Below are 69,739 nucleotides of genomic sequence, written 5' to 3'. Positions count from 1 at the left end.
ATCGCCCTCCAGAGGCACCAGGTACAGACTATGCCAACGTTTTATTTTCAATCTCCCAGGGCTGCTAAAAGCAGTACCTCAACCAGACCAGGCTGCTAGCTGTCCTGTGTGTAAACACAGTGAGAGCTTAGGCAGAAGGGAAATTGTGTGCAAACACAGGAGCTGGGTATTTGATTGCTGGGGCTCTTTAAAAACAAGTCTTAAGAGCGGTCATCCAAAATACAAATATGGTGACTACTATATATTAAAACCATTATTCCCCCTAGGAGCAGAAAAAGTCACATCAGTGCTCCATATATAGGAGAAATAAGGGAAGAAGGAAATGAGGCAGCCAGGAAAAAAAGAAAGCTGTTTCTTCCTGCTTCCTGGATCTCTCAAATCCCTTGATTCAGTTACTCAGAAAGTCAATGTTCGTTTTAGCTGAAGATGGTTTATGAGGCATGAGTAGAAAACAGGAGAGAGTAATGCAATCATGTTAACCAGGAGAAAGCTGTTCCCATCCTGGTGAGATTCTAAACCCAAGGAGATGCACTCTTGGAGCACAACCCTCCATCTTGGGTGCTTTTTCACACAGGTGTCTGAGGCTGGAACCCAGGCTTCTCACCCACAGCAGCAGCCCGCCTCCTCCTCTTTCCCTAAGCACTGTCAGTCTAGTCTGTGCCGGACACATAAGTGTGTGTGTGTGCCAAATTGCTTTAGTTGTGTCTGACTGTTTGCGATGCTATGGACTGTAGCCCACCAGGCTCTTCTGTCAAGGAATGCTCCAGGCAAGAATATTGGAATGGATTGCCATGTCCTTCTCCAGGGGATCTTCCCGGCCTAGGAATCAAACTCACGTCTCTTATGTCTCCTGCATTGGAGGCAGATTCTTTACCACTAGCAACACATAAGCAGGCTTCCCCATCCCCTTGTTAATAGTAATGCTGCCTTCATGTTAGAGTTTTTCCAAGGTTTTTCTGTATTCATCTCATTGGATACTCACACTGTTTGGCAGCCCTCTTGTTTTCCTTCCCTTTTATGGATAAGCAGGGTAGATTTGCCCAAGGTCACTCAGCTAGTTAGTGGATGATGCAACAACCTTTCACGCCTCCTTGACGTGGACCATGCTGTTGCTTACAATGTCCTCTTCCTCAATTGGCCAGACTCCTTCTGGACCTTCTCTGAAACCAGCTCAGAAATCACCTTCTCTTTGAAGTCACCCCATGGAGTGCTTATTTCTCCTGGTCTTCACTGCTCAGCTTAGACAGCATATTAAAAAGCAGAGACCTCACTTTGCTGACAAAGTTACCTATGGTCAAAGCTATGGTTTTTCCAGTAGTCATGTATAGATGTGAGAGTTGGGTCAAAGAGAAGGGTAAGTGCCAAAGAGTTGATTCTTTCCAATTGTGGTACTGGAAAAGACTCTTAAGAGTCCCGTGGACTGCAAGAAGATCAAACCAGTCAATCCTAAAGGAAATCAACCCTGAATATTCATCAGAAGGACTGATGCTGAAGTTGAAGCTCCAATACTTCGGCCTGATGCAAAGAGCTGATTCATTGGAAAAGACCTTGATGCTGGGAAAGATGATGGCAAAAGGAGAAGAGAGCAGCAGAGGATGAGATGGTTGGACAGCATCCCTGACTCAGTGGACATGAATTTGAGCAAACTCTGGGAAATTGTGAAGGACAGGGGAGCCTGGGGTGTGACAGTCCATGGGGTGGCAAAGAGTAGGACACGACTGAACAACAACAACACACCAGCATTCATTCCCTGGTGTATGTGTTGGTGGGAGTGAAGACTGGGACATTTTCAGAGAGAAATGAATTTCTGACAATATGTTGAAATGCATGTATGCGTACATCGTTTGATCCCCATGTCAAGGAAAGGACGCTATCTGGTTCATTTTTTCAATACATTTTTATTGAGCATTGACTCTGTTTAGAAAAAGCACTTGAGGGACTTTCTTGGCAGCCCAGTGATTAAGACCCCGCTTTCCAATGCAGAGGGTATGGGTTCAATCCCTGGTTGGAGAAGTAAGGCCCCACATGCCTCTGGGTGTGGCCAAAAATTTAGAAAAAAGAAAAGACATTTGATAACACAGAATACCCATTCCTGAAAAAAGTTCTTAGCAAACTGGAGCAAGGAATGAAAGGTGTAACAATAAACCTACAGCTGACATCATAATTTTTGGCATAAATCTGCATGTCTGTCCCCCTAAGATGGGCAACAAGGAAAGATATTTACTCTTACCATTTATTCAAAGTGGTACCTGAGGTCACAGTGCAGTAAGACAAGAAAAAGAAAGAAAAGGCTTAAAGATTGAAAAGGAAGATGAATAACTGTCTTTAGTCTAGATGATGTAATAGTTTACTAGGAAATCCTAAGTAATCTATATAACAACTGCTAGAACTAACCAGTAAATTTAGCAAGATCAAAGGAGACAAGGTCAATATACAGAAAAAGAAATACTTCTTTTGCTAGCTACAAACAATATGAATATGAAATAAAAAAAATTATTTACAATAGTATCAGAAAACCCCAACAACAATAAAGGAGCCAGACATAAAGGAGTACATGATTCCATGAAAAGTGTGAAAGTGTTAGTCTCAGTCATATCCAACTCTGCAACCCCATGGACTGTAGCCCGCCAGGCTCCTCTGTCCATGGAGTTTTCCAGGCAAGAATAGCAGAGTGGGTAGCCATTCCCTTCTCCAGGGGATCTTCCCAACCCAGGGATCGAACCCGAGTCTCCTGCAATGCACGCAGATTCTTTACCATCTGAGCTGCCAGGGAAGGCCACAGGATTCTATATTTATGAGAAATTCTAGAAAAAAGCAAAACTAACATTTAGTGACAGAGAACAGATCAGTAGATGCCTGGGGCTAGGGCTGAACTGGGGGCTGGGAAGGGGATTAATGACAAAGGGGCCAGAGGAACTTCTTGGGGCGATGAAAATGTTCCATATTCTGGTCAGGGTATATACACTTGTCAAAACTCAATAAAACTTATACTTAAAATGGGTGCATTTTATTGTATGTAAATTATATCTGAATAATATTAATCAAAAAGAAAAACAAAGTAAGGCAGGCCACATATATGCATATGTGAACATCATATCAAGTTTAGACATGAGAAAGGGCAGACGGATGGTTACACTGAGAGATCCACTTAGACGTTGCTGAATTTCAGAAGACGTGAACTACTCCCAGACTTGGCTGGGTCTAGAGGAGAGGCTTGTTTGGGTTTTTGGTAACCAAACCTGAGGTTTTGGCTTTAAAGGGCCTGAACCTTCCTGCTGACTTATGAACCTGTTTCTTTTTGCTTTCTTCCTCTGACTGTCAAACCTCTAATTGCTTCTTTAATCCTTGTTTTTCTGCAAAAGGGATAGCATTCGAAAAACATTCCACCATTCACCCTACCGTCCAGGGGCTGGGATTTCATTTTTATTTATTTACTTATTTATGGCTGTGCTGAGTCTTTGTTGTCGCGCAGGCTTTTCTCTAGTTGCGGTGGGAGAGCTTCTCATTGCCATGGCTTCTCTTATTGCAGAGCGCAGGCTCTAGGCGTAGTTGCAGCACATGGACCCAGTCGCTGTGGCTGGGATTTCTTTGCAGGAAATTGTAAGGAGCATTTCCGTTTTGCAGAGCCTAAGGCTGGGATAGGCCCCATGCGTGCATGCTAAGTCGCTTCAGTCGTATCTGACTCTGTGCAACCCCATGGAATATGGCCCGCCAGACTCTTCTCTCCATGGGATTCTCCAGGCAAGAATACTGGGGGCCCCAAATCCCCACAAATGCTGAAAGGCCTGTGCCTGCCTGGTGGCTGGAGGGAAACAGGGGCAGGTGATGAGATTGAGGGCAAAGGACACATGCTCAGCAGGCCTCTCTCCCTCCTTTCCTTTCTCTTTACTAGACCCAGCCTGAGCCGGGTTTCCGGTTACAGTCCTAATGAGGCTCTGCAAAGCCAAGCCTTCTTGCTGATGAAAGGCTCTGTTGTTCTGGCTCTGGCAAGAATAAACCACTGCCAGTGGGTCTCTCTCTCCTTGTACACCAGGCTGGAACCTGTTTTTTCAAACGTTTTGTAAGCTTGTCCCTACCCCCACATTTTCTTGACGGTTCCTTAGAAGGATAGCAGCTTAGGTAAAAGGTCAGTTCTGGGAGGCCCAGACTCGTGTTCCTGATATGTTTGGAATAAAACTTGGAAATTGACTGGACGGTCTGTCCGGCTGGGCAGGCACTGCCAGGGTGGATAATGCCCATTTTCTTCACTCCTCCCCCTCTCCCATTCTTCCCTTTGTCCCAGATTCTGAGAGGCAGTAGAGCATAGTGCTGTGTTGCCCAACTGCCAAGTTACTTAATCTCCCCATGTCACCCCACCTATTCAACAAGGCTAGTTAAGGGACATACTTCAGAGTGAGGGTTCACAATAATTCTGGGGGTTTCCCTGGTGGTCCAGTGGTTGCAAATCTGCCTTCCAATGCAGGAGACTCAGGTTCAAACTCTGGTCTGGAAACTAAGATCCCACATATTGTAACTACTGAGCCTGTGCCACAGCTAGAGAAGCCCACGTGCTGCAACAAAGATGTCGAGTGCAGAAACTGAGACACGACATGGTCGGATAAATAAATATTAAAATAATAATGATAATAATAATAATTCTGCTAACACTTATTATGTGCCAGACATCGTTCTGAGTCTTTCTGGGACCCTTTCAGTTGGAGCTATGATTTGTATCCCCATTCACTGTGTCATGGGGTAGAGCGGTCACACAGCATGCCTTGCTAGTAACTGACCAAGCTGGAATTTGAACAAAGAGAATGCGCTTAATCACCCAGTTGCATGGTCAGAGGTAGGACACATGATCGGCTTAGAGCCCTACCCATGATCAGCACTGATAACACGGTAGTTTTTACCAGAGTTTGTACCACTATCTATTTGCATCCATTGATATGCACAAGAACTCTTGTTTCTGATTTAGAAGAGCAGAGTGGGCTGGAAAGAGGAGTTAAGGACATGAAGAAGAGAGGAGGGTTATTTGCTGATCACCTGCTGTATGCCAGCCATGTGCAGAGAATGCTATAAACACAACTCCTTATCTAAAACCTCGGGTGTGTTTCACAAGTCTGAGTTATTCTGAAGATTTTAGAGACATCGGACAGTCCATAAACTGCATGCTAGATGACACTCCAGGCCCAGGCCAGCAGTCCATCAGCAGGAACATAACAGTTCTGAATAACCACACTGTGTGGGATTAAAAAACACTGTGTAAATGGAACTTTTTAAGAGGGCAGAGGGACTTCCCCGGAGGTCCAGTGGGTAAAACTCCATGCTCCCAATACAGGGGTCCCAGGTTCCATTCCCGGTCAGGGAACTAGATCTCACATCCCCAACTAAAGATCCCACATGCCACAACTAAGATCTGGCACAGTCAAATAAATAAATATTAAAACAAATAAGATGACTGAAATGCTCTCTATTGTGAATGTATGGTGATTATATTGGTATATGCTTTGATTAACTCTTATCAAAGTATACACTTCAGATATATACATTTTATTTTAAATTATATTTTAATAAAGTTTACTAAAAAAAAAAAAAAAAAAACACTGTGTAAATAGCCTCGTGATCCAGCAAGGTCAGACTCTACTACCAAATGAGGCAGATCCAGATCCAGGTCAGGTTCTGCTGCCAAGGGAGTTCGCCTCCGATTTTCAGGGCATTTTGGAATTAAGAACGGTGGTTGAGGGATAGTGGAGTAGTGTTTCACTTCATCCTCCCATCAAGGTTGGGAGGTGGGTATTCTTCCACCCGAGTGGCCAGGCTGAGGACTTTGCCTGAAGTTACAGAGTCTTGAGTGCAAAATGGCAAGATCATTTACACCAGCCAGCTTATAGTTCAGCTTTCTTTATGGTCCAACTCTCACATCCATACATGACTACTGGAAAAACCATAGCTTTGATTAGACGGACCTTTGTCAGCAAATGTCTCTGCTTTTTAATATGCTGTCTAGGTTGGTCATAGCTTTTCTTCCAAGGAGCAAGCATCTTAATTTCATGGCTGCAGTCACCATCTGCAGTGATTTTGGAGCCCAAGAAATTCCATTGTTTTCCCATCTATTTGCCATGAAGTGATGGGACTGGATGCCATAATCTTAGTTTTTTGAATGTTGAGTTTTAAGCCAGCTTTTTCACTCCCTTCTTTCACTTTCGTGAAGAGGCTCTTTAGTTCCTCTTCGCTTTCTGCCATAAGTGTGGTGTCATCTGCATATCTGAGGTTGTTGATATTTCTCCTGGCAATCTTGATTCCAGCTTATGCTTCCTCCAGCCCAGAGTTTCTCATGATGTACTCTGCATATAAGTTATATAAGCATGGTGACGATATACTTGACATACTCCTTTCCAATTTGGAACCAATCTGTTGTTCCATATCCAGTTCTAACTGTTGCTTCCTGACCTGCATACAGATTTCCCAGGAGGCAGATAAGGTGGTCTGGTATTCCCATCTTGTTAATAATTTTCCAGCTGGTTGTGATCCACACAGTCAAAGGCTTTGACATAGTCAATAAAGCAGAAGTAGATGTTTTTCTGGAATTCTCTTCCTTTTTCTATAATCCAAAAGATGTTGGCAATTTGATCTCTAGTTTCTCTGTCTTTTCTAAATCCAGCTTGAACATCTGGAAGTTCTCGGTTCATGTACTGTTGAAGTCTGACCTGGAGAATTTTGAGCGTTACTTTGCTAGAATGTGAGATGAGTGCAATTGTGTGGTAGTTTGAACATTGTTTGGCATTGCCTTTCTTTGGGATTGGAATGAAAACTGACTTTTGCTGTCCTGTGGCCACTGCTGAGTTTTCCAAATTTGCTGGCATATTGAGTGCAGCACTTTTAACAGCATCATCTTTTAGGATTTGAAATAGCTCAACTGGAATTCAGTCACTTCCACTAGCTTTGTTAATAGTGGTGCTTCCTAAGGCCCACTTGACTTCGCATTCCAGGATGTCTGGCTCTAGGTGAGTGATCACACCATCATGGTTATCTGGGTCTTGAAGATCTTTTTTGTATAGTTCTTCTGTATATTCTTGCCACCTCTTCTTAATATCTTCTGCTTCTGTTAGGTCCATACCATTTCTGTCCTTATTGAGCCCATCTTTGCATGAAATGTTCCCTTGGTATCTCTAATTTTCTTGGGCTTCCCTGGTAGCTCAGAGGTTAAAGCATCTGCCTGCAATGCGGGAGACCTGGGTTCGATCCCTGGGTCGGGAAGATTCCCCTGGAGAAGGAAATGGCAACCCCTCCAGTATTCTTGCCTGGAGAATCCCATGGATGGAGGAGCCTGGTGGGCTACAGTCCATGGGGTCACAAACAGTCGGACATGACTGAGCGAATTCACTTTCACTTTCTTTTGCATGAAATGTTCCCTTGGTATTTCTAATTTTCTTGAGATCTCTAGTCTTTCCCATTCTATTGTTTTCCTTTATTTCTTTGCATTGATCACTGAGAAAGGCTTTCTTATCTCTCCTTGCTATTCTTTGGAATGCCAGTCAGGTCCAGTGCTACCTCATTCAATCCTCCCGTCAAGCCATGTCTTCTTACTATACCCATTTAACAGCTGAGCAAACTGAGCTTAGGAGAGGTTAAGTAAGCTGCCCTGCCTGTGGAACAGGAATGTTTTATCACCAAGAGGGGGCAGAAGATAACTGGAGTCAGGCCATGTGGGTTCAAAGGCCAGAACCTTGGGCAAGTCACTTAACTTCTCTGAGCATCTGTTTCCCAACTATAAAGAGGAGATGGACAATAATAGTGCCTGCTGGGAATTCCCTGGTAGTCCAGTGGTTAAGACTCCATGCTTCCACTTCAGAGGACACAGGTTCAATTCCTGGTAAGGAAACTAAGATTCCACATGGCAAGTGGTGCAGCCAAAAAGAAAAGAAAAAATAATGATAGTGCTTGCCTTTCAGGGTTGTGGTGAGGATTACATAAGCTAATTGTCCCTTGGTCATAGAAGCTGCCAGTAAACATGCATGCATGCATGCCAAGTCGCTTCAGTCATGTCTGACTCTGCAAACTCCTACCAGGCTCCTCTGTCCATGCGATTTTCCAGGCAGGAATACTGGAGTGGGTTGCCATTTTCTTCTCCAGGGGATCTTCCCGACCCAGGGATCGAACCTGGGCCTCCTGCATTGCAGGCAGACTCTTCACCATCTGAGCCACCAGGGAAACCCCTGAAAGTGAAGTGGCTCAGTTGTGTTCAACTCTGCAAACTCCTGGACTGTAGCCCACCAGTCTCCTCTGTCCATGGGACTTTCCAGGCGAATACTGGAGTGGGTTACCGTTTCCTTCTCCAGGGAATCTTCCCAACCCAGGGATCAAACTTGTGTTTCCCACATTGCAGGTAGACTTTTTACCTACCAGTAAGACTATAAACCCATAAGGATTTAAGCTACACTGATTGGTGGGGGCGGCTGGCAGTTGCCAAGGCTGTTAGGCAAGAGACTTTGAGAAGTGGGGTCTGGATCCTTCTCCACAGGTTGGGGCTCTGAACTGGGGAGAGACCCTTGTTCTCCTCAACCTGGTACCTGAGGCTGGCTGTGCTGACCTCTGAGGGATGCTGGGCCAGGAGTATCAACATGGATGCAGCCATCCCAGGGAGAGGCAACGGTGTCTAGACACAAAGCAACCTCCAACCACCGAAGAGTTGGGCTGAACAGGAAGGAGAGACAAGGCAGACACTACTTATTCATTCATTCATGCAACTAATACTGATTTGCCCCCTACTCTGTTGCAGAGCTGAGCATAGCAGAGGGCATCTTTAGGGGCTAAACTTTAGAGGATCCTGCATGCCTGAGGCTTCATTCTCTTGGAGACCTGATGATTAATGGGTAATGAACTAAGTCGGGGGACTAAAATCCCACAAACTGTGTGACATGGCCAAAAAAAAGTGTGGACCCAATGTAGATGACCTAGAGCCTGGGTGCACATCTCAACATCAACACTGATGACCACAAATGTCAGAGCCCAGTGGTGACTCCCATTACCCTTTTGTGAAATCCTTCACCCGTGTAAGTAAACCGGGAGAAATGCGCTGAGAACTCCCCTTGGGGAAGCTGAGAGAAGAGCTGTTTATCTCGGGGCAGTTTCAGCTCAGTTGTAATTGACAAAATCGAGGGGAAAACTGCTCTCTCTGGCCTCCTGTGGGACCTCAGGGAGTTGGTAGATGGCGGATATGGACGCAGGCCTGGGAGTCTCAGCAGGTCCCTGCAGACGTGCAGGGGGGCACAGGTGCCTGTGTATCCTTGGATTATCCTTCAGGCTCTGATGGTCACTTCTCAATGGGCTTTTGTCCTGGGCCTACTCACCCAGGGAGGTGGAACCAAGGCATGCTTCAGAGGGCCGAAGGGGTGATGTGCCAGCAATTCCAAGGTTTGAAGGATTCATTAGCTCCTGGAAATTATCCCATGTTTGCAGTCCTCCCAGGGAGCTGGCTCTGGTTGCAAGCCTGGCAGTCTCACAGTCTAAGCAGGGGCCGAGCTGGGCTGCTGCCCTGGGCCCAGGTCAAGGAGATGTGGCAGTTCTAAAAAAGCGACCCAGGATCCTAGCTAACCTTTATTATCTTTTTTAATATGTATTTAAAAAATTTATTTGGCTATGCCGGGTCTTAGTTGTGGCATGTGGGATCTTAAGTTGTGGCATGAAAGTCTCAGTTGCGGCATGTGGGATCCAGTTCCCTGACCACAGGTTGAACCTAGGCCCCCTGCATTGGGAGTAGAGTCTTCACCACTGGACCTCCAGGGAAGTCCCCTAGCTAACCCTTTACAGAGCACCTGTACCCATGTGAACTCATTCAACTGTTCTCAGATCCTGTGAGGTGAAGACTGCTATTCTTGTCCCCATTTTACAGAGGAGGAGACCGAGGCACAGAGGTTTTGAACCAAGGTAGTTGAGCTCCAGAGTCCATGTTCCAACCCTCCCAGGACTGGATTAGGGACTCTCGGCAGAATGTATTCCCATTCTTTCTCCCTGACCTGTAAGCCACCTTCCCACTGATCACTCCTGTTTGTGCTGACTGGTAAATCTGTTACCAGTGAAGGGGGAGGAATGCAAGAGTAGGGAAGGCAGACAAACTGGGTTCTTACCAGAAGGACTTTGGCTGCCATGGCCATGACCTTCAAAGTTAATCACAGCTGAGCACGTCACTGTGTATTGTGGTACTTAATGGGCTGTATAACTTGGGTTGAGTTACCTGACTTTCCTCTTTTATAAGAAGATGCTTATAGTGCTTACTTCACCAGGTTGTTCAGAATCTCCCACACACATACTGTCTCTCATAGGTGGCTCAGTGGTAAAAAGTCTGCCTGTCCATGCAGGAGATACAGGTTCAATCCCTGATCTAGGAAGATCCCACATGCCGCAGAGCAACTAAGCCTATATGCTACAATTACTGAGCCTGTGCTCTAGAGCCTGGGAGCCATGATTACTGAGCCCACAGTTCCTAAAGCTTGTGCTCTGCAACGAGAGAAGCCACTGCAATGAGAAGCCTGAGCACCACATCGAAGAGCAGTCCCTGCTCCCTACCACTAGAGAAAGCCCACATGCAGCAACGAAGACCCAGTGTAGCCAAAAATAAATAAATAAATAAAAAGAAGGACATTGTCACCCACAGGTTGTCTTCTAGGTTTAAGCTCGATTTGAGGGCTTAATGGAGTCATTGTGGTTGTTTTTTTTTTTTTTTTTACACAACTTCTACCTGAATTCCTTCTGATCTGGGCACTAGGACCTCAAGTAAGAAAAAGAAGTGGTCCCCACCCATCACAGAGCTCAAATTCCAGCAGAGGTGACTGTCAATAAACAAAGGAACAAATGGTCCGTGAAGTTAAATTATTACATGTCCCACTCCCTGAAGGAAGTAAGTAGGGTGCTGTGATGGTAAATTGTTTTAAGTATCTAACAGTCATTTCAGAGAGGATGGTCAGGGAAGGCCTGTCTGCAGAAGTGGTATTAGGCTAGATGTGGAGGCTACAAAGGAGCTAGACGTGTAAGAGCCTGGGGAGAGTGTCCCCACCATTGACACAGCAGGTGCAAAGGCCGTGAGGTGGGAGTGAGCTTGGATTTGTGAGAAACTGGAAGAAGGAGGCCTGGGTGGCTGGAGCCTTGTCAGAAAGGGAGGGGAGATGCCAGGTCAGCACCAGGCCAACATGGACTTCAGGATCTGGTTTTACCCCACCCACACCCCTAGTCTGGGGATTGTCTTGCAGCAACCTACACTCTGAATGCATCCTAGAACTTCACTAATTCAAGCCCCATGAGTCTGTAGCAGTGCAGACATGGCTGAACCACACACTCAGGGAGAAGCAGGCTCTCTGACGGCATTTACAAGACTGTGAAGGGGATGCTGATGGGGACGCTGAGGGATTTTGCAGGCCCTTCATGCTTTGGTACCAGAGCCTGTGTTTCCAGAAATACAACTGATTTGAGATCCTGAAAAGCACCCCTTGCTGCAAAACTCCTCCACATCAAGATGGAACACAAAGGAGAACTTTAAAAATCAAAATCAGTTTTTCTCTGAATCATTTATTAAAAAAGTTTTTTTAACATACCCTTTTAAAAAATATTTATATTTTTGTATATGGTCTTTAAAAAAATGCTTTTACTATCTCACATTTTTACTTTATTTATTTATTTTTGACTGCACTGGATCTTCATTGCTTGCACGGGCTTTCTCTAGTTGCAGTGAGGTGGGGTGGCTACTCTTTGTTGCGGTACGTGGGCTTCTCATTGCAGTGGTTTCTCTTGTTGCAGAGCACAGGCTATTAGGCATTCGGGCTTCAGTAGTTGTGGCTCACAGGCTTAGTTGCTTCATGGCATGTGAGAACTTCCCAGACCAGGGATTGAATCCATGTCCCCTGCATTGACAGGCGGATTCTTAACCACTGGACCACCAGGGAAAGTGAAAGTCACTGAGTCGTGTCTGACTCTTTGTGACCCCATGGATTATAAAGTCCATGGAATTCTCCAGGCCAGAATACTGGAGTGGATAGCATTTCCCTTCTCCATAGGATCTTCCCAACCCAGGGATCGAACCTGCATCTTTTATATCTCCTGCATTGGCAGGCAGGTTCTTTACCACTAGAGCCACCTGGGAAGCCCGGATTTTAACATAACTGCTCTTAAAGTCAGGGGACAAAAACTTGTCTGTTCGTCTGGACACAAGGAGGAAGAACAAAAGAGCTCCTCTGAAAACTTGTGCCCACAGGCCTGCCTTCATGTGAGTTTGGAGTTTGAATTTATACCACCTTTGTGATCCAGAAAGAACCAAAGGGTAGGGGCTTCCCCTGGTGGTCTGGTGGTTAAGACTCCATGATCCCAATGCATGTGGTCTTGGATTCGATCCCTGGTCAGGGAAGTAGATCCCACATGCCACAACTAAGACCTGGCACAGCCAAAAAAAAGAAAAGAAAAAAAAGAACTAAAGGGGAAATTTATGTTTGCCTTTCAGTTCAGATTAGTTCAGTCGCTCAGTCATGTCTGACTCTTTGTGACCCCATGGACTGCAGCACGCCAGGCCTCCCTGTCCATCATCAACTCCCGGAGTTTACTCAAACTCACGTCTGTTGAAGCCATGATACCATCCAACCATCTCATCCTCTGTCGTCCCCTTCTCCTCCTGCCTTCGATCTTTCCCAGCATCAGGGTCTTTTCAAATGAGTCAACTCTTTGCATCAGGTGGCCAAACTATTGGAGTTTCAGCTTCAGCATCAATCCTTCCAATGAATATTCAGGACTGATTTCCTTTAGGATGGACTGGTTGGATCTCCTTGCAGTCCAAGGGACTCTGAGGAGTCTTCTCCAACACCACAGTTCAAAAGCATCAATTCTTTGGCGCTCAGCTTTCTTTGTAGTCTAATTCTCACATCCATACATGTTTGCCTTTGCTTTTCCTCAAAGTAGGGCCTGTGAGAAGGCCCTGGGTTGGGCCAGTCGGTGTGGGAGGTGTTCACAGGTCGGGCAGGGAGGTGAGCAGGGAGAAGAAGGATAATGGGGTGCCAACGAGCTGTTACTCATGTGGGGATGTGGGGCCAGACCCTGAGGGGGCCCCAAGGAGACTGAGTGGGACGAAGCTCAGAATGTCCCTGAGGAGGGTGGGGGCTGGGCATCTCTCCATCAAAGTGACTCTCAGGCGATCAGCTCCTGTTTCACTTTGAACATGTGTCCCCACAGTCCGGAAATGTTCTTGTCCTCACAGAGGATTCCAGAAGCCATGGGGGCCTACTGGGAAGTGTTCGCCATGACGTGGGGCTGGTTGAGGAGATGTGGTTAATCCCGGACAATGTTTAATCCGTTAAGTTCAGTCGTCCTGGGAGCAGTGTTGGAGGGTCTGGCAGAGGCCTCATATCCTCAACCCTGACTCTGCAGAATTCCCATCCTAAGGTGCCCAGCTGAATGCAAGCCCCAATTCACCGGGGCTTCCCTGGCAGTCCAGTGGTTAAGACCCCACGCTCCCACTGCAGGGGACATAAGGCTCATTTCTGGCGGGGGAACAAAGATCAAACGTGCAGTGCATGCATGTGCTCAGTTGTGCCCAACTCTTTGTGACCCCATGGACTGTAGCCTGACAGCCTCCTCTGTCCACGGGATTTCCCAAGCAAGAATACTGTAGTGGGTTGCCGTTTCCCGCTCTGGGGGATCTTCCTGACCCAGGGATCAAATCCACGTCTCCTGTGCCTCCCGCATCGGCAGGCAGGTTCTTTACCACTTGAGCCACCTGGGAAGCCCTCCCACATGCTTCAAGGTGTGGCAGAAAAAAAAAAAAGCACAATCTTCCCTGAGAGTATCACCAGATTCTTCTTCCCTGAGACACTTTCATGTCCCCATGCTTTTGTACAGGCCATGCCCTCTCCCTGGGATTCTTTCCCCTTTCGCTGATGTAAAGTAACCTTAAATGTCACCTCCTCTCCTGGAGGAGCCCTGCTGCTGGCCTCCCGGCCCGCTCAACATTGCTTCCTCTGCACACCCAGGGCCACCCTAGGACATTTCAGCCGGATGTCCCAGGGAGAAGCATTTGTTTACAGTTGTCTGTCCTGCTACAGTGTTTACAGCTCACCCTGTGCCCAGCCCAGGAAGCACAAGTAAAATGAGTAGATAACAGAGTTGTGAAAAATACTGACCTGCCCCGACCTCCTTCTCATCCATCGCCTGGACAAGTGTGAGCCTTGCTATGGGAAAGTTGGTTCACTTAGTTTCAGTAAGTAACTCTGTACCCATAAAGATACTTCTTTAAAACAGTCCGTGAATGTTATGGGACTTCCCCGGTTTGATCCCTGGTCAGGGAACTGAGACCCCACATGCTGTTCTGTGCCGCCATAAGATTTAAAAAAAGTCTCTGAATTTTAGACTGGATCTCCTTTTAAAGTGTTTTTGTTTTGGCTTTAAGTTGAGGTGAAATTCACCTCCCGTTTAGTGTAGAGTGAGGTTTTTGCTTTTTAACTTATTTTATTGACGTATAGTTGATTTACAACATTGTGTTGATTTCTGCTGTACAGCGAAGTGATTCAGTTATATTCATTACATACATAGTCAAGACATACATATTCAATACATACACAGACTTTTTTTTCATATTCTCTTCTACTATGGTTTATCACTGGGTATTGAATATAGTTCCCTGTGCTATACTGTAGGATCTTACTGTTTATCCATGTGCTCAGTCACTCAGTCGAATCTGACTCTCTGCGACCCCATGGCCTGTAGCCCCCCAGGGTCCTCTGTCCATGGAATTCTCCAAGCAAGAATCCTGAAGTGAGTTGCCATTTCCTTCTACATGGGATCTTCCTGACTCAAGGACTGAACCCGCATCTCTTGTGTTTCCTGCATTGGCAGGTGGGTTCTTTACCTCTAGTGCTATCTGGGAAGCCCCTGTTTATCCATAGAAGGAGGTTTTAAACACGCTTCTTGGTTTGGGGCATGCGCCAGCCGATTTGATGCCGCTTCCCTTCTTTCTCTGTTTGTGCATCCCTGGGAGACTGGCTGGTCCTGGCAGTGGTCCCGGGAACTTGCTGTACTGTGAGGTTGGAGATGTTTCCTTCCTCTAGCTCTGCCTTCTCACTCCTCGGGCTTTCCCCTGGGGGAGCACAAAGGAGCTCGGCTGATGCTCTAGGATAAGCCTGGGGTTGCCAGCACTACTTTAGCAACCACAGGGATGAGCGAGGCTTCCAATGGAGGAGCAGGGCTGGCACTTCATGCCTGCTTGTTAGGGACACCGTGCTGGGACTTGGCTCCCATCTGTGCCCTTATAGGCAACCCTGCAGTCACAGATCAGATTTCCATTCCCAGAACTTTAGAAGCAGATTGGGTCACAAGTCACAAGTCTTGAGTGATGAGTAAACTGGGAAAGTGAATTTAGGTGAATATTTTCATTCCAGGATCAACTTCCAGGGTGGAGGTGGAGATACCCATCCTGCCCATCTTATGTTTTCTTTCTTTTTTGGCTGTGCTGTGCAGCGTGCGGGATCCTAGTTCCCTGACCACAGATTGAATCTGCATTTCCTGCAGTGGAAATGCAGAGCCCTAACCATTAGACCACTAGGGAAGTCCTGCCATCATTAAAAAAAAAAAAAATTGACATGATTTTAGGCTTCCCTGGTGGCTCAGTTGGTAAAGAATCTGCCTTCAATGCAGGAGACCCAACTTTGATCCCTGGGTCAGGAAGATCCCCTGGAGAAGGAAACAGCAATCCACTCCAGTATTCTCACCTGGGAAATCCCATGGATAGAGGAGCCTGGAGGGCTACAGTCTATGGGGTTGCAAAGAGTTGGACATGACTTAACGACTAAAGCATCAACCACCACAGTTGGTTTACAATGAGTGCTTGTTTCTTTTCTTGGTTTGTTTTGCTTTTGTTTGTGGCTGTGCCGGGTCTCCATTGCAGGAAGCAGGCTTCTGTAGTGTTTAGTTGTGGTAAGTGGGCTTAGTTGCCCTGCGGCGTGTGGAACCCGAGTTCCCCAACCAGGGATCGAACCCGAGTCCCCTGCATTGGAAGGTGGATTCTTAACCACTGGACCACCAGAGATGCTCCTGTTGTGTTAGTTTCTGTGGTATATTCTTTTTTTTAATATTCTGTCCCATTATGGTTTATTGGAGGATACTGAATGTAGTTCCTTATGCTATACAGCAAGACCTTGTTGTTTATCCATCCTATATACAATAGTTCAGATCTGTTAATCCTGGACTCCCAATCCGTTCCTCCCACCCTCTCCCTCCCCCTGACAGCAAGAGTACAGCAAGTCTGTACTCTAATCTGTGGGTCTGTTTCTGTTTCTCAGGTAAGTTCATTTGTGTCTTATTTTAGATTCCACTTTTAAGTGATATCATATAGTATTTGTTTTTCTCTTTCTGATTTACTTCCCTTAGTATGATAATCTCTAGGCCCATCTGTGTTGCTGCCAGTGGCATTATTTCATTCTTTTTCATGGCTGAGTAGTTTTCCATTGCATCTGTATGCCACATGTTCTTTATCCATTCATCTGTTAGTGGATATTTAGGTTGTTTGCATATCTTGGCTATTGTGAAATATTGGAAGGAACCCATCTTAACCTCAATTTTTGTAGCTCAGATACGACATCAAGAATCATATCCATCTGGCTTCCCTGGTGGTCCAGTGGTTAAGAATCTGCTTGCCAATGCGGGCAACATGGGTTTGACCCTTGCTCCAGGAAGATTCCCACATGCCACTTGGCAACTAAGCCTGTGTCTACTACTACTGAATCCCTGGTGGCTGGAGCCCATGCTCCACAGCAAGAGAAGCTACTTCAAAGAGAAGCCCGAGCACCACAACAAAGAGTAGCCCCTGATCACCACAACCAGAGAAAGCCCTCGTGCAGCAAGGAAGACCCAGGAAGCCCAGCCAAAAATAAATAAAGAAACATGTAATTAAACAAATCTTTAAAAAAATAAAAGAGACTCATATCCATCAACAAGGCATTGAAACAGAGGAACCCTGATGAATCTGTTAGACTCTGGGTCATTTTATTACATATTTGGCTTGATGAATTTTTTGAAAAATTCGAATAAAGATCATCAAACTACAACCTTAAGGTCTGTTTTGTATAGCCCAGAAGCTAAAAATTCTTTTTATACTTTTAATTTTGGGGGCTGTGCTGAGTCTTCGTTGCTGTGAGAGGGCTTTCTCTAGTTGCAGTGCTTGAGCTTCTCACTGTGGAGGCCTTTCTTGTCGCTGAGCATGGAGTTTTGGTGCCCGGGCTTTAGTAGTTGTGGTACACGGGCTTAGTTGCTCCCTGGCATGTGGAATCTTCCCAGACCAGAGACTGAATCCGTGTCCCCTGCATTGGCAGGCGGATTCTTAACCGCTGGACTACCAGGGAAGTTTTATTTTTACTTTTTTGATTTTTTTTTTAAGTTGTATTTTTTTCTTGGCCACATCATGTGGTTTGCTGGATCTCAAGTTCCCTAGGATTCTCTGGGAATCCCTAGTTGCCCGACTAGGGATTGAACCCATGTCCCCTGCATAGGGAGCACGGAGTCTTAATACCTAGACCATCAGGAAGTCCAGGTTTTTACATTTTTAAAGGATTGGGAAAGAATCACCAGGAAAATAATATTTCATGACAGGTGAAAACTACAGAAATTAAAATTTCTGTGTCCTTCAAGTTTTGCTGGGACACAGCCCTGTCCATTCATTTACGTAGTGCTCATGGCTGCTGCTTTCCCTATGTAGGCAGAACTGTGTAGTAGAGACATAGATGGGATGGCTGTAAAGCTGAAAATAGTTACTGTTTGGTGCGGAAAGTTCACTGAGCCTTGGGTTGTGATATTGGAGATAAAGCAGTTGATGATACTGCCGCATCTGGTACAATGCCCCTTACACTAAGCATTACTTACACTGAAGGAAGGAAGGACTGGATGCTGGGAATGAGCAAGATCACTTGGTCTCACATGGAGGTTTCAAAGCTCTTGTTACCAGATCCAGGTTCCCCCCACCCCCCACTCCCCAGCTGGCTCAGTGATAAAGAATCCACCTGCTAATGCAGAAGACACAGGAGACATGGGTTCCATCCCTGGTTCGGGAAGATCCCCTGGAGTAGGAAATGGCAACCTACTCCAGTATTCTTGCCTGGAAAGTTCCATGGACAGAGGAGCCTGGTGGGTCCATAGGGTCACAGGGTCAGACACGACTGAGTTGGACACGACTGAGTCGGACCCACTCACCCCAGATCCAGGCTGCACCAATATCAAACCCTGAAGGGAGACGTGGTGGTCATGGCCTCCAGAAGCCCACACACTTCTGGACAACAAGGGTTGTACCAGGGTGATGAGATTCTCCGAGTCAGGAAACTGCTCCCTGGCTAGTCACCCAGGAACCCACCCACCCTTCTCAGGAATTCACCCCTCCCATCCTGGTGGGTGTCAATGCCACTCCTTATTCTCAAATGTCAGATTACCTAATGTCTCAGTCTGCTTGGGCTGCCTGAACAAAGTACCAGACTGGGTGGCCGCAGCCACAGAAAGGGATTTTCTCATAGTTCTGCAGGCCGAGACTCCACGATCAAGGTGCTGAAGGTTTGGTTTCTCCTGGGGCTTCTCTCTAGGCCTGCAGACGCCACTGTCTCCCTGTGTCCTCAGCCGGCCTTCCCTCCCTGGCGTCTCTCTAAGAGCTTTGAGCCCATCTGTATGACCTCACTCAACCATAGGCACATCTTTAAAGGCCCTGACTGCAAATACAGTCACGTGCTGAGGTCCTACCAGTTATGGCTTCTGAAACCGAGTCTACCTCAAAACTGAAAAAACTGAAACTGAGTTTTCCTGCCGAGTTTATGATTAACCTTTCTTTCTAAAACTTTATTCTCGTCCTTGTCCGTTCCCTGTTCCCCTCAGGGTTGAGGAGTATCTAAGAAAAGTGGGAAATTGAAACTAAGCAGGACCTTCCGGTGTCCCCCTGGGAACAACAGTACCTCCACTGTCTCTTGTTTCTTGTTTGTAGAAAAAAAGACTTTAGTCTCCTAGGCTTTCCCCGAGTTCCAAAGAGCAGATCCAGCAGTTAATGATTAGGACAATAAAGTCCCAGGACTCCTAGTTCCTCCTGAAGGGACAGAGATAACAATCTGATCCAACTCTTTGAGTTGTTCTGCATAAACTTAGACCCCACCCAGTGGAGGATGGTGATGACATGCTGACCACAAGTACCGGACCCCAGACTGGTTGGAACCAGAAGGTTGAAACTGAGATTCCCATTCATCACCTTATTGTCACACCACCAACCAATCAGAAGAAGGTCCATGATCAGCCATCCTACCCCCTAACACTGTCTCTAGTGTCATGCATTCAAAAAACTAAGATCATGATATCCAGTCCCATCACTTCATGGCAAATAGAAGGGGAAAAGTGGAAACAGTGACAGATTTTATTTTTCTGGGCTCCCAAATCACTGTGGATGGTGATTGCAGCCATGAAATTAAAAGATATTTGCTTCTTGGAAGGAAAGCTATGACAAACCTAGACAGTGTATTAAGGAGCAGAGACAAGACTTTGCCGACAAAGATCCATGTAGTCAAAGCTATGGTTTTTCCAGTGGTCATGTACAGATGTGAGAGTTGGACCATAAAGAAGATTGAGCACCAAAGAATTGATGCCTTTGAATTGTGGTACTGGAGAAGACTCTTGAGGCTCCCTTGGACTGCAAGGAGGTCCATCCTAAAAGAAGTCAACCCTGAATATTCATTGGAAGGACTTATGCTGAACTTGAAGTTCCAGTACTTTGGCCACCTGATGGGAAGAGCTAACTCATTGGAAAAGACCCTGATGCTGGGAAAGGTTGAGGGCAGGAGAAGGGCATGACAGGGGGTGAGATGTTTGGATGGTATCACCGACTCAATGAACATGAGTTTGAGCAAACTCTGGGAGATAGTGAAGGACAGGGAAGTCTGGTGCACTGCAGTCCTTGGGGTTGCAAGAAGTTGGAGGTGACTTAGCGACTGAACACCACCACCACCACCACTGTCTTTAAAAGCCCTTGCCGTCAGAGAGTTTGAGTCTTTTAATCATGAACTGCCCATTCTCCTTGCTGCTGCTGCTAAGTCGCTTCAGTCATGTCCGACTCTGTGCGACCCCATAGACGGCAGCCCACCAGACTCCCCCGTCCCTGGGATTCTCCAGGCAAGAACACTGGAGTGGGTTGCCATTGCCTTCTCCACCCATTCTCCTTGGTGCTCTGCAAATAAATCTTTCTTTCTCCAGAAACTCAGGTGTTTTGCTTTGTTTGGCCCCACTGTGCAGCACTGATGCTGCAGCTGAAACTGAAACTGCAAAACTTTGACCACCTCACGCAAAGAACTGAGTCACTGGGAAAGACCTTGATGCTGGAAAAGATTAAAGGCAGGAGGAGAAGCGGATGACAGAGGATGAGATGGTTGGATGGCATCACTGACTTGATGGACATGAGTTTGAACACGCTCCAGGAGCTGGTGACAGATACGGAAGCCTGGCCTTCTGCAGTCCATGGGGTTGCAGAGTCGGACATGACTGAGCGACTGAACTGAACTGTGCAGCAAGCACACGGACTTGGGTTTGAAAATTTCAACATGAATTTTGGGGGAGACGTGGTTCAACCCATGTCACTTAATTTTCTTGATTTTGTTTAAATCAGAGTGTATCTGGGGACGTCCCTGGTAGTCCCATGGTTAAGAATCTACCTTGCAATTCAGGGGACACAAGTTAAATCCCTGGTTGGGGAAATGAGATCCTACTTGCCTGGGAACAAATAAGCCTGGGCACCATAACTAGAGAGTCCATGTGCTGCAATGAAAGATTCTCCAAGGGCTTTCCTGGTGGCTCAGTGGTAAAGGATCTGCCTGCCAGTGCACGAGACATGGGTTCGGTCCCTGATCCAGAAAGATCCCACATGCCTCAGAGCAACTAAGCTTGTGCACCACATCTATTGAGCCCGTGCTCTAGAGCCTGAGAGCCATAACTATTGAAGCCTGTATGCTGTAGAGTCTGTGCTTTGCAACAAGAGAAGCCACAGCAATGAGAAGCCAGTGCATCGCAGCTAGAGAGTAGCCCCAACTCTTCAAAACTACAGAAACGTCTGCACAGCAAGAAGACCCAGAACAGCCAAAAATTAAAAATAAATAAATATTAAAAAAAAGATTCTGCCAGCCCAATTAAGTCTTGACACCAGCAAATAAATTATTTTTTTATTTAAAAATAATTTATTAAAAATAATTATATTTTTAAAAAGTATAACTGCTCTGGAACCCTGTCAGGCAGCATGGAAGGGAAATTCACTCTCAGGTATTACTGCAGCTCTGGCCTCCTGCCTTCCCACCTGCAGAGATGCTGAAGGTCTCCGGAGGCCATTGAGACCCTAGGGGGCAGGACTCCTAGAACTTCGCTCCTCATTGGTCGGTGCTGATATGCCCTCGTCCTAGCTGCCCACTTCCAGATGAAGCTGGGAGCCCCACTCCCACCTCCCCCCACATCCTCCAGGTGCTTGTTCCCCCAGGGCCCCCCAAGGATACAGACCAGCCCTCAGTTTGCCCCTTCCCTACCGGCCTTTCCCTCAGCCCGCAGCCGCAGGAAATTCAATTCTTTTCTGAGTCTAAGAAGACTCTGAATTTGGCCTCAGAGCAGAGAATTCTAAGGGTCCAGCCTCAAACCCAGTTGGTATGTCTTAAGGAGAAGGGAGGGAGTAACAAATAGCTGGGTTCTTTTTTCCAAGAGTAGGGAAACCAAATGCTCACATTCCATAGTTTAGTAGATGATGCTGGCACATTCAAGCTCTCTGCCCTCCACTGTGCCCTCTCTCAGCAGTGGCCTCTGCAAACCTCTATTCTGCTCGGAACCACCCTCTGCCACCCTCCTCCATGCCCCCCGCCCCCGGCTGACCTTAATGATGCCAGCTTGTCTGCCTCCTTGAACTACTGTGGCTTCCTGCCAGTGACCCTTGCACACGGCACCATCCCTTCTTCCCTGCTTCCCTGGGAGTTGGAAAGGGATCTTCCTGCCCCAGGCCAAGTGCTCCCCACTCTCCTCCAGCTCTGTCAGTGGCCCCTCCTTATACATTTTAGATTGTTTTTTAAATAAAGATTTATGTTTGGTGGTGGTTTCGTTACTAAATCCTGTCCGACTTTTGAGACCTCACCATGGACTGTAGCCTGCCAGGCTCCTCTGTCCATGGGATTCTCCAGGCAAGAATGCTGGAGTGGGTCACCATTTCCTTCTCCAGGGGATCTTCCTGACCCAGGGATTGAACCTGGGTCTCCTGTACTCGGTATGTTTAGAAACATTGATGATTTACAGAAAAGTGTACAGAGACTTCTTGTATACAACCCTCTTACCCAATTGTACATTACTATTAACTAAAGTTCACACTTTATTCAAATTCCCTTGGTTTTTTCCTAACATCCTTCTTCTGTTTCAGGGTGCCACCCAAGATATCACGTGACATTCTGTTGTCATGCCTCCTTGGGCTACTCTTGGCTGGGACAGTTTCTCAGACTTTCCTTGTCTTTGAGAATCTTGATGGTTTGGGGAAGTACGGTTGTCAGTAGACTGTCCCTCATTTGGGGTTCGTGTGGTGGTTTGTTTTTCTCGTGACTAGACTGGTATTTAAGGGCTCTTGGGAGGAAGACCACAGAAACGAAGTGTCATCCTCATCACGACGTTTCAAGGCTGCCTGATGTCAACATGCTCACCGCCGTGGATGTTGACTTTGATCGCCTGGCTGAGGTGGTGTCTGTAAAGTTCTTCTTTGTCTCCCGTTCCATACTGTGCTCCCTGGAAGAACTCCGTAGGTGTAGCCCCTCCTTAGTGGGTGGGGAGTCAAGCTTCACCTCCTCGAGGGGTCAATATTTACATCAATTATTGACAATTTTCCCATACAGAAACTTTCTCTCTCCCTCTTTTATTTGCTTAATCATTTATTTGTATCAATACAGACTCACAGATATTTATTTTATCCTTTGAGTTATCAAATATGTTATTTCTTTTTTGTTCAAATTGTTCCTACCTTTGACTCTGGGTTGATTCAATTTTAGTAATTTCTGTGGTCCTTTGATGTGGCCCCATCCCTTTGTTTTGGAAGCACTTCCTTCCTTCCTTCCCGGCTTCCGAGATGCTTCAGGCTCCTCCCCCAGGCTAGAATTAGACACTTCTTCCAGGAGCCCTGGTGTCTGTTATCAAGGAGAACAGGCTTAGGAACCTAGGTCTGGGTGCCGTGTGCCCTCTAAAGGAACAAAATTGGAAATTTGTGTGGAAATATAGATAACCTGTGTATAATACACACGACTAGGATGCTGGGACAAATATCAACAACCTCAGATATGCAGATGATACCACTCTGATGGCAGAGAGTGAAGAAGAACTAAAGAGTTTCTTGATGAAACTGAAAGAGGAGAGTGAAAAAGCTGACTTGAAAGTCAACACTCAAAAAACTAAGGTCATGGCATCCAGTCCTTTCACTTCATGGCAAATAGAAGGGGAAAAAGTTAAAGCAGTGACAGATTTTATTTTCTTGGGCTCCAAAATTAGTGCAGATGGTGACTGAAGCCATGAAATTAAAAGATGCTTGCTCTCTGTAAGGAAAGCTATGACAAACCTAGACAGCATATTAAAAAGCAGAGATACCACTTTGCCGCCAAAGTCCATCTAGTCAAAGCTAAGGTTTTTCCAGTAGTCATCTATGGATGTGAGAGTTGGATAATAAAGAAGACTCAGCACCAAAGAAAATATTCTTTTGGATTGTGGTGCTGGAGAAGATTCTTGAGAGTCCCTTGGACTGCAAGCAGATCAAACCAGTCAATCCTAAAGGAAATCAATCCTGAATATTCATTGGAAGGACTGATGCTGAAGCCGAAGCTCCAATATTTTGACCACTTGATGCAAAGAGCCAATTCATTGGAAAAGACTCTGATGCTGGGAAAGACTGGGGGCAAGAGGAGAAGGGGGTGGCAGAGGATGAGATGGTTAGACAGCATCCCTGACTCAATGGATATGAATTTGAGCAAATTCCGGGAGATAGTGGAGGACAGGAGAGACTGGCATGCTGCTTTCCATGGGGTCACAAAGAGTTGGACATGACTTAGTGACTGACTAACAACGACAGCATTTCTGTATTTACTCATCTATATTTTTACAAGATAAATGAGTTTCTGCTTATATCTCCAACTTTAAACCAGCACCAGTGGTTCATTCCAGCCTTTCCCTTGCTTATCTATAACTTCCCTCTGCAAATGGGAGAAACTCAGCTCCCACCACCCGCCATCCCTTTACTTATTTATTTATCCATGTGATTCAGGAGTGTTAGCTTGCTCACCACGAGCAACGAATTTATCAGCAAGAGAACAGCACTACGTACAGCTCCCTTTGTCAACAGACTTTGGCAGGACGAGAAAGGGGAAACAGAGAATGAGATAATTGGATGGCATCATTGACTCAGTGGACATGAGTTTGGGCAGACTCTGGGAGATAGTGAAGGACAGGGGAACCTGGCGTGCTGCAGTCCATGGGGTCACAAAGAGTTGGATACGACTGAGTGACTGAACAGCAACAACAAAGTCTTATGGCCACCAATCATTCCCGCAGTTGCTTAAGAAACTTTAGATCAGCACCTTTTCTCCCCTATCTCCTTCAGGGAGGTTATGTGACTTTTCTAATACAGTTACATTTTTTTTTCACAGTCTGCACTCTATCCTGGGATTCCCCCACTATCTCCTAAATGATTTTTTAAAAAATTTGTCTCCATTAAGGTTTTCTCTGTGCTGTAAAGCTCTGGGGATTTGACAGTGGACAATGTCCTGCATCCATCATCACAGTGTTATACAGAACCGTTTCATTCCATCCCCCCAATTCTCCTGTGCCTTCCTTCCAACCCTTGGCAACCACTGATTAGTTTTCCTATTCTATCTCCTGCATTTTATTATTTTATTTTTGTCTTTTCACAGCTTTACAGCTCATTTTCTTTTTAAAAAATTCTTTTTGGACTATAGTTGGTTTACAATGTTGTGTTAGTTTCAGGTATATAGTAAAGTGAATCAGTTTTACACACACACACACACACACACACACATTAATATATGTGCCGTGCCATGCTCAGTCACTTAGTCACGTCTGACTCTGCAATCCCATGGACTGTAGCCCTCCAGACTCCTTTGTCCATGGGATTTCCCAGGGAAGAATACTGGAGTGGGTTGTCATTTTGTTCAGGGGATCTTCTCGACCCAGGGATTGAACCTGCATCTCCCATATCTCCTGCATTGGCAGGAGGATTCTTTACCACTGAGCCACCTGAGTAGCTATATGTATGTATGTGTATATATATATATATATATATATGCACATACCCCTTTTTAGATTCTTTTTTCCCTACAGATCATTACAGAGAGTTGAGTAGAGTCCCCAGCGCTCTACAGTGGTTCTTATTAGTTATCTGTCTTATATATGTATATGTGTGTGTGAGTTGCTCAGTCGTGTCTGACTCCTTGTGACCCCATGAGTTGGGCCCGCCAGGCTCCCATGACTTGGGCCCACCAGGCTCCTTCATCCATGAGAGTCTCCAGGCAAGGAGTGGGTTGGGAGTGGGTTGCATTCCCGTCTTCATATCTTATACAAAGTAGTGTGTATGTGTCAGCTCCAATCTCCCAATTTATCCATTCCCCCACTTCTCCCTAGTGACCGTAAGTTTTTTTCTACATCTGTAACTCTATTTCCATTTTGTAGATAAGTTCATTTGTAACCTTTTTTCAGATTCCACCTATGAGTGATATCATACGTTACTTGTTTTTCTCTGTGTGACTTACTTCTCTTGGAATGATAATCTCTAGGTCCATCTCTGTTGCTGCAAATGCATTTTAACTGTGCTCGACTTTCTCCAGGGACTCCTGCCCACCAGCATTTATCATCTTTGAAAATGCGTCTCTCTAATCACTTTGGGTACCTCCCACTATGACATCGCCTGTTGTCTCCTTTTCATAGACAAACTCCACATTTGCCCTGAATTTGAATGAACTTTTTGGCCAGCTAGACAGGGCATGTGGTTCCCTTACAGACATTTGTACATCTGCTGGCTGGTGATTCCAAAAAGAAAGCAATTTGAAAACTTGCTTACATGAATATTCATAGCAGCATATCCTTGAGAACTAAATAGCATAAAAATCCAAATATCCATCAACTGATGAATGGATAAACAAAATGTGGTCTGTCCTCACAATGGAATATTACTCAGCAGAAACAGGAAAGAAGTGCTGATACAGGCTACGGCACAGATGAACCTTGAAAACATTGCACTGTGGAAAAGAAACCAGAGACAAAAGGCCCCGTCTTATGGTACTGTGATTCCATTTATATGAGAGGTCCAGAACAGCCAAATCCATAGACAGAAAGAAAAGAAGACTGGCAGTTGCGAGGGGGAGGGAGAATTAAAGGGCGATGGCTAAGGGGTGATCAACATGTTTTAAAATTGATTTTGTTGATGACTGCACAAGACTGTGAGTATACTGCTGCTGCTGCTGCTAAGTCACTTCAGTTGTGTCCGACTCTGTGCGACCCCCACAGACAGCAGCCCACCAGGCTCCCCCGTCCCTGGGATTCTCCAGGCAAGAATACTGGAGTGGGTTGCTATGTCCTTCTCCAATGCAGGAAAGTGAAAAGTGAAAGTGAAGTCGCTCAGTCGTGTCCGACTCTTCACAACCCCATGGACTGCAGCCTACCAGGCTCCTCTGTCCATGGGATTTTCCAGGCAAGAGTACTGGAGTGGGGTGCCATTGCCTTCTCCATACTACACACCATCAAATTGTACGCTTTAGATAGATGGATTGTATGGTATGTGAATTACAGTTTCATAAAGTTGTTACAAAACAACACAGAACAATTCCCTCACTGATTGTGCTAAGGCGATATCCATTGAGATGAGTCATACTCACTGTGTGAATTCTCAGGATGACTCAGGATTACAGGGTTATTTTCATGACAGCCCCAAGTTGGGCTTCAGGTCGACCCAGGACCAGCCAAGGAGGCTTATTTAAAGGTGCCCAGAACTGCTTTACGCAGGAGCTGGCCACGCACACCTGTGAAGCCTCTTTGGCTGTGCGGTCCCAGAGATGGAGCAGGCCATGAACAAAAACACTGTCAGGGTCATTTCAGCTCTGGACTCTCCTTTCCCTCCATTCTAGGGCTTGAATTGGGATTGGAATCTGGGACAGTTCTGCAAGTGACAGAATTTGAGCCCTGTCTGTAGGACTGTGGCCCATGCCTCCAGGGTGGGGATGGGGGTACGACTTTCTGACGCCAGATCAAACGTGGACGTGTTTGTAGCAGTAGGGTTAGGTTGGTTTAAGTTGCTCAGTCGTGTCCGAGTCTTTGTGAGCCCATGGACTGTAACACGCCAGGCTTCCCTGTCCTTCACTGCCTCCTGGAGCTTGCTCACACAGCAACAAAGCAGCCAAAGAAATTGGTGCCAGAATCTAATCTGAGAGGGAGTGTCACACGTAGAGTCATACGCATTCATTCTCAATGGGAGTGACCTGTCACGGGGGACAGAGATCAGGTGGATTGTCAGAGCAATTACATAGAATTCACTCTCCCTCCAGTTCCAGCTCTACTTGCTGATCCATTGGTCTTGCTCGAAACCTCCCAGCATGTTCGTCAGTAGGAAATCTGGACACTCTGTATTTCCTGCTGATCAGTCTCCGTGTCCATGACCAGAGGGCAGGCAATGAAGGAGCTGGTTTGTCTTCCTTTTCACCACTAACTCACCTGGCCTTAGCCTCTGTGGTGGGTTGAATGGTCCCCAACCCCCTGCCACCATGGATGTACCTAGAACCTGTGAACATGACCTTATCTAGAAAAAAGGGTCTTTGCAAATGTAATTAGATATTTATTTATGTATTTGACTGCACTAGGTCTTAGTTGCAACACCTGGGAGCTTTAGTTCCAGCAGGGTAACTCTTAGTTCTGGTAGGTGGGATCTAACTCCCTGACCTGGGATCGAACCCGGGGCCCCTGCACTGGGAGCACAGAGTCTTAGCCACCGGACCACCCAAGAAGTCCTCTGCAGATATAATTAAGAATCTCTACTTGAGATCATCCTGGATTATCTGTCATTGGCCCTAAATCTAATGATTGATACTCTCATAAAAGACAGAAGAGGGGAAGGCTGTGAGAAACAAAGGCAGAGATTCAGGTGGTGTACCTCAAGGTGAGGAAGGCCTGGAGCTGCCGGAAGCTGTTAGAAGCCAGGAAGCCTCCTCCCCGAAAGTCTTTGGAGGGAGTTGGGTCCTGCCGACACCTTGATTTCAGACTTCTGGCCCCTGAAATTCGAGAGAATACATTTCTGTTGTTTTATGTCACCAAGTTGGTGGGGATTTGTTATGGCCAAAATGAATACATCCCTGAGTCTCTGAACTTCATCTGTAAAATGTATTAAAATAAAACAGCATGGACTATGTGCCAGGGATTATGTAGACTAAGCCTTAACCTACTTATGCCATCTAATTCCTGGTATTCCCATTTTGCCACGTTGGAAGGAGGTGAAACAGGAGGCTGTGACTGTGCTGTGAACTGGCAGGACCTGCTGTGTGGTCAGCTCCCCCAGGGCTTTTGTCCTTGGCTCCCTAACACTCAAGCACTGGGAGTCTAACTCATAAAGCCTCTGGCCTGGCCTGTTTCTGAGATCTTCCATTCTGTGCACCAGAGAGCACTGCAGGGGCTTGAGGGGCCACTGGGGGATTAAAGGGTTAAATCCAAACCTCAGTGGCCAGGCCTCTGATGTGGTCCTGTTGTTGTTGTTCAGTCACTGAGTCATGTCCAACTCTTTGTGACCCCATGGACTGTAGCATGACAGGCTTCTCTGTGCTTCACTATCTCCCAGAGCTTGCTCAGACTGATGTCCATTGAGTCAGTGGTGCCATCCAACCATCTCATCCTCTGTCCATTTCTCCAAACTACAGGGAGGGAGCACAGCCTCATCTATCAGCAGAAAATTGGATTATTGGATTAAAGATTTACTGAACATGGTCCTGCTCACCAGAGCAAGACCCAGTTTTTCCCCACAGCCAGTCCCTCTCATCAGGAAGCTCACACAATCTTCTTACCCTCATCCATCAGAGAGCAGACAGAATGAAAACCACAATCACAGAAAACTAACCAAATGGATGACATAGATCACAGCCTTGTGTAACTCAGTGAAACCATGAGCTATGATGTGTAGGGCCACCCAAGACAGATGGGTCATGGTGGAGAGTTCTGACAAAACGTGGTCCTCTGGAGAAGGGAATGGCAAACCACTTCAACATTCTTGCCTCAAGAACTCCATGAATAGCATAAAAAGGTAAAAAGTGGTCCTGGGGTTCTCCTATTGGCCTGCCCAGAAGGTCCTCTCAGCAGTTCTTCCTATCCCTGCTGACCCCTAATGTACCCTGATTTGGAGAGGGATGCTTACACTAGGAAACAGAGAGTAGACCCAGAAGTCCTCCCAAAGAGCATCCTCTCCTCATCCAGAGAGACACTGAGTCCACCTTGGGTGGTGACAGGCAGGGTGGCCTGTTGCTTCATTTTGGTGCTAGTGTGGACGGTGACTGCAGCCGTGAAATGAAAAGACGCTTGCTAGCTAGAAGAAAAGTTATGAAAAACCTAGACAGTGTATTAAAAAGCAGAGACATCACTTTGCCAACAAAAGTCCGAAAAGTCAAAGCTATGGTTTTTCCAGTAGTCATGTACAGATGTGAGAGTTGGACCATAAAGAAGGCTGGGCACCAAAGAATGGATGTTTTTAAATTGTGCTGGAGAAAACTCTTGAGAGTCCCTCGGACTGCAAGGAGACCAAACCAGTCAATCCTAGGGGAAATCAACCCTGAGTATTTCTTGGAAGGACTGATGCTGAAGCTCCCATACTTTGGGCACCTGATGTGAAGAGCTGACTCATTGAAAAGACCTTGATGCTGGGAAAGATTGAAGGCAGGAGGAGAAAGGGGTAGGACAGGATAAGATGGTTAGCTAGTATCATGGACTCAGTGAATGTGAATTTGGGCAAACTCAGTGAGATACTGAAGTTCAGGGAAGCCTGGCATGCTGCAGTCCCTGGGGTCACAGAGAGTCGGACACAACTTGGCAACTGAACAACAACAACAAGTGGGAGTCATGGAAGATGTTGACAGCTTGGCAGGGCAGAGACAAGGCCTGTGAGAAGAGTCATGGTCACGGACAGTGCACAGGGCAAGTGGGCTCACTGATACCCCCACCCCTGGGGACAAGGGACCCCTTATCCCTTCCCAGAGCCACAGCTTCTAAGCATGATGGCTCCTAGGAGGCTGCCCGCAGGCACCCCTCATCTCTCATCCTTTAGCCTCAGAAGAAAGCAGCGTGGGTTGTTAAAACACATTTCATAATAAAGTAAACAAGTCTGGGTCCCAGGCTGCAGGACACGTGTTCAAGGCAAGTAACATGAGTCCTGTGACCTTTCCCACGCTGGCCGGCTGGGAGCTCGGCCACCTGTTGGGCCAGAACAAGTGCAGCCATGAAAGTCACCCAAGTCCCTCTTCCTCCAGCAGCAAATAGCAGCTTGCAGATGCCACAGGTGCCAGCTGAGGCCCAGGTGGGACGGGCTGTACGCAATGGCTCCTCCGGGGCTGGGGCCACAGCGCAGTTATTTATAAGCTCTGGCTGCTGCCAGCCATCCTGGATCAGGCTGGTTTGTTTGAGTCTCTGGTGCCAAGTGTTTTCCTTTTTTTTCTTTTCCCAGTAAGAATCTGAATCTGAACATCACCGGGGAAACCCAGAATCAAGTCACTGGATCAATACTTGCTCAACACCCACTGTCAAGGCCTCAAAGGTACAAATGTATGGCTTATCACCCACTCTCCCCTGGGATGACGGTGGGGCTGCTGGGTGTGTGTGTTGGGGGGGTACTTCTAAGAGCACCTGCCTAGAATTTGTCCTTGAGTGTGTCCGGTGGCTTAGTGGTAAAGAACCCGCCTCCCAGTGCAGGACACCCAGGTTCAATCCCTGGGTTGGGAAAATCCTCTGGAGAAGGAAATGGCAACCCATTCCAGTATTCTTGCCTGAAGAATCTCATGGACAGAGGAGCCTGGTGGCCTACAGTTCATGGGGTCGCCGAGTCAGACACAACTTAGCGACTAAACTGCAGTGTCCTTTTCAGAGAGGGATATGTCAGAGCTCTGTTGTTATTTACCAAGTAGATTGATGTCCCTGAAGAAAGGATGTCCAGAGTATTTGCATAACGTAGGGCTCAGGCCTGCACTGTGACTTCCACAGGCCCTGAGCACTTCTGTTTTTTGGGGTCTCATCCTTCATTAAAAATAAATAAATAAAAAATTTTAAATTAAAAATTGGTATTGGGTTGGCCAAAAAGTTCATTTGGGTATTTTAATATCATCTTTCAGAAAAACCTGAATGAACATTTTGGCAAACCTAACACAAAGCAAACATAATTCAGGCTGGATTTGCTGCTATATATTCATTATTAATGTATTCACTTTTTCCTCTTGATTTTGTAAATTGTGTGTGTGCCATACTCTCAGTCATGTCCAACTCTTTGTGACCCTGTGGACTGTAGCCCACTAGGCTCCTCTGTCCGTGGAATTTTCTGGGCAAGAATACTGGAGTGGGTTACCATTTTCTACTCCAGGGGATCATCTTGACCCAGGGATCGAACCTGAGTCTCTTGTGTCTCCTGCATCGGCAGGAGAATTCTTTACCACTGCGCCCACTGGGGAAGTAATTAAAACCTTTCTGAGGGCTCCTAAAGTCCCAGGTTCCAGTGAGTGCCTCCTGCTGGGCCTCCCTCCCAGAGCTGTTTTATTCTCTGATGGTCACCCACATTCAGATTTACTGTGCTAAGTGATTTACATGCAAAGTCCTATTTCTTCTCTGCAAAGTCCATGGGGAAGTTAGCCTCCCTACCCCAAACCCCAGATGGGGAAGCTGAGAAATGAGATCACTTGTCCAAGGTCACGCACAGCTGGGGCTGCACCCACTGCCTTGTCCTCTATTTCCCCACTAGATGCCTCTTCACCCACACTTGACTTTAAAAAGCTTTCATGCCTACAGTTCATGCTTCCTGGAGGCCTCCGTTAGTCAGTAGCCACTTGTTCCTGGCCCAGTGAGATGCTACCAGGAATAGAAGGTCCAGGCAGAGAGAACCACAGGGGTGTGGCCGTGTCTGGAGCCAAGCTATCCTCTCCCCCACCTCCCTGGACATCCCTGGGCCCAGCGCCCGTGGTGTTGTTCAGTACCCGAGGCAGCTGGCTCTGTCCGGCCTTGACTGCCTCAGACCCAGGGCCACTGCCCTGTGAAAATTAGTAAAAGGCATCCCTTCCTCAAGACCCTTGATTGCCAGGAAACTGGTGCATTAAACACCCAGATCTATAATGTGCAATGTGTTTGTTATGTGAATGGGGGCCCTTGTAATGTGTGACGTGTGCATCCTGCCCAACCAGACAGGGTGGCCCTGGCCAAGCTCCCAGAGCCCTGTTGCCAATGCCTGCTTTCAAGGATGCTTGAAGTGATAATAGGCCAGTCTTGGGAGAAGGCTGGAGATGAAAGCATTTGCAGCAGAGAGGCGTGGGGGCGGGGGGCAGGGGAAAGGTCTCAGGCTGGCTCCAGAAGGAGGGGTTGGGGGGTTGCAGTTGGAGTTGAAAGCAGAAGTCCAGGCTGCCTGATGGTCACATGGGGAGTTGTACTTGAGGTCAGGAACATCCAGCCCTGCGTGAACCAAAGGTGGGCCTTGGAGCATGCACCGAGTGCTACAAAGGCAAAGACAAAGAGGCAATTACGCCTGTCGGGGCAGAAAGGACAACCAAGAAATGCTTCATGAGAGACAAAGCGTCTGAGCTGGGCTTTGGCAGGATAAATAGGAGTTCGCTGTGCCAAGAATCTGGAAGAACATTTTAAAAAGTGTGTAGGGCTTCCCGGGTGGCTCAGTGGTAAAGAATCCACTTGCCAATGCAGGAGACATAGATGTGATCCTTGGGACAGGAAGATTCCCACATGTTGCCTAGCAACCAAGCCCGTGGGCCGTGACTACTGAGCCTGTGCTCTAGAAGCCGGGAGCTGCAAGTACTGAACCCACGTGCCCTAGAGCCCATGCTCCGCAACAAGAGACGCCACCACAATGAGAAGCCTGCGCACCACTGCTAGAGAGTAGCCCCCACCCACCATGACCAGCGAAGAGTCCATGTAGCAGTGAAGATGCAGCAGAGCCAAAAATAAATAAATAAAATCATTATGTTTTAAACAAGGTGTGTCAAAGAGAAGGAACAGAGAGGCAGGAGACTACAGAACTTCAAAAGACCCCTGGGTCACCCCTGTCTGGCACTGACCCACTCTGTTACAGGAGTTGTTTACCACATTGCTTTCCCACTGCCCTGTAGGCTCCTGTGGGCAGGGACTGAGTCCAGTTTGTTTGTATCTCAGAACAAGGTTATGGCCTGGCATAAACGGGCTCTTGATAAATATGTGCAGGAAGAATGTACCAGCTGTTGATTGACTGTCTGTTGCAGCCAGGGTTTAAGGGGCTGGGAATTGGGATGGGAAGGTGGGAGGAAGCAAGGCGGAGAAGACCAGCTGGAGACACTGTGTGGGCCTGGGGGCTCTGCCGTGGAGCCTGTGTTTCACTGTGTTGGGAATGTGGGGTCAACAGAAGGGTGATCCAGACCTGCCTAGGTCACCAGATCTGTTGCCAAAGATTTGGGGTGGCCTCCAGTTCAAGGGTGGCTCAGTGGTAAAGAATCCCCCTGCCAATGCAGAAGTCACAGGAGACTGGGTTCGATCCCTGGCTCAGGAAAACCCCTTGGAGGAGAAAATGGCAACCCACTCTAGTATTCTTGCCTGGAGAGTCCCGTGGACAGAGGAGCCTGTATAGGGTTACAAAGAATTGAATATGACTGAGCATGTACGCACCAGGCCAAGTGGGCAGAGCCTTGAGATAACAGAGGAGAGAGGAGGAAAGTGTTGGGGCTGTGGGCTCCTGGCCATATCTACTTGCTCTAAAATGATGAAAACTGGGGAATTCCCTGATGGTCCAGTGGTTAGGGCCTCTCACTGTCACTGCCGAGGCCCTGGGGTTCAATCCCGTGTTGGCGAACTGAGATCCTACAAGCCATGTGGCATGGCCAAAGGGAGGAAAAAGATAGAGACAGTCCCACTGAGGGAAAGAGGGAGTTCTCCAGTTTAGAGGCATGAGTCAGGAAGAGCAGCATAGTCTCCTGGGTCAACTTGGGTGTGGTAACATTTGGAAAACATAACCTGTCACAGGGCTAGCATATAAAACTATTCACTCAGCACCATGACCAAGTGGGATTTATGCCAAGTGTGTAAGGCTGGTTCAACATTTAAATACCAATGAATGTAATCTATCATATCAACAGGCTAAAGAAGAAAAAGAATCACATGATCATATCAACAGATGCAGAAAAAGCATTTGACAAAATCCAACACTCATTCAAGATTAAAGCTTCCAGCAAATCATTAAGAGGGGTACTTCCTCAACTTAAAAAACATCTACAAAAAAACTACAGCTAACATCAAACTTAACAGTGATAAACTTGAAGCTTTCCTGCTAACATCAAGAACAAGGCAAGGATCTCCCCTCTCACTAGTCCTTTTCAACATTTCGCTGCAAGTCCCAGCTAACGCAATAAGACAAGAAATGGGCGTAAAAGTTATACAGATTGGGAAGGAAGAAATAAAACTGTATTCACACATGACACAATTTTCTCTGTAGAAAATCTGAAAGGACCAACAACAACAACAAAAGCTCTTGGAATTAATGGGCAATTTTAGAAAAGCTGTAGGATACAAAGTTAATACATAAAATCCAAAAGTTTTCCTGTACACCAGCAACAAACGAGTGGAACTGAAGTTAAAAACATATCATCATTTACATTAGCAGCCCCCCAGATCTATATGAGGAAAACTACAAAATTCTGATGAAAGAAATCAAAGAACCAAATAAATAGGAAGGTGTCCATGTATCAAGATGTCGTGTGTGCTAAGTCACCCAGTCATGATCAACTCTTTGTGACCCTGTGAACTGTAGCCTGCCAGGCTCCTCTGTCCATGGGATTCTCCAGGCAACAATATTGGAGTGGATTGCCATGCCCTCCTCCAGGGGATCTTCTCTACCCAGGGATTGAACCGGCACCTCTTATGTCTCCTGCATTGACTGGTGGATTCTTTTACCACTAGCGCCAACCTGGGAAGCCCAGCAAGATGTCAGTTCTTAACTCGATCTTCAGATTCAACGTGACCCAAATCAAAATGGCAGCAAATTATTTTATGGATATTGATAAGCTGATTCTAAAGTTTATTTAGAGAGGCAAAAGACCCAGAATAGCCAACTCAGTATTGAAGGAGAAGAACAAAATCAGAGGACTGACTTAACCCAATTTCAAGACTTATTATAAAGCTATAGTAATCAAGACTATAATAATAGCAAAAGAACAGACAACTAGATCAATGGAACAGAATAGAAAGCTCAGAAACATACTCACATAAATATAGTTAACTGATCTTTAACAAAGGAGCAAAGGTAATACAAAGGAACAGAGGAAATCTTTTCAACAAATGGTGCTGGAACAGCTGGGCATCTATATGCAAAGGAAGCATCCAGACATAGATCTTACATCCTGAAAAATTAACTCACAATGGATGACAGACCTAAATACAAAGAGCAAAACAGTAAAGATTCTTGAAGATGACATCAGAGAAAATCTAGGTGGCCTTGGGTATGGTGATGACGTTTTAGATATAACACCAAAGGCACAATCCATGAAGGAAGAACTGATAAGCTGAACTTCATTAAAATAAAAACTGCTCTGTGAAAAAAGATGTCAAGTGCATGAGAAGACAAGCCACAAACTGGGAGGAAATATTTGCAGAAGACATATCTGATAAAGGATTGTTATCCAAAATATACAACAAAGTCTTAAAACTCAACAAGACATCAAACAACTTAATTATAAAATGGCAAAAGAAAAAAATATAATGGCAAAAGATTTGGACACCCTACCAAAGAAGATATACTGATGGCAACATGCATATGAAAAGATATTCAACATCATATGTCATTAGAGAAATGCAAGTTAAAACAATGAGATACCGCTAGACTCTTAACAGAATGGCCAAAATCCAGAGCACTGACAACACCAAATGTTGATGAGGGTGTGGAGCAGCAGGAACTCTCATTCATTGCTGGTGGGAATGGAACGTGATTCAGCCACTTTGGAAGACAGTTTGCCAGCTTCTTATGAAACTGAACATACTCTCACCAATATAATCCAGCAATCTCAGTCCTTGGTATTTACCCAAATGAACTGAAAACTTACATCTACACAAAAGCCTGCACTCGGACGTCCAGAGCAGCTTTATTCATAACCTCCAAAACTCGAAAGCAAACAAGAGGTCCTTTGGAAGGTGAATGGATAATGAACTGTGGAATATTCACCCAACAGGATATTATTTAAGAGAATTCCCTGGAGGTCCAGTGGTTACGACTCCACTCTTTCACTGATGTGAACCTGGGTTCAGTACCTGGCCCAGGATCTAAGACCCCCACAAGCTGTGCTGCCAAAAAATAAAAAAATAAAATAAATAAACCTGAAGCTTGTTAAAAAAAAGAATATTATTCAAGATTAAAAAGAAATGAGCTCTCAAGCCATGAAAAGATGTAGGGAATACAAATGTATGTTACCAAGTGGCAGACACCAATCTGAAATGGCTACATACTTTATAATTCCAGCCACATATATGACATTCTGGAAAAGGCAAAACTGAAGATGGGAAAGGATCAGTGGTTGCCAGGGGATGGGGGAGAGCGGGATTAACAAGAGACACGAAGAGGCTTTTTAGTCAGTGAAGTTTCACTCTGTAAGACACTAGTTAATACAATAGTGGATATGTGTCCTTATACATCAGTCAAAACCCATAGAATGTACAACACCAAGAATGAACCCAAGTGAAGTATGAACTTTGGGTGGTGATGTGTCAGCATAGGTTCATTGATTGTAACAAAAATGTCACTCTGTGGTGAGGGAGGCTATGAGTGTGAGAGTTGTGGTTTAGTCTCTGTGTCATGTCTGATTCTTTTTGCAACCCCATGGACTGTAGCCTGCCAGGCTTCTCTGTCCATGGGATTTCCATGGCAAGAATACTGGAGTGGGTTGCCATTTCCTTCTCCAGGGGATCTTTCCAACCCAGGGATCAAACTCACATCTCCTGCATTGGCAGGCAGATTCTCTACCACCAGGGAAGCCTGTGAGTGTGAAGCGACAGGAGGTAAAAGGGAAATCTCTGAAATTTCTGCTCAATTTTGCTGTGAACCTAAACCTGCTCTAAAAAATAAAGTCCATTACAAATTACTGAGTCAATCTCCCTTCCTACTCCAGTCATCAGACCTTGAGCTGGGGGGTGGAAGGAGAGATGGGAGCTCACAGGAGAGGGGCTCCAGAAGAAGCAAAGGACCCCAGCTGTCCCACATCCGGGCCTGCTCAGGTCATGCCCACCTTTCCAGGCCTCAACAGCCTAGGAGGGGACACTTGAGGGGGTTGATGGTGACTGTAAAACATGGGCTGGGTGGGGACTTCCCTGGCGGTCCTGTGGTTAAGACTCTGTGCTTCTACTTCAGGGGGCACAGGTTCGATCCCTGGTCGGGGAACTAAGATTCCACATGACCAAAACAACAAAACCCAACTCCCATCCCTAAATCCAAGGGTTGGGTAGTCACCTTCTGGGCAAACTGCCTCTGGACTCTGGCTCCAGAGGTCCTGCCTCCACCACTTTTCAGCTGGGAAACTTGCCAAGTGGATGCGTGTCTGCGAAATGGGCAATCACAGTAGTGCACCTACTGTGGGCGCCGATGAAAATTACCGGAGTGACACAGGTGGATGGCCCTGAGCGGACAGCTGGACAGCAATACCAGCCAGGAGGGAATCGTCAGATCTCCGCGTTCCTGCAGGCGCCGCTGCGCCCCCTGGTGGCCTCATAGGGAGCGGCAGCACTGGCCGGCGGCCTGGGGCAGAGCCATGCTCCCTCCTGCGGCTGTGTGCGGCTTGCTTTGCCAGCAGTGAGCATCGCCTGCTTGCGTGCCCTGTCGCTTCAGGAGTGTCCGACTCTTTGCGACTCTATGGACTGTGGCCCACCAGGTTCCTTCTGTCCATGGGGTTCTCCAGGCACGAATCCTGGAGTGGGCTATTGTACCTTCATTAATCAAGCGTCCCTAGAGGCGGCCATGCTGAGTTTTCTCCCAGTTTCCTCTCTCTCGGGTCCTGGGGTCGCCATCCCCAGGACAGGTTTGGTGGATGCTTGTGGAACTGTGCTCTACAACTCTATCCAGGATGCTTGTCCTGTGTCTCCCCGTTGGGCTCTCCCAGGACACAACCCCAGAGGTGGAGGAGCCAACCCCTTCCTCTCTGGAAAGCATGTACCAGCCCCAGGCAGCCCACCCTACTAAGCTGGACTGGTAGGGATGGATGTACCTACAGGCCTCTCCGGGGACTGTCTGTCAAGGAGCAGGAAATCCAGGGAAGGGCCCTGCTCCCTGGTTTTTAAGGGACACTGACTGAGTGCCACCACTTGGAGGGCCTTTAGCCACTCCTGTCTCCCCAGTGCGTGCCTGCTGCGTGTGTGCTCAGTCGCTCAGTTATGTCTGACTCTTTGTGACCTTGTGGACTGTAGCCTGCCAGGCTCCTCTGTCCATGGGATTTCCCAGGCAAGAATACTGGAGTGGGCTACCATTCCCTTTCTCTAGGACGTCTTCCCGACCCAGGGATGAAACCCGTGTCTCCCAAGTCTCCTGCATTGGCAGGCGGATTCTTTACCACTGAGCCATCTGGGAAGCCCATCTCCCCCAGCAACCACAAATAAGGAAAAAAAAAATTGGCAAAGTATGTGTTTCAAATTTCCAAGTTGATGAGACTACTGTTTAATTCATCAAACGAAGAAATTGAGAAAAAAAAAATAATGTACTGGTGAAGTAATTGATTGGTCATTAGGGGGAATTCTAGATTCCACTTTAAAAAACTCTATTAGGTAACTTGTTTGTAAGGATAAAGTTTTTTTCTTTTAAGGTGTACCTAATTTTATTTATTTTTTGACTGCACCATGTGGAGTGCAGGGATCTTATTTCCTCGGGATTGAACCTGTGCCCCCTGACTTGGGAGTTCGGGATCTTAACCACCAGGGAAGACTCAGGGATAAAATATTTATTAATAACACATTTCTGGATGATTTTATGGTGTTGTCCTCAGTTGGCACCATGTCAGTGTGCCCTCTGTCCCAGGCTAGAGCCCTTGAAGAGCCACCCTCGAGCCCTCTGATGAGAGTGGACCCCCACCCGCCTGACTGTTGGTATCTAGGTGCCCATCCTAGGACAGCCTGAGTATTAATAGATTCTAGAGGAAACTGGCAAAGGGCACAGTTCTGCAGGCCAGAAGCTGAATGGAGCCCCTGCACCGCGCCCCTGCCCGGCTGGGATAGCAGAGTAGGAACCGTTGGGGAGGGAGTAGAGAACACTGTGTCCGTGAGTCCGTGTTTGGGGTTTTAGTCTGGACCTGAGCAGGTTGTGAAATAAGGGCATTTGAGCCATGTTTATCGAAATTTCAAAGGACCGTTTGGCCCAAAGTGACATATTTAGTTTAATATCACTGATGTTGCCTTGGATGTCAGAGTGCTGCCAGAAAAAGGCTCTGTGATCAGGCTGCCAGGGCTGGAGGATGGCTGATGGTTCTGCAAGGAGAACAGGAGGGCCTCTGAGCTCAGGGAAGAAGGAGGGGTGTGGGGCTTCCGTGTAGACTGTGACCAAGCTAGGAACTAGGCGGGGGCCTCGCCTGTCCCCACCCGCACTCAGGGTTTCACAGATCCCCGTGTTTCTTACACCTCTTTCACAGGCTCAGAAATCTCAAAAGGATGTGGACAAATTTGAGGTTCAAAAAAAATTTTGACGTGGAAAAAAATTGATGTCATTTGAAAGACATCAATTGTGCAGTATTTTTCGTTTTTCTCTGACAGAGTTTCATGTGCATTTTCTGTTTTAAGCTTCATTTTTCTATGATAAAACTAGTAGAGCCACAGAGAGCTGGGGAACCTGGGGATGAAAAGCAAGTAAAACCCCTGTGGCTCGGATCATAAAACATGGTTGGCATGTGGCTCCATTCCCTCTGTTCGTGAACATGGCTACAATCCCAGGTCACTTGCAAATCCAAGTTATGTGTTAAGATAGCAAAACATGGAGAGAGTAGGTCTTAAGCGTTCTTAATACACACATACACACATACAGACAGGCAACTATGTGAAGATATGGATGTGTTAATTAGCTTGATTATGGCAATCATTTCACAGTGTATACCTGTATCAAATCTTTTCTTTGTATACTTAATGTATATAATTGTTGTCAATTAAATATAAAGTTGGAAAAAATTAAAAGCAGATTTCTTCAACAAATAAATTGCAAGATGAACAGGGAACCCATAGATAAAAAGAAATTTAAATGTCAGGTCAACCAATCAGTGGATCCTGATTCAAACAGGCTGCTTTTTAAAAAAAGAATATTTTTGGCATCAAGGAGACTATTCATAATACAGCATTAATGATTTAATTATGTTGAAGTTTATTTTTAGGTGTGGTGAGATTAAAAAGATTCTGTACTTTTTGTGCATTTAGAAATATTTACAGGTGGAATAATATACTCTCTTGGATTTCCTTTAAAACAATAACAGTTGGAGGGAGAGGGTAGAGTTCAAGATGAAATGAGGATAAATGTGACAACGTGTTGGTGGCGTGTGGGATCTTAGTGCCCCTACTAGTGACTGAACCTGTGCCCCCTGCACTGGAAGCATGGAGTCCTAACCACCGGAATGTCAGGGAATTCCCTATTTCTCTATTTTTAAAAAATACGTTTGCAAGTCTCCATAATAAATACCCCATAATAAAAAGTTTAATTTTTGTTTTTAAAGGACATGCAGGGACTAGGACTGACCTTCTTTTGTTGCAAAGGGACTCAGTCACTGAGAGGTACCCCATGGGCTTTGTTGTTGTTTAGTTACTAAATGATGCCTGACTCTTTTCGACCCCATGAAGTGCAGCACACCAGGCTTCCCTGTCCTTCACTAACTCTCAGAGTTTTCTCAAACTCATGTTCATTGAGTCGATGATGCCATCAACCATCGTTCTCTGTCACACCTTTCTCCGGCCCTCAATCCTTCCCAGCATCAGGGTCTTTTCCAAAGAGTCAGCTCTTTGCATTAGGTGGCCAAAGTATTGGAGCTTCAGCTTCAGCATCAGTCCTTCCAATGAATATTTGCTGGGAAGAGGCTATTCAGACTGGTCCAGCCACCAACTCCCTCCAGATGCTCCTTCCTAAGGCTCAGTAGGGTTTCCCAGGTGCCTCAGTAAAATTCACCTGTCAATGTAGGAGACACGGGAGACCCAGGTTTGATCCCAGGAAAGATCCCCTGGAGGAGGAAATGGCAACCCATCGCAGTATTCTTGCCTGGAGAATCCCATGGACAGAGGATCCTGGCAGGCTGAGGTCCATGGGGTCGCAGAGTCAGACCCAACTGAGCAAGTGAGCGTGTATGAAGGCTCAGTATCCAGTGTCCGCCAGGGGGCGCTGAGACCATGTTTAACTGACCCAGAGCTGAGGGGTTGGACCTTTCTGGACCGCCTTTGAGATGTGCTAAGATTTCAGACTCTCCGTGGGAAAAGTTTGGGCACAAACCTAAGAGATGTGCAGAGGGTCAAGGCGAGGGCTGATATCGCAAGAATGTTGCTGAAAACCTGTGGTTGAAAATTGGGCTTTCCTGCTGATTTCTTGAGAGAATTTTATTTCTTTGGCTTCTATCCCTGAGTTTCTCTAGTCTCCATTGTGGGTTTTTTATTTTTTTAATTGTTGGAGGGAGGGATATAATTCACATATCATAGAGTTTACCTATTTAAAGTGTACAGTGCAGTCATTTCTAGAATATTCACAGATATGTGAAACTGTCACCTCTTTCAATGTTAGTCTTTTTGTTTGTTTTTTAAATCCCCTCAAAAGAAAACTGCTGGACTTCCCTGGTGGCAAAGTAGGTGGGACTCCGCCTGCCAACGCAGGGGATACAGATTCGATCTCTGATCCAGGACGATTCCACATGCCACAGAGCACCTAAACCCGTGTCACAACTCCTGAGCCTATGCTCTGCAACGAGTGAAAATGAAAGTCGTTCAGTCGTGTCTGACTCTTTGTGACCGCATGGACTATACAGTCCATGGAATTCTCCAGGCCAGAATACTGGAGTGGGTAGCCTTTCCCTTCTCCAGGGGATCTTCCCAACTCAGGGGTCAAACCCAGGTGTCCTCCATTGCAGGCGGATTCTTTACCAGCAGAGCCACAAGGGAAGCCCGCAACAAGAGAAGCCATCACAGTGAGAAGCCCTTACACAGCAACAAGGAGTAGACCCCACTCACTGCAGCTAGAGAAAGCCCGCACGAAGCAACGAAGACCCGACACAGCCAAAAATAAAACCGGGAAAAAAAAGAAACTGAGTGCCGTTTGGCTGTCTCCTAACTACCTTCCTGACCCCTGCCCCTAGCTCTAAGCCACCACTAATCTACTTTCTGTAGATTTCCCCACACTGGATATTCCCTTGTGGGTTTGATGAGTGAAGAGGCTTTTTTCTCTCTCATCTTGGAAGTGAGAGCATTATGGGGACCACCCCCCACCCCCAGGGCCTCCTGTCCCTCCCTCTTGGTAAGCTTGGTCCAGAAGCTACAGGTTGCCATGACGCCCTCTATACTGCTCAATGAAACTGGCTCCTCCAAAATTAGAGTCTGAGGAGGCTGGGGTCCCCTGGATCACAGACCCCAGTACACACATGTGTGCACACAGGAGGAATTAGAGTGGGCTGGAGAGCAATTTCAGTTCAGAAAGACTCTGACTGCCCTCATAGCTGGCCAGGGAGATTGTACAGCCCCTGTGGAAGTGAGCTGGCAGTTCCTCAAAACTCAAAGTCACCACATGACCCAGTAATTCCACAACTAGGTTTACATCCAAGAGAATTGAAACTGTACATCTGTGCAACAAACTTGTACACAAATGCTCTTAGAAGCATTATTCACAATGGCAAAAAAAATAAAAATGGAAGCCACCCAATGTTTATCAACGAAGAAATAGATAAAATGTAGCATACGTGTAGAACAGAATACTATTCAGTCATAAAAAGAATGAAGTACTGATACACGAATGAACCTTGAAAACATGAAGGTCAATGTGTGAAACCAGACACAAAAGGCCACATATTATGTGATTCCATTTGCAGGAAAGGAAATAAACAAATTTATGTAGACAGAAAGTAGATAAGTGGCTGCCTGGGGTTGGGGGAAGGGGGGACTGGGAATGACTGCTAATGGGGATGGGGTTTTTGGGGGGAGATGAGAATGTTCTGGAGTCAGATAGTGGTGATGGTTGAACAACCCTGTAAATAGTTACAGTGAATTTCACACTTTAGAATGGCTAAAATGGTGAGGGGGAAAAAAAAGACTGAACCCAAGGGGCCGTCTTTCAGTCAGGGAGATGGGCAGCAGGTCTGAAGACTCCTTCTAGAACTGGGGTGCAGAGCAAAATCTGGAATGTTCCAGATCATGGGCTGTGGTTGTCCTCACCGCTCCCCTGAAACGGCTCTTGTCTGGGTCACGGATGATATGCTCCTGGTTTTCTCCTGCTTCTCTGATGGCTGGTCTTCAGCCTCCTCCACTGGTCCCTCCTTCTCTGCCTCCCAAGTGTCTCCAGCCATCAGTGCAGCCTGAACTGCCCCTGCCTCCAGACTCCCTCGTCCACCTGCCTCTCCATCTTGCTGAGCTGCCCAACAGGAAGTTCAAAGCTAACTTCTGCACAACCACTTCCGCCCTCCCATCCCAGTCTGCTCCTGACCCCTGTGATCTGTACCCCATCTTTCCAGTGGCCCAGGCAAAAGACGCTGGGGTCATCCCTGGCTCTTTCTCTCACACTCAACATCCAGTCTCTCAGAAAAATTCTTTCATTTTGGTGACGTGAGAAGATGCTCTGGATTTGACTGTTCTCACCACCTCCCCTGCTTCCTCTCTCGACCAATTACTGTAATAACCCCCTGGGGAGTCTCCCTTTTGCTCTTCCAGAATCTTCTCAACATGGCAGCCACACTGATCATTTAAAAAATAATAATAATTAATTTTACTTTGGACTGCATCGGGTCTTAGTTGCGGAATGTGGGATCTTAGTTCCCAGATGAGGGATTGGATCCAGGGAAGCCTCACATTGATCCTTTTAATCATGAATCAGATCATGTCATTCTTCTGCTCGAAACCTCCCAAGGCCCCCATTTCACTGAGGGGAAAAAGCTGAAGTTTGTTGTGTTATCGAGTCTAAGCTTGTACTGCTCGCCTGACAGGCCAATAATTGCGACATGAGTTGTTGGGGCAAGGAATCACTTTATTCAGAAAGCAAGCAAACTGAGAAGCCGGTGGACTCACGCTGCCGAGAACCATCTCGCCCGAGTTAGAATTCTGGCTCTTTCCATACTAAAAGGGGAGGGAGCAAACTCAAACACAACCTGCTTCCACTCAGACTCTGGAGGGGACATGTTCATTTCTGCACATCACCTTGCAGTCAGCATCATCGATTCAATGGAAGTGAATCTGAGCAAACTCTGGGAGATGGTGAAGGACCGGGGAGCCTGGCATGCTGCAGTCTGTGGGGTCGCAAAGAGTCGGACATGACTTGGTTACTGAACAACAACAAGGCTGCAGTCATTGGCCGATGGACCTGGTCAGGATGTTCCCTGTGAGCTAACAAAGGTGTTTTAGCTTAATGCTCATTACCTGGGAAGTAGGGTTCCCAGAGCTGGGCTATTATGTATAATTTAAGCTTATGGGCACCATCTGTACAGTGATTAACTTCCAGCCACTTTATCCAGGGAAGGATGCTTGAGCTGTGTGTCAGCAAAGAGGAGTCTGCAGTGCCAGACTGCAGCCCCATTTAATTTTTTTATTGTGGTAAAATACACATAATAAGTTTTCCAGGTGACCCAAGTGGTAAAGCATCTACCTGCCAATGCAGGAGACTCAGGTTTGATCCTTGGGTCTGGAAGATCCCTCGGAGAAGAAAATGACAACCCACTCCAGTATTCTTGCCTGGAAAATCTCATGGACAGAGGAGCCTGGCGGGCTACAGCCCATGAAGTTGCTAAGAGTCAGACATGACTGACTGAGAATGTATGCATGCAAAATACATATAACATGAATGTTACCATTTTAAATCATTTTAGAGTATATACTTCAGTGGCATTAGAGGCATTTACCCTGCCCGGCAACCACCATTATTGTTTAGTTCCAGAACTTTTTCATCACCCCAAAAAGAGACCCCACACCAATTAAGAAGCTGCCTTCAGTTCTTTCTTCCCTCCAGCCCCTGGAAATCACTTGTCTGCTTTCTGCCTCTATAGATATACCTATTCTGGACATTTCTTTTCTTTTTTTTTTAATTAAAAGTTAAAAAAAAAAAAGCTTTTGGCTGTGCTATGAGGCTTGCAGGATCTTAGTTCCCCAACCAGGCATTGAACCCACACCCCCTGCAGTGGAAGTCCTGACCACTGGACTGCCAGGGAAGGCCCTCTGGACATTTCATATAAATGGTGTGCCTGTGTCTGCTCAGTCATGTCTGACTTGATACGCAGGATAATATTTTGAAATACCTGGCATACAAAGCATGCATTATATCCCTAACAAAGAGCTAACTTCCTTGAGGAATTACGCTACCATGCCAGATTATGACATCTGACAAAGGGAAAGTAATTTCAACCATAAAATTAAGCAATCTGACATGACAGACAATGGAAGGCTTGATTTGACATTCCACATGGATCAGAATACAAGGGCATGTAAATGGAATCGCAGCCTGTGCTGCCCTTTGTATCCATTTCCTTCTCTGAGCATGTGTTGAGGGTTCACTGGGTTGTGCCCAAACTTGATTCTTCTTTATGGCTGAGCGACATTCCAATGCATGGCTGTGCTTCCCTGTGTTCATCCAGTCATCTGTCTATGGACACCTGGGTGGTTTCCACTTTTTGTGAACAATGCTGCTATGAACATTCATGTACAAGTTCCTGTTTGACGTGTTTAAAATAGTAAACATTAAGTCCCACCTAGAAGAACAAAACACCAGTTGCCCAAGAACAGGAAAGATCTGTGACCCAAATCTGGAGTTTTCCCGCATTCTCATCTCAGTAAGGACCAATGGTGTGATGCAGTTCTTGGGGAAACCAATGAATGAATACAGTCATCAGAGCATCTTTTGCTCTGTTTGGACCAGAGACCAGATGCACATTGGCTGTTTACTATTAGAGGTAGCAGTGATTGGAGAATAAGTCCCTCCTTGCCAAAAGTACCAGCCCCTTCATGTCCTGGGATGATCAGTCATGAGCGTTGACAGATTATGAGTTCCACAGTCAAGGTTCATATCCTTGGGTTCAAATCCCAGTTCTGCTACTTCTTGGGGGCTTCCCAGGTGGTGCTAGTGGTAAGGAACATGTTTGCCAATGCAGGAGACATGAAAGATGTGGGCTGCATCCCTGGGTAGGGAAGATGCCCTGGAGGAGGGCAGAGCAACCCACTCCAGTATTTCTGCCTGAAGAATCCCATGAACCCCTTCCATGGAGCAGCCTGGCGGGCTACAGTCCATAGGGTTGAAAAGAGTCGGACACAATGGAAACAACTTAGCATGCACACTACTTCCTGACCATGTGGTTGGGTTTGTCACGTAACCTGTCCAATCCTACTGTCCACTCCTTATAATGAAAACCTCCTGGGTGGTTGTTTCGGGGGAGTAAGATAATGTGGCTGAGACCTCCAGCAGTATCTGCTATGTGGAAGATGCTCCACAGACATTTAAAAAATGTTTATTCATTTGGCTGTGCTGGGTCTTAGTTGCTGCACTTGGGATCTTTGATCATCAATCTTCACTGTGACATGGGGAATCTTTAGTTGTTGTTCAGTCCCACAGTCATGTCTGACTCTTTGTGACCCCATGGACTGCAGCACACCAGACTTCCCTGTCCTTCACCATCTCCCAGAGTTTGCTCAAATTCATGTCCTTCAAGTCGGTGATGCCATCCAACCATCTCATCCTCCATCACCCCCTTCTCCTTCTGCCTTCAAACTTTTTCAACATCAGGGTCTTTTCCAATGAGTCAGTTCTTTGCATCAGGTGGCGAAAGTATTGGAGCTTCAGCTTCAACATCACTTTTTCCAATGAATATTCAGGACTGATTTCCTTAGGATTGACTGGTTTGATATCCTTGCAGTCTAAGGGACTCTCAAGAGTCTTCTGCAACACCACAGCTCAAAAGCATCAATTCTTTGGCACTCAGCCTTCTTTATGGTCCAACTCTCACATCCATACATGACTACTGGGAAAACCATAGCTTTGACTATACAGACCTTTGTTGGTAAAGTAAGGTCCCTGCTTTTTAATATGCTGTTTAGGTTTGTCATAGCTTTTCTTCCAAGGAGCAAATGTCTTTTAATTTTATGGTTTTAGTTTTGGCATGTGAACTCTTAGTTGAGTCATGTGGAATCTACTTCCCTGACTTAGGATCGAACCTGAACTTCCTGCATTGGGGGTGTGGAGTCTTGGAGTCTTAGCCACTGGACCACCAGGGAAGTTCCTCTCCATGGGCATTTGCAGGGACCTGGGATGCTGGAATGACCAGGGGAGGTGGTTGGGATGGTCCCAAAGCTCCAGGATTACCCGCTAAGTCACATGGCTTTGCTTCTCAGGTTTAATGTGCTTTACACAGAAACATCATGACACAAAGCAGTTTCCTCTTACAGCCTGATAAAGAGGATCCAGGGAGGGCAGAAAAGCAGGCCAGGAGCAGGAAGAAAACTCACGCTCAGATAGAACATGTGATTCCATGAGTATCTCAAATATGCTCAATCCAGCCAAGATCGTGTCTGCAATCAGGCCGATGAGAAGTCCTTGCACAAAAATAGCACCCTTGGAGATAAGAGGATGTTTCTTACCGGGAGAATTTTCTTTTGGGTCTTCACATAGTTCACCAGTGACTCTGGAGGGAATTTTGAGGAATGAAGGCAATAAAAGTGATGAAGAGCTTGGAGGGCCTGATTATGAGTGAAGATGAAACGACAGCCTGGCCGTAGCATGGGTTTTGGGGAGTTGTGGCCTCCATCTGGCAGATGCGAGGGTCCCAGATGGAAGGAGAGGTTGGAGGAGTCTGGGAGGGTGTAAGTAGGAGTAATGGTGTGATATTATGAAAAGAAAGCGATAGGCTGTGGATAAGATGGTTTCTGGGCAAAGAGCCTGTTTAGGAAACTAATAGCCTCCCAAAGGCGGTGGACATGCCTCATGGCTCGTTAAGGCAAACGTTTGACAAGATCAAAGTCTGAGAAGCTGCTCTGTTGGGAGTGACCACCTCCTCCCCAACTCAGATGCTTCATCTCCACACCCCTTATCTCTTTCACAAGTTTGGAAGTGCCGTGTGGGTTTGCAACCCAGGTCTTCAGGGTGGTGGATGGAGTTCTGGCCCCTGAACACAGGCTCAGAGGAGAGCTTAGCAAGGAGGAGCAGATAGATGAGCTGGCTGGAGAGCATCTTTATCCACCCAGGGAGCAGAGGATGGAGGGTGCTGTTGGAATCCTGGGGTAAACAACACATGTGCTTCTGGCCTCTGGTCTGAGCCAAGTAGATATTGGAATGGTTCTACTCGGGCCAGTTTCTTTGATTTCTATGGTTCCTCTGCCCACTGGGTTGTGATGCCTCAACATTTCTGGTTGACAAGGCAGTTTCCTGTCTATTACCTCCTTTATTATGGTTACTATTTGAAGCTGACCTTTAGAGTGGCAGAAGTATTTGCATCATCTTGTCTGTTCCCTTGATTTGCTGTTGAGAATACTGAGGCCCCCAAAGAGCAAGTGACTTGATCTGAGGTAGCTGGTGATTCCAGACCTCGCATGTGGAACGCTGGAACCACGCGTGTGACACATATGAGAACAGTGCTTTGGTGAACTCCAGAAGGTTGCCTTTGGGAAGAGAAATGGGTGGCTGGGGGTGGACAGGGGTTGGAGAGAGACTTACTGTATTTGCCCATGTACACTGAAGATTTTTAAAAATATATTTATTTGATTTTCTGATCCAGAAGTTGCCCCTTTCTTTCTTTTTATTTATTTGGCTGTGCTGGGTCTTAGTTACAGCATGTACATCTAGTTCCCTGACCAGGGATTGAACCTGGGCCCCCTGAGTTGGGAGCACGGAGTCTTAGTCACTGGACCGCCAGAAGCTGCCCCTTTCTGAGAGCGGAGACCATTTGGAATGTTATCCACTCCTGTGTCTAGAATCCTGCCTGCTCCTTTTCCCAGGAGCGTCAGCTCTCACTAGGGAGGCGGCAACCTCTGAGCTGGTGATGGGGCCGCAGGGGCCCCAGGAAAGTTCCCTCTGGCTAGTGTTCACGTTGTGGTCAGTGGTCTGCGTGGAAAGGGCAGCATGGGTCCTGGAGCCACCATCCCCTCTCACTGGTAGAACTAGATGCTCTTTACCCAGAATTTGGTTTCCTTGTGCTGCTTTTCCTTCAGGAACAAACTGTTCATTCAAAAGCAGGTGTAAAAAAAGCAGGTGGGTCAGGAAGGCCACCTCTCGCTGCTCCATTGGAGGGACCCATTTGGCTCCTGGAGTCACCCCTGATGGCTGGCAGACAGAGACGAAGCTGTCCAGCCTGGGAGCCCCACAGCCCTGCACAGAGCCCTTGGATTGGCTGACCTCTGACCTCTGAGTCGGCTTGTTGGCAGATGGGCTGGCTAAGTGTAGGACCACAGCCAGACTGCTGGGATACAAATGTCACCCTGCCACTTAGCAGCTGTGTGACTTTGGGCAACTTACTCAACCTCTCTGTGCACTGTGCCCCCAGCTTCCATATCGTGTGGTAATAATAATACCAACTCCACCAAGCTCTTATGAGAATGAAATGGTTTGGTATCTGCTCTTAGGACAATGCCTGGCACAGAAAGTTCTGTAAGTTCTTGTCACATAAACTGAAGCAAAGAGGGTGATCCTCAGCGGGACTCTGGCTCTCTCTCCGGTTCCAGGGTACTTTATCACTGTGTTCTTCTTGTGTTTAGCAATTTTTTCTTTTTTTTTGGCAGCGCTGCCTGTCTTTGTGGGATCTTAGTTCCCTGAACAGGGATTGAACCCAGGCCCTTGCAGTGAAAGCACCAAGTCCTAACCACTGGACTGCCAGGGAATTCTCTAGCACTTAGCTATTAAAAAAAAAAAAAAGATTTGTCAATTTTATTGATTCTTTTGGGTGGGGGGGGAATCAGTTTCCTTCATTGAATTTCTCTACTGTTTTCCCATTTTCAATGTAATTGAGTTCTGCTATTTATTAGTTCCTTATTTATTTACTTATTTGGCTGCACGGGGTCTTATTTGCAGTATTTGGATTCATCAATTTTCCTTGCAGCATGTGGGATCTTTATTTGTGGCATGTCGGATCTAGTTTCCTCACCAAGGATCGAACCCAGACCCCTGGCATTGAGAGTCTGGAGTCTTAGCCAATGGACCACCAGGGATGGTCATTAATGAATGAATACGTAAATGAAACATCCCCCTTCTTCCACATTAATAGACTGTTCCTGGAACAATGAATCACTAGGAAGCAACCTTTGGCTTGTCTGCTGGGGCATCTGGGTCTGGTTGGGAACTTGTAGGGTCACTGTATGACCTCAGGGGGAGTGCATGAGCCATGCAGGTGCTTCAAATCCAGGCAGGTGGCAGGTGAGTGGCTTGGCTTCTCAGAGTGACATGGAGCAGTACCTTATGGTCCTGTCCCCCACGCCCTCTGCCTGTCTTTTGTCTGTGGACAAACTTTAGTCAAAGAATAAGTTTAATCAGAGAAGTGAGAAACACAGAAACAAAGGAAAATAGTCTACGGAGACCAAATAACGATAATGTAGTCATTAGGCATAGTCAAGGACCTTCAGTTCCTTCTCAGGGACTACAGCTAATATTCTGAGCCATATCCTGAGAGCTGTCTTGTAGAGACTGAAACACCAAGTGGAGAAAACTAGATGATGACCAGATTGCACCCAGGACATGAGCTGCCACAGTTCCAAGAACCGGCCACAAAGAAACGGGAACAAACTGACCCTGGAACTGAAGACTAACTGTATCTAAAACAACCAAGATGACGTTGCTCAGAACACTGATGACCAATTTGAGGATGACTGTCAGAGCTGACTGTGCTGTTTCTGCATGTAGCACTCCCTACTTCTCTCTATAAAAGTTCATGCCCCACTGGTTGCCATTGTGGAGGGGGGGTCAGCCTTTGGACAGGTGTCCACCACCCTCCCCCAACAGTTGCTGGCATCTGAAATAAAGCAAACTTTCCTTTCCACCAACCTGGCCTGTTTATTGGCTTTTGAATGGTGAGGAGCCAGACCCCACACACTCTTTTGGTAACGAGACGAGGAGGCTTCCAGCCTGCCAGGCCCTAAGCTGCTGACCCCAGGAGAGAATTCAACAACAGGCTCTCCCCATACTGCCAGGAACAGTGGGGTCCATTCTTCCTGATTAAGTCCTAGGATGGGCTAGGTTATTAGAATGCTAGAGTCCTGGTGAGCAGTCTATCTGCGGAAGTTAGACCAGCAGCTCCAGGAGGCACCAAGTGTCCAGAGAGAAGACTTTTGCTCCCTGACAGGTAACTGGAGAGACTAGAGAAGGAGAACCCTGGGAACAAACTAACGTTGCTTATCATTAGGGTAAAGGCACATGTGCACCTCCAACCTTTGACTCAGGACAGTAGGGCTTCCCTGGTAGCTCAGATGGTAAAGGATCCACCTGCAAAGCAGGAGAACCTAGTTTGATTCCTAGTTCAGGAAGATCCCTTGGAGAAAGGATAGGTTACCCACTCCAGTATTTTTGGGCTTCCCTTGTGGCTCAGATGTTAAAGAATGTGCCTGTAATGCAAGAGACCTGGGTTCGATCCCTGGGTTGGGAAGATCCCCTGGCAGAGTGCATGGCAACCCACTCCAGTATTCTTGCCTGGAGAATCCCCATGGACAAAGGAGCCTGGTGGGCTACAGTCCATGGGGTTGCAAAGAGTCGGACATGACTGAGTGACTAACCACACAGCACAATCAGCCCCTGGTACCCAGGTCAGTCCCACCCCATCTGTTCACATTTTAACTGGCATCCAGAGGGATGATCCCTTCTGGGACACCCAGAAAGAAGGAAAGATATGCCTGGGAGGCTCCTGGCTCCATCACATCAATGTCAGCTTCTGAGCCCTTCTCTGCTCACGGAGACCCAGACGCTGCCTCTGAGTGCATGGAGCCAGCTGACTAGAGGCAGGAGAAACCTGACATAACTGCCTTGGCTGCAAGTCGGAATCATCAGTGAGGAAGGGGGACAGCAGACGACCCCCTCTGGCAGCCTCCAGGCTCTCACATTTAAAGTCACGAATGTGGTCACTATGAGAAGCATGAGACAGGCTTTGGGTGGTGTCCCATGCTGGCGGAGAGACCTCGGTGCTCCCCACATCAACAGTGGGAGTCGGAGGCCTTCCTTCGAGCAGGTCACATCTCTCCGAGTGCCCACTACCCTTACCCAGCTACGAGTGGGGGTGGAGTGGGGCTGTAGGGTGGGAAGGGCCCCAGAGTCCAATTTCAGTCAAAGCAAAGATCAATCATTGAAATATTAGACATTGCATCCTTATACAGGACAAAATGCTTGTCTGGATGAAGGCTGCTGCATAAATTTAAACTCTGTATCTTTAGGGAAAATCTTGGGAAATAAGCTCTCTTTTCAAGCAGTTCACTTCATTCATTCAACAGACTTGAATGACATTCAAGTGACATTCAACATGTCTTGAAGCCTCACCCTGGCCTGAGCACCATACTGTCAGCAGGGAGCCATGTTTGAGATGTGGGCAGATAATTAACAATGTGCAGCCAAGTGCCGTGACTGAACCACCCGCAGAGTTGTGGGGAGCCTGAGGGACTTGGCTCTTTGCTGGATGAGAGGTGGGGCACTGAGTCAGTGAAGGCTTTTCAGAGAAGGTAATGCCTGAACTGAGTGATAAAGAATGAGTAAGTATTTGGGGGTCGGGTGGGGGGTGATGAGAGCATTCTGGGCAGAGGAGGCAGCAAGAGCAGAGATCCTAAGGAAGGAAAACATCATGTGTGTGTGTCTGTGTATGTATGAACTGTGTGGCTGGCATAGTAAACAAGATGGGGGCAGTGGTACAAGGATGAAGGAGGAGGGAGACAGGGCTGGATCAGGGAGGCTGTATGTTCCTTGCTAAGGAGCTGTATTTTACTTTATTAGGGATGGAGGTATGCAAAGGCAAGTGAGTGAAATGCCACATGTATTGTTTGGGTCTCTTTTAGTCCCATATTACAGAAACCCAGGTCCAATCAGCTTGAGCACAAAAAGATGTGATGGCCTTTCAAAAGTGAAATGTCTTGGGGATAGTTCTGCCTTCAGGCAGAGTTGGATCCAGGTGCTCAGACAATGTTGACAAGAACCGGCCTCCTGCTGAAACCTCCTGCTGAGTCTTATGGCTAATTTATAATTAAAATAATATTTGGGTTTCTGTTCTTTTTTGAAAAAATTTATTTATTTATTTTTGGCTGTGCTGGGTCATTGCTGCCAGGACTTTCTTCTGGCTCTGCTACACAGGGGCTACTTACTCTCTAGTTGCTGTGCACAGGCTTCTCATCGCTGTGGCTTCTCTTACTGTGGAACACCTGCTCTAGGGCACCCAGGCTTCAGTAGTTGCGACTCCTGGGATCTGGAGTACAGGCTTGGTTGTTGTGGCACATGGGCTTAGTCACTTCTCAGCATGTGGGATCTTCCTGGATCAGAGATCAAATCGATGTCTCCTGCATGGGCAGGCAGATTCTTTACCACTGAGCCACCAGGGTAGCCCCAGGTTTCTGTTTTTGATCTTCCTACTCCTCTTTGTCCTAGCCCAAATCTGTTTGCAGAATTCGTTTGCCGAATCAATAAAAAGTAGTGAATATCAGGTGCTGTGAGCCACAGCTTTCCAATAAGCATCACAGTTGATGTGATGATCTAGGTTATCTTCCAGGTCAAGATGACCTGTGCACATTACGTTGGCTTCACAGACCGTGGGTTCAAAGACACACATACCACAGATGATTCAGAAGATTAACCCCAGCGCCTGTTCCCCTTGAGAAATCTCTAACTCAGAGACCAAGTTGGAGTGGATCTGAGACTTGTTTCCTATCCCCTTGCTTGGAGACCTGCAACAAAATCCTTGCTTTGTTGCAAACTCCCACTCTGAGTTTGCCTTTCTTTGCATTGGGCACAAGAGCCCTTTGCTTAGATGCAGTGCTTTGTCTCTGTTTTCCTCTGGGTGGGTGTTTTTCCCAGATGGGCACTCCTTCCATGGTGGCAAAGATGGCTGCCAGTAACCCCAGCATCCCATTTTGCTGACTCAGCAAGCCAAGCAGAGAGCACCTTGCTCCAGAAGACGTCCTGTGACTGCTCTCATTGGCTGGGATTGAGTCACAAGCCCATCCCTGAGCCAATCAGGGTGACTGATTGGCCAGACTTGGATCATGTGCCTGCCCCTGCACGCAGTGGGTAGGGCATTCAAGTGGATTGAATGGAAGGCTGGGATGGCTTCCCCAAAGTAAAATGTGGGTGCTATGGTCAGCAGAAGGGGAAATGGTGTTCTGGGCAGCTAAAAACAACAGATGTCTAGTTCCTTATTGTGTGACTCCATTTATATGAAATGTCTAGAGGAGGTAAATCCAGAGACTGAAGGTGGATTGGTGGTGGCCAGGGGCTGGGTAGAGAGTGAACAGGAGTGATGGTGGTTTAACGGGTAGGGGGTTTCCTTTTGGCATGATAAAAATGTTTTAGAACCAAATAGAGGTGGCGTTTGCACAACACTGTGAAAGTACTACTAAATGCCATTGAGATGTTAACCACTTTACAGTGGTTAATTTATTATTATTATTTTGCCATGGATTGAACCCTGTGCCCCTGCAGTGGGAGTATAGAGTCTTAACCACTGCACTGCCAGGGAAGTCCCAACAAAGGTTAATTTTATGGTATGTGAATCTGGTTGGATAGCATCACTGATTCAATAGAAACGAACTTGGGCAAACTCCAGGAGATGGTGAGGGACAGGGAGGCCTCACGTGCTGCAGTCCATGGGATCGAAAAGAGCTGGACATGACTTAGCGATGAACAACAACAACAAATGTGAATCCTACCTTGGTAAAGAATTAAAAAACAAAACAGAAAAATGGCACACCCATATTATGAGAATTCCTTTGAAGAGGCATTAGATAAAGGAAAAGTGATTCTTACACTGGTTCCAGTTAATGAGAGAACTGGAACCAAGTGTTTCTTCAACTTCAGAAATCAATGTGGATCTGCTGAATACAAGTGATCAAGTTCATCCTCCTTAAACAAATGAACAGTTTGAAGCTTGCCCCAAATCTAGTTGCAGTAAACCAGTTTCTCCTTGCAGACCATGATGCCTCCAATTGATAAGGTTCATCAGGACACTTTGCAGAACTGGTGCCAACAACTTAATTTGAGTACCAGTGGCCAGAAAATAGAGATTTATCTGAGACTCCAGAAACTTGCTTATCTTGAAAAAGATGAGTAAATTCTGGAGTCATCTCAGGAAGCCAGATTGCAGTCATGTTGAAGGAAACACAAGATGGTGACCAAGAATGCAAGCTTTCAGAAAAGTAGGATGAGTGAGAGCAAGGAAGGAACTAATATGGTTGAAGCGCTAACTTCAGCTCAGGAAGCCATGTTGGCAGCATGGTCAAGAATTGCTGAGCGGCTTCCCTGATGGTTCAGCGGTTAAGACTGCACTTCCAGTGTAGGGGCCACCGGTTTATCCCTAGTTGGGGAACTAAGATTCCACATGCCCATGGCCTGGCCAAAATAAATACATAAAAAGATGTGTTTTTCTTTTTTTTTAAAGAATTGCTGCAAGCCATTCAACCTACGGCTGTGAGTTCCCAGCCCCTTCCTATCTCTGTTTAGCCCGTTCTGCCACAAGGTCCAGGCGTCCAGTAGTGTGTGGTCAGTGGCAGACTGTTCCCAGCAGACATAGAAGGTTGGGTTCGCCTGCAGTTCCATGCAGGTCAGGCCTGAGTCCCTGACACTCCCAGGAGATGTTCTCTCTCTTCCTGCTACCTGCCTGCACTTTCCCATCCTCAGACCTAGAAGATAATATGGTATGCCCTGAATGTGCTAAAAGAAATAAGAAAATTATGGAAAGATTAATTGCAATGGGGAAGAAGAAGAAACTTGGTTTGGACACACAATCAATACTTTTTTTTATTAAAAAATTAATAATTTAATAATTTTGGTTGTGCTGGGTCTTCTTTGCTGCTCTCGGGCTTTCTCTAGTTACTGTGAGTGGGGGCTACTCTTCTTTGTGGTGCACAGGCTTCTCATTTTGATGGCATTTCCTGCTGAGGAGCATAGGCTCTAGGTGCATGGGCTTCAGCAGCTGCAGCAGGAGGGCTCAGTAGCTGTGGCATTTAAGCTTAGTTGCTCTGCTGAACAGGGAATTTCCCAGATCAGGGATCAAACCTATGTTCCCTGCATTGGCAGGTGGATTCTTATCCACTGCACAACCAAGGGAGTCCCATCACTGCTTTTAGATGGTTCATATCAGGAATTCCCTGGTGGTCCAGTGGTTAGGACTCAGTGCTTAACTACTCAGCCAAAGAGGGAGGGGGAAAAAAGGAATATATATGGTCAGTGTCTTAATACAAAATAAATGGTAATCAGAGGGGAATGGGTGAGGAATGGGTGAGATGGGAGAAGGGGGGTAATTGTACAGTAATAATGGTAACTAGACTATTCTGCTTTATTGACTATGCCAAAGCCTTTGACTGTGTGGATCACAATAAATTATGGAAAATTCTGAAAGAGATGGGAATACCAGACCACCTGACCTGCCTCTTGAGAAACCTATATGCAGGTCAGGAAGCAACATTTAGAACTGGACATGGAACAGACTGGTTCCAAATAGGAAAAGGAGTACATCAAGGCTGTATTTCGTCACCCTGCTTATTTAACTTATATGCAGAGTACACCATGAGAAACACTGGGCTGGAAGAAGCACAAGTTGGAATCAAGATTGCCAGGAGAAATATCAATAACCTCAGATACGCAGATGACACCACCCTTATGGTAGAAAGTGAAGAGGAACTAAAAAGCCTCTTGATGAAAGTGAAAGAGGAGAGTGAAAAAGTTGGCATAAAGCTCAACATTCAGAAAACGAAGATCATGGCATCTGGTCCCATCACTTCATGGGAAATAGATGGGGAAACAGTGGAAACAGTGTCAAACTTTATTTTTTTGGGCTCCAAAATCACTGCAGATGATGACTGCAGCCATGAAATTAAAAGATGCTTCCTCCTTGGAAGAAAAGTTATGACCAACCTAGATAGCATATTCAAAAGCAGAGACATTACTTTGCCAAAAAAGGTCCATCTAGTCAAGGCTATGGTTTTTCCAGTGGTCATATATGGATGTGAGAGTTGGACTGTGAAGAAAGCTGAGTGCTGAAGAACTGATGCTTTTGAACTGTGGTGTTGGAGAAGACTCTTGAAAGTCCTTTGGACTGCAAGGAGACCCAACCAGTCCATTCTGAAGGAGATCAGCCCTGGGATTTCTTTGGAGGGAATGATGCTAAAGCTGAAACTCCAGTACTTTGGCCACCTCATGCGAAGAGTTGACTCATTGGAAAAGACCCTGATGCTGGGAGGGATTGGGGGCAGGAGGAGAAGGGGACGACAGAGGATGAGATGGCTGGATGGCATCACTGATTCGATGGACGTGAATCTGAGTGAACTCTGGAGTTAGTGATGGACAGGGAGGCCTGGTGTGCTGCAATTCATGGGGTCGCAAAGAGTCGGACACGACTGAGTGACTGAACTGAACTGAGACTATCATGGTCTACTATTTTGCAGTGTACACAAATTACTATGCAGTACATCTGTAACATACTGTTATATACCCATTTCACCTCAGTTAGAAGAAGATCTGTTAGAAAAAAAGAAACCCAGAACGCCATAGGTATCAACTCCCCAGGCATCCTGGGACACCTCTTTATTTCACAGGGCCGCCTGGATGGCATGAGTAGGAAGGCTTTTCCTTCCTTCTCTCTTCCGTTTAAACCTCAGAGGGTTGGGGCTTGCAGTGGAGTTGAAGCTGGAGGTGATTTTGGGTGTGGCCACTGGCAGAGTCATTGCCCACCATCGCGGCATGAAGACCTAGATGCTTGGTCCAGAAGCTGAGCTCATGGCTTATCATGAGACCTGGTAAAGCGGGCTCCAGTGAGATGCCAAGGACGTTTTGTTCACTAGCTGTACCTGTTTTCCTCCCGGCTTTGGGTGGTGGACAGGAGCTGCACTCCACAGAGCTTAACGCTGCAGCTCCAGCTGGCCAGGAGGACTTGGAACGCCGGATTTCCGTCATCGCTTGGCACTGAGCATGCGCAGATTACGTCACTGCGAAAGGGCGGGTCTCGGGGAAAAGCTATTGGCGCTTGGAATTGTAAAGGGGAAAGAGGGTTTTGGCTCATTCTCTGGGCCTTTCCAGATCCTCGGTGCTAGGGTTTGGGCAGAGCCCAGAGCCGCCCTGGGGCTCTCCCAGAATGAGCTTGCATTTGCTTCTTCAGGAATGGGAGTTTGAATCCAAAAACTCCTCCTTGGGTTGCTGGGCACCAGCTGGCTGCGCCAGGGTGAGGCCCTCTGGTCCCCAGCAGGCCCAGCCCGCTGGACTCATCTGGCCTGGACTCTGGCTGAGCTGTGCTGCCTGTTCCTGCCTTGAGCTGGAGACACGGGCTGAACTTAACCCCGGAGTCTGATCTCAGTGATGCTTCAGGGCTTCTCAGGACATGGTTCTGGACCACAGTCCACCTCCTGCACTCGTCACCTGGGGTTCAGGGTCCTGTTTTCAAAGACGACGCTGGTTCCCCTCCCCCACGAGCCGACTGGGTCAGAACCTCTGAGAGGGATTTTTTCCAGACTTCTTTCAGGGATTCATATACCAACTGAAGTGTTTAGAGGAGGGGACCATGTTTTGCTCCGGAAAGCTGAGGATTTCCTACTTGTTTTCCCTCCTGCCTGGGAGTGCAGGGTAGGAATTCTCCGAGATGTTGGGCTCCAGCAGAAACCTTAGAGTGGATCCCAGGACTGTGGGACCTGGGTTTGAATCCTGACTCCACCACTTTCCAGCTGGGGACCTCTGGACTAACTACTCACTTCCCTGCTTCCCAGTTTCCTCATCTCTAAAAAGGGGTCCCCCCGGGAATTCCTTGGTGGTCTGGTGGTGGTGGTGGTTATTTAATTGCTAAATTGTGTCTGACTCTTTGCGACCCCCGGACAGTAGCCCACCCGGCTCCTCTGTCCATGGGATTTCCCCACCAAGAATACTGGAGTGGGTTGCCATTACTTTCTCCAGGCGATCTTCCTGACCCAGGGCTCAAACTCATGTCTCCTGCATTGGCAGGCAGATTCTTTATCACTGAGCCACCAGTGGTTAGGACTTCTCATTCTCACTGCCAAGTGCCAGGGGTTCGATCTTTGGTCTGAACAACAACAACCATTATCACTGTGCTGTCTTTCGCAAGAGGGAGCAGAAGGAGAACCCGATCATCTCTCAGCGGTCAGCCTGTAGCCCTGGAGAGGACCAATCTGCCAAGAAGAGCATCCCAATGAGTCCAGGGGGCACCCGCCCTGCTGATGTATTGCCTCACTCCACGCCCTCCTGGCTTCCAGAGGCTGGAGCCCTGGGAGGCCCCTGGGAGGGAGTGGGAGCGAGGAGTAGGCTGGGCAGGGCAGCGGCCGACCCAGGGTGAAGAATGCAGGCCGCTGTGAGGAATCGTGGCACGTGGGCCAGCGGCTGCCTGCTGACACATCACACCCCAGAGGCAGGACAGCGGTGACCTCACGCTGGTGTCAAACGTTCGGGGCCCCTCCCAGCACTGCCGATGCCTCAGCGTTGCCCAGAGGGAGCCGTCCCCACCCCACCCTGCCCAGGTTTGTGTGCTCGTCCCTCCCCTGCACACACAGCAGGACAAGCACACCACCCGAGCCAAGGCTTCAGTGGAGGTTTATAATTTGGATGCTCCGGGACGGGCGAGGCCAGCAGTTTCCACTTCCCCGAGGGCAGCCACATCGTAAATCCTGGAATACGCACCCGCACATCTGCCACAGCTGCTGGGGGAGGGTGTGATGGGCTTCACGGAGACCGTTCCCAGCGTTCCCAGGACTGGAGTCCTGGCCTCTCCTGCCTCCGTCTATACAAACAATGGCTCACAGTTGGGGAAACTGAGGCCCAGAGCTGCTAAGGATCTGCTATACTCCTCCAAGTCAAAGCTTCTTGGCCACAGAGCTGGGACTGGAATGGAGAATTTATCTTGGACCAAGTTCTGGTCTATCTCCTGGGCCAGGGTTGTCATCTCAGCCACTGCTGCAAATCTCAGCTCCCCTGATCCTGGATCCAGGATGTTTCCCCCCGCCCCGAGTCAGGGTGCTGTGGTTCCTGGTTTCTAAAAACTGCTCTTATTTTCTTGGCCCTCACCTTCTAACCTCTGAAAGCTCCTGACCTGTCTTCCTGTGGTCCTATCCTCCTGTGGTGGTGGTCTAGTCACTCAGTCGTGTCCAACTCTTTGTGACCACATGGAATGCAGCCTGCCCAGGCTCCTCTATCCATGGGATTCTCCAGGCAAGAATACTGGAGTGGGTTGCCATTTCCTCCTCCAGGGGATCTTCCCAACCTAGGGATTGAACCTGAATCTCCTGCCTTGACATGCGTTTTCTCTACCGCTGAGCCACCAGGAAAAATCCCATAGACAGAGAAGCCAGGGGGGCTACAGTCCAAGGAGTTGCAAAGAGTCAGACACAACTAAGTGACTGATCACACATGCACACCTTCTGGAGGTGAGTATATCTACCTTTAGCATTGATTTTAGCCTCATGAATGCCCTCTGTGTCCACCCCACCTTCAGAGAGAGTTTTCTTGAGACTCTGGCTTTGGGTTCTTAATGTTTCAACAGACAACACTGAGCAAGGATTTTTGAGAATCTACCAAGACTCAGGGATCTGTTCTCCACGCTAGATGGAGGCCAGGTGTCTGAGTATCCAGGGCACAGGCAGCCCCTAACCTGGCTCCGTCCCCCATGCTTCCCTGTGGGCGAGCCAAATCCTCTCACGGGTTTTGACAAGCATCTGGAACAATGGGCAGGGCCACTTTGAGCTCCCCAAGGCTCCTGCTTATTTATTTTACCATCATAACTTGAAGCCAATATTTAAGCATTACCAAGGCAACAGCCCAAATCTCCCAGCCCTTGGCCCCTGTCCACCTCCACATGGTGGGGACACGGGCAGGAGGGGAGTAAGGAAAATGAGTCAACCATTCCCCCACCCCCCAACCACCTGGGAAAACAGTGACCCAAAAATCAGATCCCAGCTTCTCTCACGGGGTAATTGGTCTTTTCCATGGGTCTACGACTTAGTGTTTCTCACACAAGAGGAACAGAATCGAGCAAGACCTCTGTCCCTATATTTTATTTTGTTTTTGCAGTTATGGTTGGAGACGAGAGGTTTTTCAAACATTTTATTGAAGCTTAAGGTACACGAAGAAAGTGGACAAGTTGTAAGGGTACGATTTTTATGTTTGCAACCTGAACTCTCCCTTTCCCCAGCACCCCCATCAAAAGCAGCACCCCCAATTTTCCCTGTTCCCTCATCGCTATACCTCAGGGTGACCAGGATCCTAGCTGCTCACAGCTTTGCCTGTTTTTCACCTAGAGGGAAGCATACACTGCGTTCCATCTTGGGTTGAAGCCAGTAGCATTTGTAGGTTCTGGGAGGTTTCCTTGGTCCTTTTCACTGGAAGGAAGAGCACAGAGGAGCAGAAAGCGCCTTCTCTGCTCCACAGGTCGTGCGGGTGTTCGGACAGGCTCAGAGCACATGTAGAGAGTGGGCCGGGGACTGGATCTGCTTTCAGAAAAAAAGCCACAGCATCCTTTTCTCTTTTGCTGTGTGTCTCAGGTCCCCACCTGATGTGCATGATCAGAGAAAGGAGGGGGTCCTCGAAGTCATAACAAAGCCTGCCTGGGGGCTTTCCTGGTGGTCCAGTGGCTAGAAATCCACCTTCCAATGCAGAAGACTCAGGTTCCCCGTCAGGGAAGTAAGATCCCTCATGCCTTGGGGCATCTAAGCCCATGTGCTGCAACTAGAGAGCTCATGTACTGCAACTAAGACCTGACACAACCCCCTCCCCCCTGCCAAAAAAGGCCTGCCCAGGAGGTCTCCAGAGACCCCATTCCCAGAGTCCTCACTTCTCCTGGCAGGATGCCTGGGGCACCCACATCTTCTTTACTGGCCAGTACACCTTGTCACTGCAGGCCTGGCTCTGATGGCCCCTGTTTTTATGTCTGGTCGGGGAAGGACAAGGGTTTACCCCAATCTGTGTGTCCCAGTGGGGTTGGTGGGCCTGGGCTCCTGGCTGCCTGGTCAGCGCCCCCATGCATCCTCCCAGGGCTGCCACTGCATGGATTTCACTCTCTCCCAAGACTGAGGAGGAGTTCTTTCCTTGGCGCTTCACATCCCTTGGGCCAGTGAGTATCTGCAGGGAAGAATGTTTTGTTTTCCACATTTCCAAGCCATCACAGACTGCTGCCTTTGCGAAATACAATAACCTTGACACAGATGGGAAAAAGCAATGAAAGAAATAAAAGCTGTACAAAATACAAGCCCACATTTCTTTTCTTATTATTTTATTCCAGATATAATAGGACAAGCCCAAGAAGGGGTGAAAGGCATATAGACGTTTCTTGGTGCTTACTCTTAATTTCTATACTTACTCTGTGGAGTCTGTGATCTGCTCTTAGCTGACCAATACAGGTCTGAGGACCACACTTGGAGCAGCCTCACCTTAGACTGTGACTGGCCTCTATAGTCTGCATTTGCCTGTGATCCCCCTTCCTAGCTCCTTGCAGGGTTTGTTGTCTTCCTGTTTGTATGCATGTTGTTTTAGCAGAAATAAAAGCCAGAGAAACATTTACCCATCTACTTTAGGACTTTATGTGAGACTCTGAGGGCTTCCCAGGTGGTGCTAGTGGTGAAGAATTGCCAGCCAATGCAGGAAACATAAGAGATGCTGGTTGGAACCCTTGGTTGGGAAGATCCCCTGGAGGAGGGCATGCCAACTCACTCCGGTATTTTTGCCTGGAGAATTATATGGACAGAGGAGCCTGGTAGGTTACAGTCCATGGGGTCACAAAGAGATGAACACGACTGAAGCAACTTAGCACAGCACACACATGAGACCCTGAGCTCAGAAGCCTTGCTCTTTTCAGTTTCTTATCTTTGGGAATTGCACCTGGCTTCTTGTGACTTCTCTGTCTTAGATGTGGGACAAGTTTCCTCTGGAGGTAGGTTGGACTATTATACAGCTGACAAAAGGTGCCAATCCTGTCTCCTCCCTTCACCCGCTTCTACCCACTGCATCCCGGCATCATGGTGTCACTCTCCAGGAGATGCTGAGAACCTGGGAAGGGTTCCTGGAGGGTGTATGAGGCTCCTCTGCCCCCTCCTTGCTTAAGAGTCTCCATCCTGTGGTTCAGTCCTGAGCCCTCATGTCCGGGACTTTTCCTAGAGGGAAGGCTCTCAGGATCCAAGTGGGCTGGCAGCTTCCTCCAGGCTGAGGTCACCACCAGGGCGTAACCAAGCCCTCCACCCCTTGCGTCTTCTCTGTCCCCACAGGAAGCCCATGGTTTTGGCTCCTTTCTCTCAGGAGGGACAGCTCCTTTGCGGCCATCCATGGTGTGTCCTGCCCCTCTTGAGGGCAACCCACATGCGCTCTCTGGTCCTAAGTGTCCCCAGACCCATTTGTCCATGGGTATGTGTGGGACCATGAGCGGGGCAGACTGCGTTTTCCACCTGAGATTGGTTTCATCTGGGCTTCTTTAGGGACAGATGTGTTCAGCAAGGACCGAGTAGCCCCAGCCAGAGACACAGGCAGATCTAGTGGTGTTGGTTGAGATTTACAAGCTGTCACTGGTCCTGCTGCATACAAGCCTTCCTGCTGTTCCCTTTCCTCTCCTCATTCTTCTGCTCCCCCACCCCCTTTTTAATAACCCTGGCTGCATATTTTCTGTAAACCAAACCATCTGTTTACTAGCTTTTCTAAGTGGTAATAAAGACAGTGGAGACCCGAGTGCCCGTTGGGTCCAGGCTCCTTCTCTGGCTGTTCCCAGGTGGCCCAAGAGTGGGGCTTGGAGGTAGCGTGTCCAGCAGGGTCCTTTCTGCCTAAAGTTGCCTGTTCAAAGCTGCGTCTCCTTGGAAACCAGCTTGGAGGCAGCTGTGGCTGCCTCCCCACCACTGTCGTTTGCAGCTGTGATCCAGGACCGTGGGGTCACCTGCCTGCGGCGAGCTGCCTGCTGGATGTGGAGCTGACGCAGAGGAGCAGGGGAGTGAGGCTGCTGGGCCATCCGGGCTGCCCGGGCGCCAGGTTCTCCTCCCAGGGAATGTACTGAGCTTGGAGGACAGGCGAGCCCAGGAAAACATTTCGACAACAATGCTGAGTGCCTAGGTGACGGAGAGAGAAAAAAAGAGGAGTCTGTTTGGGAACAGATTTCGGCCTCCTCTTCCAAGGCATTAGTAATTCAAGCAGCAGCGAGTGTCATATTTACTTGGGAAACTATGAAAAGTCATATAACAATGTTCTCTTCACAGCTTTCATCATCGGCTTCCTGGGTTCTGAGTGCAGTCAGCCCCCTGATCATAAACAGGGGTGTGCTCTGCATCTGGCAGCAGGAGTGAGCATGCTGCTGGCAGCTGGGACCCAGGCCCCTGCAGTGCCAGGTGCCCTCCCTCCCCAGGTCCTGGTGTCAGCTGCCGGGCCCCAGGAAGCCCAGAGTGTCCCCCACCCCAAACTACCGAGGTCAGGACGGCACTGCACACCGCTTGGACCAGGAAGAAGCCAGGGCTGGTGGTGCTGACAACCACATGTCCGGCCCAGCAAGATGGCCCGAGGAAAGATGAAATCTTAGGTCAACAAACCTTCATTTTATTATGTTTGGCTCAGATGCTAAAGAATCCACCTGCAATGTAGGAGACCCGGGCTCGACCCCTGGGTCACTTTATTATGTTATGTCATGTTATTTTTAGTTTTTGGCCACACCCCACGGCCAAAACCCATCCTCTGTTACCCTCTTCTTTTGCTTTCAGTCTTTCCCAGCATCAGGTTTTTTTTCCAGTGAGTTGGCTCTTTGCATCAGGTGGCCAAAGTATTGGAGCTGAAAAATTCTCTGCTTTCTCTATGATCCACGAATGTTGGCGATTTGATCTGCCTTTTCTAAACCCAGTTTGTACATCTAGAAGTTCTCGGTTCATGTACTGCTGAAGCCTAGCTTGAAGGATTTTGAGCAAAACCTTACTAGCATGTGAAATGAGCGCAGTTGTACTGTAGTTTGAACATTCTTTGGCATTGCCCTTCTTTGGGATTGGAATGAAAACTGACCTTTTTCTGACTATTAGTGGGAGGAGCCAATTCAACTCTTTACAGGCCAGGCAGGTAATCTGACAGTGAAGGGGGCAGGTGTGGGCCACAGGTGGCCTGTGGGGTGGTGGTAGCAAGGAGACCTGGAAAACAGGCTTCTCCTCTTCCCCAACCCATCACTTCCATGCAAAAATGTGAGCCTTGGGCTGCCAGGCATCTGAGTTTTTAAAGAATTCTTTTTGAGTGAAAATTCCCAAATTGAGAAATGTTGGCTCACGTATTAAGGACATCCTGTATAGGCCAAACAAACACCTCTGGACGCGAAGTTGGCCTCTGGGCAATTGGTTTGCAACCTCTTGGTTACACAGTTTCTAAGTTTCCTGTCAGCTCTGAAGTTTAACAATTTTACAACCTCCAGCCAGCCATCTCCTCAGTTAACTGGAAATGAATCACATGGCTTATGTTGAGTAAGAATAAGCAGACATAGATGTTACCAAAGCTGATTCCAAAGGGTTCATTCTAAAAAGCAGTTTCTCAGGACTTCCCTGGTGGTCTAGTGGTTAAGACTCTGTGCTCCTCCCAGTGCAGGGGACACAGGTTCTATCCTTGGTCAGGGAACTAGATCCCACATGCTAAAGATAGGAAACTAAAGATTCCATGTGCTGTGACTAAGACCTGGAGCAGCCAAACAAGTGAAATAAATAAATGTTTAAAAAGAAGTTTTTCCAAAGGAGGCATTATGTTTCCAGGAAAATCTCAGGGAAAACTATTGCAAGCAACAATGGGAGCTGTTGGATCGGACTCTAAAGGAAAGGGTAAAGAGATTTAACCAGCTAGCGTGAAAGCTGGAGATAAAGTTCTTCTCCCTGAATATGGAGGCACCAAAGTTGTTCTAGAAGAAAAGGATTACTTCTTATTTAGAGGTGGTGACCTTCTTGGAAAACATGTAGACTGAAATAAGTCACTACTGAAATGACATCACGTGATGCTGCCCATTCCACTGAAGTTCTGAAATCTTTAATCATGTAAATAATTTCCATGTTTCTCTTTTGTAATAAATTAATGATATATATATATATATTTAAAGTGGTTTCTGCAAACTATCCCAGGCCAGTCTATTTCTCTGTTGATTTAGGTACTGCTGTGAACTCAGGGTTGTTAGGGTGTCTGCTGTAACCTGGAGGGACAGGGAAAACAATATGCTCAGTGAAACAGGCCAGACACAAAAGGTCACATGTTGTATGATTCCATTGATATGAAACATCCAGAATAAGCAAATTCATAGAGACAGAAAGTTGATCAGTGGTTGCCAGGGGCTGGGGGAAGGAGTGATGGGGAGTACTGCTAATGGGTACAGGGTTTTCTTTTGGGGTGATGCAAATGTTCAGGAATTTGATAGTGATGATGGTTACGCAATGTCGTGAGTATACTAGAGACTACTGAACATTGTACTTGAGAAGGGTGCGCTTTATGGTATGTGAATTATGTCTTAATTTAAAAATATACTGTAGGGACTTCCATGGCTGTCCAGTGGTTAAGACTTCGCCTTCCAGTGCAAGGGGTGTGGGTTTGATCCCTGGTTGGGGAGCGAATACTCCACATGCCTTGTGGCCAAAAAACCAAAACAGAAAACAGAAGCAATGTTGTCACACATTCAACAAAAACTTTAAAAAAGGTCCCCATAAAAAAAAGATCTTTAAAAAAATACTGCTAAGTTGTCAATTCTCAGATCAGTCTATAGATTTTATGCATTCTCAGTCAAAATTCCAGCAGGTTTTTGGGAGTAGAAATTGACAAACTGATTCTGGAATTCAAATGGAAATGCAGTGGACAAGGAATAGCCAAAACAACTTTGAAAATGAAGGGGAAAGGAGCAGTTCTTATACCACCTGATTTTAAGGCATGTAAAGCTGCAGCAAGCAAGATAGTATAGTATTAGCATAAAGACAAACAGGTTAGTGAAACAGACTAGAGAGCCCAGAAGTTGACCCAAACACATATAGGCAATAAAATTTTTGAAAAAGTTTCAAAGGCAATTCAATAGAAGAAGAATAGTTGTTACAACAAATATTCTGAAACAACTGGATATCGATATGCAAAAGAAAAAAAAAAAGAATCTTGATCCATTCCTTACATCATATAAAAATATTAACCCCAAACATACTTAAATGTAAGGCTTAAAACTATAAAACTTATATAAGAAAACACAGTAGAAAATCTAGTAACCTTGGCTTAGGCAAAGATTTTTTTAAATATGGAATAAAAAGTACTACCCACAAAAGAACAAATTGATAAACTGAATTCATCCAAAATTTAAAGTTTTTGTTGTTGTTGTTGTTTTTTTTTTGGAAAGACACTGTTAAGAAACTAAAACAAGCCATAGACTGGTAGAAAATATTTACAAGCTATATGTCTGATAAAATATGTAAAGAGCTTCCAGAAGTTAAGAAAACAACCCATTAAAAATGGATGAAATATTTGAACAAATACAGAATGATTATTTTGTTTAATAAGCTTGTACTTTTCTTAGTGGATGGCCAATAAGCATAAGAGAAAATGCTAAAACCATTACTCATTAGGGAAATACAAATTAAAACCACAGTGAGATACTGCTACACACCTGCTCAGTTCAGTTCTGGAGCTTAGTTGTGTCTGACTCTTTTCAACCCCAAGGACTGCAGCACACCAGGCTTCCCTGTCCATCACCAGCTTCTGGAGCTTGCTCAAACTCATGTCCATTGAACTGGTGATACCATCCAACCATCTCATCCTCTGTTGTCCCCTTCTCCTCCTGCCTTCAATCTTTCCCAGCATCAGGGTTTTTTCCAATGCATCAGTTCTTCACATCAGGTGGCCAAATTATTGGAGCTTCAGCTTCAGCATCAGTCCTTCCAATGAATATTCAGGACTGATTTCCTTTAGGATTGATTGATTTGATCTCCTTACAGTCTGAGGGACTCTCAAGAGTCTTCTCCAACACCACAGTTCAAAAGCATCAATTCTTTGGCATTCAGCTTTCTTTATGGTCCAACTCTACATTACCTTTTTTAAATGTAGGATGTCCCTACATTATCTTTAAAAAAAAAATTTAGCAAAACTTTATTTATTTGACTGTACCAGGTCTTAGTTGCAGCATGTAGGATCTTTAGCTGCTGTGTGTGGGGTCTAGTTTCCTGACCAGAGATCCACCTGGGCCCCCTGCTTAGGGAGCCCAGAGTCTTGGCCACTGGACCACCAGGTAAGTCTCTCAAGTTATTTTTTAAAAAGCAATTTCATGGGCTAAAATTTCAAAGGCAGTCTCCTCCAAGTGTCTTGGACCTGGTTTACTTCCAGCTCATGGATATGTACCAGGACCATGATGATTTAGGGGCTCTCCCCCAACCACTCATTTGACTCAGGCCGGGCTCCATATCACTTGCTTTCAGCCCACAGACCGAGCTTCCTCCTCCCCCAGGAAGGATGTTGCTCCCACTGGCCACATCCTTACCCCTTCCTCCTACCCCAGGTCTCAGTGATAACCTCTGTCTGGCAATCCCACTCCTGGGTATATATCCAGAGAAAACCATAATTTGAAAAGATATATGCACCCCAATGTTTATTGTTGCATTATTTACAGTAGCCAAGACATGAAAACAACTTAAATGTCCATTGATGAAGGAATGGATAAAGAAGATGTGGTACATATATACGATGGAATATTACTCAGCTGTTGAAAAAAAGAATGTAATAATGCCATGTGCAGAGACATGGATGGACCTAGAGATTGTTATACTGAGTGAAGTAAGTCACTTCAGTGTTGGAGAAGACTCTTGAGAGTCCCTTGGACTGCAAGGAGATCAAACCAGTCAATCCTGAAGGAAATCAATCCTGAATATTCAATGGAAGGACTGATGCTGAAGCTGAAGCTCCAATACTTTGGCTACCTGATGCGAAGAACTGACTCATTGGAAAAAAAATCTGATGCTGGGAAAGACTGAAGGCAAGAGGAGAAGGGGATGATGGAGGATGAGATGGTTGGATGGCATCACTGACTCGATGGACATGAGTTTTAGCAAGATCTAGGAGTTGGTGATGGACAGGGAATCTTGGGGTGCTACAGTCCAAGGGGTTGCAAAGAGTCGGACATGACTGAGCAATTGACCTGAACTGAACTGAACTGATGTAAGTCAGGCAGAGAAAGACAAAGCTCATATGATGTTG

General features: G+C 46.9%; 2 long non-coding RNA genes and 1 pseudogene across 2 annotated transcripts; all 3 read left to right on the top strand.

Moving 5' to 3' along the window:
* Positions 1-14,165: 14,165 nt before the first annotated feature.
* On the top strand, positions 14,166-16,983 carry LOC138991192 (uncharacterized). The gene is made up of 3 exons (XR_011467150.1): positions 14,166-14,215; positions 14,722-14,850; positions 16,578-16,983. It is a non-coding gene; the product is annotated as an uncharacterized lncRNA (long non-coding RNA).
* Positions 16,984-30,570: 13,587 nt separating this feature from the next.
* Positions 30,571-36,599, top strand: LOC138991191 (uncharacterized). Its single transcript, XR_011467149.1, has 2 exons — positions 30,571-30,808; positions 34,365-36,599. It is a non-coding gene; the product is annotated as an uncharacterized lncRNA (long non-coding RNA).
* An 18,696-nt stretch (positions 36,600-55,295) lies between these two features.
* LOC102273606 (developmental pluripotency-associated protein 2 pseudogene) lies at positions 55,296-56,373 on the top strand (annotated as a pseudogene).
* Positions 56,374-69,739: the final 13,366 nt, after the last annotated feature.

The sequence above is a fragment of the Bos mutus genome, chromosome 16, assembly GCF_027580195.1.
Source record: "Bos mutus isolate GX-2022 chromosome 16, NWIPB_WYAK_1.1, whole genome shotgun sequence".
NCBI lineage: Eukaryota > Metazoa > Chordata > Mammalia > Artiodactyla > Bovidae > Bos > Bos mutus.
The sequence above is the reverse complement of the archived record's forward strand: the minus strand, read 5'-3'. Positions and strand labels throughout refer to the sequence as shown.